This window comes from Sphaeramia orbicularis, chromosome 15, assembly GCF_902148855.1.
Source record: "Sphaeramia orbicularis chromosome 15, fSphaOr1.1, whole genome shotgun sequence".
In the NCBI taxonomy this organism is placed as follows: domain Eukaryota; kingdom Metazoa; phylum Chordata; class Actinopteri; order Kurtiformes; family Apogonidae; genus Sphaeramia; species Sphaeramia orbicularis.
In genome coordinates, this window is record NC_043971.1 from 27,721,480 (window position 1) to 27,793,568 (window position 72,089).

Here is a 72,089-nt window from a genome sequence, read left to right on the forward strand (position 1 = left end):
GCGGTGTGGTCGGAAATTTACTTCCCCGTCCCTCTTAATGTTTTTAACAGCTCATCTACTCATATTTATGTAATTTAATTTTCCCAAATTACATCCACAGGGAGAATAATGGCATTGATTAGGTTCTTGCCACTCTATTCAGTTTTCTGAGCTCATTGTCCACACAACTGTTTTAGCGAGCCTCCAGGGGCTGGTAAATATGAAATTAGCATTTCTCCAGATGACTGCACTGCTGAGCAATACCTTATCAGAGTCATATAAACGTGACACATTCAGGGTCCATATATTTACTTTAATAGTTTCTTAGAAATGCAGTGATTCAAATGAAGCTAATCGAGTAGAAAATGTGTGTGAATGCAGCTAAAACAGGCTCAATTTTCAGTATGAGCCAGTGTGTTAAAGTATAGTACATGTGCACTTGTGTTCTAAAATAAAAAGAAATACTCTCATTAAAAAGAATAAACACTGGCTCTGTAGGTCTTAGTTTGTGATATCTCACAAGTTATCAAAGTATCCGCTCAGCCAGGTTTGGACCAGGTCTCTGGGCCTGAGCCAGATTCACCACAGAGCCTCCGGCTGGTAAAGACGAGGCATCGGACTCAGTGGGTTCTTGTGGTCATCCGGTGGCTGAGATTCTGACTGTAAAGCAAAGTCAAGGTGACTCATGGTGGGTGAGAAGTCCACTCCAGTCCGATCTGAGCAAAACAGTAGAGGAAAGCCAACATAGGCGGGGCCATGGTCGACCAGCCTAAAAGGAAGAACAAAACAATGCAGTCAACTCATACCGTAACTCAACAGTTTATTTCATTATAATTTAGTCATCTGGAAGTGAATGAGCAGTAAACTGTTACTACAATAACAGTTTAACTCCAGTCTCTTTGCTGTACCACGACACATTTACTGTGTTTATCTATTTATAGCTGCATCTTAGAGGGTCTAGCAGGTAAGGACAGCTGTCTGCACCTCCTCCCAGACTGGCTTGCCTCCAGATTATCTCGGTAACGTGCACCTGCACCCACAATGCTTTTCAATGGTCTATTCTTTTCTATTCATGTCAAAATTTAATTCACACACAGACAGGCTGCTTCATGTCCAGCTGTTGTGTTCACTGTTTTCCTGTCTGTGTAACAGGGGTTACACAGACCGAGACAAGGAGTAAAAAAAATATTTGGATGACGTTGTTTATAGAAATAAACTTATGTTGTGTGTGCATGCATTTCAATATGCAAAAATTCACAGCTACTTGACTGTTACGACAGAAAAATTACATTTTAACATTTATCTAAAATGGCACTTCAGACTTAATTATTGATGTTATTTTAATCCCATTGGATGAAAAAGGCAGGAGTTGGACCATTTTCATGCAGACGTTTGAAGTATTATGTACTTCTCACATGTAAATGAATCATTTAAAACCTTTTAGCCTGAGGCACTGCATGAACTATGAGCACTTTCTTTGCCGCCATGCCAGGACGTCACAGTGTTTTGTCTTTGCAGGTATGTAAATTTCATTATCACCCTCAGTGTGAAGTATATCGTCATACCAGTAACATGACCTTTGCTGCTGCTGACAATGTAAGACAGTGTAAGAAGTTAAAAACAATTGAAATGATCCTGGGCATTTGGACCATCTAATGTGTAGAGATGATGCTATTATACTGTATATACCCTACAATTCAGTGTTCTCCACACATAGTACATACAACTTCAGCCACAACACAATGCAAACCCACAGAACGGTTACGCATTTAGAAAATTAAAGAGGTTAGAGCACAGATAAGTTGCTGTTTGCATCACTAAAGATGCACAGGCAGTCTGAATTAAAAGTATCGATCTCATGTTAATGAAGCAAACCACAAAGTCCCTTAGTGGTTTATTACCGATACTGCAAGAAGTAATGCATTAAGGATACCATGTGAACCCAAAAGATGCTATTTAAAAGGTCCGATGTATAAGGTTTAGGGGGATATAATTACAGAAATTGAATATGATAAACACAATTATCCTTTCATTAGTGTGTAATCAAACAAAAATGAAAAGGGGTTTTGTTATTGTAGAAAGTGTCGACCATGTTAGACATTACATTTCTACGGTAGCTCAGAATGGACTTATTCTTTTTTCTATCTTATAGCAGGTGGCATCTAACATTAAAGTACAATATTATCATCTACTACGTTTGAGAGTGGGCCAAAGTTACATTATCCTTCACAAAAAAACCACAGAACAACAGTTTTAACAAAAGATTTTTAAGTTTTCTGCAGCTGCCAAAGGTCATTCTGTTGGTTACAATCTGCAACTTCACTGAAATATCACACATTGACCCTTTAAAATACAAAAGCAAATGCATGTAAGCAAACTTAAATAAGCCTGATAATCCTTTCTGCTGGGTTTTTTTATTTTCATTTTCTAATTTAACTGAATTTAAAAGAATAAAAGTGAACCCAGATCCTCTGTTCCATTTCTAGTTCCTAATTTGAATAATTCACGACAGTAGAAGTATTTTCACACAGCTACTCTTTTTTAGGTTACTGTACTTCTAATTTATTTACACTGTGTCTACAGTATTGTGAATGTGAAAGTGGTCAGGAGGGAAACGCGGAGCATGATGTTCTGCACCACTTCCTGACAGCCTGCCAAGCTTCCACAGTTTTACTAATGCACTGAGACTTAACTGGTGATTCTAAACTGACCACTGACCGTCTTGAAGATGTTTATTTTAAGAGATTCATGGAGTGTGACTAAATCAGGGGGTCTGGACAGCTGCTGAAGACAGGCTGAAACAAAGATGTGATAGAACTGGTTCAGACTCTCAGTTTTTATTTCTGCACCTGGCAGAATGAAGTCATAATTCAGAGGATCTTCTCAGAGATGACTTCGCTTTAATTGGTTCCGTCACATTTTCAGGAAAGATACTGATACAGATTATTGTAATCCAGGAGAGTAAAAGAAGCAATCTAAACTTTCCTGAGGTTGAGAGACAACAAGGCTCTGACTCTAAGCCCATGATGTGTTACACAGATGGGGAAAAAACTTTTTGGACATCCTTAAAATGTTACACAGCCTCAGATATTATCTTGAAATATTTGGGGAAAAAATCATGTTTGTGTTTCAAAAGGTTTGGCTGCGTCACACAGACACAAACAAATGCATTTTTTTGCTTATTGTTAACAAGAAAAGAAAATAACGAAACTAAATTATTGACAGTTTCAACATGTCCTAGATGTGTTTCATTATCTGCTCAAACATCCAGTTTTGACCTCGATGGAACAGAGCATGTGCAGAAGGGAACATGTAGGTTTGGAGAATGGAACAATACTTGGCAGAGTTCTAAAGAGTGATTCTTAAAACAATATATCACAAACGTATGGGGTGTCCAAAACCCTTTTCCCACCACTGTATATGTACCTTATGGGCCCGAAGTTCTAAATAGATCTTCTCATTTATTTCAGATCACATATACATTTGCCCTTACTGAAGATCACAGTTTAGTCCATTTGTAGTTGATTGGTTGGGGACAGTTAGTTTTGGTTCATACCTGAGTTTTACACAGCATTTACAGCACTTTTACATGCTCACAAATGTGAAGCTATGACTCTGTTGCATTTAATGTAGTTGAAATAATCACTGAAACTCATGAAAAAGCATTTTCTGGTGAGAAAAATAAATAAAAAGAAACAAATCTTCATATTTACTGACAAATTTATCTGGTACAGCTGAAGTATTTTCTAGACAACTATATTTAAAGCTTTACTTATTCAGAATAATCTGTTGTCTGCTTGGTTGATTGGTTGTAGGTCAGTCCGATAGCATCCAGAGGCATTGTGGGCTGCATCTGTTGACAATGTCTCTGGGAAATCAAAAATAAACTGAGAGAAACTGGACCAATTCTCAAATGAGCTGAGAGAAGTCAGTGTGTGATGTAATGCCAGGCTGGTTTTCACCAAAAATGGGGGAAAGATGTTGATGTTAGCCTGCATTTATGACTCACTCTGCACTTGACTGTTAGTTTGAGTGTTCAATGTCAAAGCTGTGACACCGCTACCATTAGTAGGTCTCTCTAATCCCATCTGAACAAAATCTTTCAATGCTGGTTCAACTGCAGTTTATTCATGGAGAAAGCCTTCCTGATTTTCCAGTGATCTACTGTAAGCTGGATAATAAATAAGTGAAGACTTTCTTTCTTAGTCGTCGCTTCAGGCTGACTTTACCAGTTCTTGTAAATACATTAGAATATGATATATCAGCACTGAGAAGAGCTCTGGGCGCTGACTGTGCACCAGCTCAGCCCAGTACTGAGTGCAGATCACTGCTTATCATGTGTAAACAGGCTTCAGGAGGTCCTGCCATCTTGCTTTAGGTACTAAATGAGCCAAATAAAGAGACAGAGAGCAGCATGATGACTGGCACTGCCATGAAGCAGATGTCTACTCTTTGGGAAGATTTCCCTGGGCAGATGCCCCACTATAACCACTGCTAAAAGCATACCTACTTCAATGCAGCTTTCTTTTGAAAAGTTTGCTGCTTTTATTCAGCTTTAAGATTATTTGTATTGTTAAATTAAACTAGACTAATTATAAGTATGTGAAATAAGAGAGGAAGACCGAACGCTAAGAGCTAAACTCCACCTGGAAACAAATTAGTAAATGCCAGCTGAAACAATCCTGTAAAATAAAGGCTTAAACAAATCCTATTGAGTGTCAGGCAATTTACCTTGAATGAAGACTCGCTTCCAGAAGATTCTACCAACATGGATCCCCCCGAGGAACACCAGATTAGAGAGGATGAGCATGGCAGTGGAGAAGGCAGAGAGAAGGGCAATGCAACGCCTTTTCATGGCAGCAGAGAAATGCTGCTCCTGGGAATTAAGTAAATAAATAAGTAAAGAGCAGGAGAACCGCCTGAGAATTTCATTGTAAAATTTAGAAACAAAGTATAACAGAGAAGCTGGCACATATGCACCATGGGATGCTCTACTTGGAAGATTACATTGTATGCCGTCAGACTTCATTACGTTTTTAAGAACATGAACCTTTGCTTAAAGCTAGAGGACAAAGAAGTGAGAAAAGCCTGGATCTTCTTCATTAATACTGGTATTCACATAAATGCTGGGTGTTTACTGCAAATGCCTGTATATAACATATAAAACATGTGATGGGATGGTTTGTGCCTTATCCATGCTTATTTTAGCAGCTCCAGGCATTATAGAGCTTTATTTATTTGTTTGTGTGTGTGTGTGTGTGTGTGTGTGTGTGTGTGTTTGTATATTTAGAGCTTTACATATATTTATATATTTTTCTTTTTCTGTTGTATTGATAATTCTTTCCTGCTACTTTTTTACTTATACTTGAATGGAGTAACTGTAACACCCAAAAATTTCCCTCTGAGATTAATAAAGTATTCTGATTCTGAAAATTTGATTTTATTGGCTTCAGAGAAGACTTTTATACATTGAGGGAACATCTCTTTAAAAGAAACCAGAAAATGAAACCAATAACAATGTTCCAGACCACCCGCTAAAGCTTTTAACTTTGCCCTCTCAAAGGTTAAAACTTACAATAAGAGAATGAATAAATGATGACACAAAGAGAGACTTGAATCCATTCTCCACCAGAACTCCAGCCCAGTTCATCAGTGCCCAGTACTGTAAGTAGTCATGGCCGCCGTGCCACAGGCAGACAAATCCAAACGCCAGGCCAGTGGAGAACACTTTCCACAGAGGACCATGCCGGGAACCGCCCAGTGGCACGTAGATATATCTGGAACAGTGTATAATATGGCAATATAAATCTTTGGATGCAGTCGGAATGCATCTCATCAGTCATATAATGTGAAAAAACAGATAATAGTGTGCAAATAAAAAGTGGTTTAAGATGTGGATTTACTGCAGGCGGTGGGTAGTACAGATGTAAAAAGGGAATTTAAAAATGGCACCAAACAGGGCACAAACAGGGCAGTGAATTACAAAAAGCACCTGTCACCAAATTTATAATTTGATGTTCATTGATTTATAATCAAGTAAACGCTGCTCTGACGTCTCATGTAAAAATAGAGGCACTCCAGGTGATTTAAATTCGTTCTGCTGCAGCTGGGTTAATGACTCCAGAGTGGTTTCTGTTATCCACACCAAACACTTGACATTTATTAAACACTTCCACTGCGGACATTGTCTTCTCTGCATCCGATTTCCTCTTCTTGTTTTAGGCAAATATCAAACATGCATGTAAATGAATATAGCTAAATATAGCAGCTGTATATTCATGTGATAACCCACATGATCTGAATAATGCTCCAGCACTCAGCAGAAAATACCATGCTGTAGTGAGCAGAAATGGTCTCAGGTATCGTGACAATGTTGTTTGTCCCTGAAGCAACTTCATCAGGCTACATCACGCTGTCACAATTAACAAGTAAGCATCACTTCTGTGTTGTGTTGCTGAGCTGAGAACTAATTATCCACACCATGCTGAGGCTGATCAATATTCCTGAAAGATGAGCCAGCATTTTCTGAGCCTCAAATACAGTGGCCAACTTGGCCATATTGGAGGATCAAAGTAGGTAGAGAAACAGATGGAAAGGTATTAAAACAAACTGTAGCGACTGCCCAAACATACTGAGAGTCATCTATTCTGAGGGATTTAAATGTAGATGTATTCTACACAGATGTTGATCAAAATTTTACATTTTAAAGATGACTAAATAAAGTTTTGCATAACTTGACACTGTGAGCAGATGGAGAAAACAGCATGAACAGAAGCCTTAAAGACTGGTTGAGACTGGTTGACAGTTCCTGATCACTCATGAAGATACACAGCACAATCTCTAATCAGTAATCAGTGCAATCAGAGTCAAACTGAGACAAATGAACTGCCCACAACTAAGGACATTTTGGTTGATGATTAATTGTCATACAAATAACTGCAATTAACAGCTGTCATGTGTTACCGCTAGTTAACTATAACCCAGTTTAGTCATACACATTCTGCACACTTAATGAAGAAGAACAGTCATTTACTGACATTGAACACTGGAGAATATAAATAAATCTCATGTGTTTGCACTTCAATCTTGAAACAAATATTTCACAGAGCAAACTTGACATAATAACTAAAATAACTAAATTTAGGCAACTACACCTACTGTTCAGGTGAATTTACTGATACAGGCAGGTACTAATAGAAGCTGAGCATCTTAATATAAACAGGTGGAGATGTTGCTGGTGCCATAAAACCACAGCAGAAGACAGACAAAGAGATGAGCATCAGTCAGTGGAAAACAACATAGAAATAGTGGTGAGATACGACATTTTTGTTAGTTTCATTCAGCTGTTTTTACGCAGGTGAATGGAGAGGGTTATCAGAAAGCAAAATAAGCGTGGCTTACTCAAATAATTGAAATAAGGCGATTATGACGGGCCTTCCTACGCTCTCAGTTTTCAAGTTGTTTTTCCCAGGATATGGGATCAAATGGTTGTAATCCTTATGTAATATGTAGCAGCAAAAACTCAACTCAATCAAACAGCCGGTAAAAGCTCTTTTGTTGCCCGATACTGAGTGTGTGAAACAGAGAACCTGAGACAACCTGAGGCATACAGGCAGAGAAAGCGTAATGGAATGGGAGAATGAGCCACTTAGCTGCCCAGGGAGACGGGTGTCAGTGAGTCATGTAGAGCACATCATTTCACACCTACACACTCATCTAGCGCTCTTCAGACAACAGAATTTCAGAACTGCATTAAAACCTCTTTAAAAGCACTTCCACAAAAAGGAACACTAGGGTATTGTGTCACAGGTATCATTCTGTATCTGCACTTGGATAATTGCAAACGATGCCATTAAGAAGGAGAGAAAACAATTTGCAGTGGACACTGATTAAAATGGAAACCTACATTTGCAATTTAAATACTGGGATCTTCAGTAAACTGAGTGTGGCCACTTTAATGTCACATACAGCAAATCTTTCATCTTTAGCATCTTAAAAGCAGATGTGAATGTACACTGCCATTAATGTCACACAAAAGCACAAAACAGTCAGCATAAACAGTAATTAGTAAAAAAAAAAAACCAACCTGGAATAGGAAACGCTTTGACAGAAACCGAACAGCACAGTTGCCTTAATGTATTAACCTGCATCTACCAAGTGGACCATAAACTCCCAACAGGCTGTATTCATCCGGGTGTGCATCATTAAGAGCAGACAAACTAATAATACACGTTGTCCAAAGTAGAAGTGAGCAAACACATAATGCTCCCATTATATATGCACATATTAAACACAGAAGCATTTCTCCAGGGTGAGCAACAGTACCACAACACAACAACTATTCACCTACAACATGCAAGCTCATAATCATGAAAAAGCCTCCATGCAAATGCACCAGCCATGTCCATTATGATGACACATTGTGGGCCGGCAGCTGCAGAATAGTAGCTTTTTGTAAGGTAATTCAACTGGTAAGTTCAATGCCCCGCAGGAAATGAGCTCTTCAAGTGTGCAATAAATAAGAGAAAATGATAAAATGCATGTTTTTCTAAATAAAATAATGACTGATGAACACATAGTCTAAATTAGACAGAGATGGATGGATAGAGATAGATAAACAGATAGACAGAAGAATGGAAAAACAGATGGATATAGATGGGTGGATAGATGGAACCACAGATTGTTTTGTGTTTTTAGTAAATATTAATTTTTGTTAGATAATTGCGCATTTTTAGTAAGAATTAATGTCTGAATTAGTCTGGCTCGCACTTTGAAGTACCTCTTACCTGATGAGCCATCGATAGAGGCCCTCATCAAAATGCCTGAGAGGGAAGAAAAAATAGCATGTTTGAGGCACAAATTTACATAATAATAATACACTAAGAAACACCTGAGGACCAGGCTTCATATAAACTGAGGCAAACAGAGTGCACGAAGAGGTGCATGTTTGTGCTTACTCTTTGTTATTAAGAAGATTAGAATAAGGGTTTTTTCCCCCCTCCAACCCATAAACCGACACTGCTTCGCCAATGATATCGATGGACAGCTTTATGCATTCCATCAGTGTTGTCAACATCGGCCAGCTCAGCACACAGTCTGGATTGGAGTGCATCCGTATCAGCACATTGGACAGTCTAATGAATTTTTACTGCAGATCCAACGCACCCCCCTTCCATCTAAACAAGAACTGTCTCCTTATTAATCGCATTTAAAGCAAAGACACTTTGCTACAAGCATGCAAACAACATTAGCAACACAAAATGTAGTAATACTTCAGTTGACTGCTGTAAATGGTGTGTTCCTGATCTACATTTAGAGAGCAGCTGGCACATAAAACACCTTCTGTCTGTTTTTTATCGCTTGGAAACTTCAGTTAACACAAGTAAACTTGGTAATATTTTCTGATCTGAAGTTATATTTTAAGTGCTTGAGTCTTGTTACCCTGTGTAACAGATACTGCAATGTGGGCTCATTAACTTAAGCAATTGTGACCCCTTCTGCTTAAAATCGGGATAGTTTGTTACATTGCTTTTTTATTAGTGTGCTACATTTCAGCAGTCAACAGAGATTTACTTTTACTACATCTAGTATCTTTTAAGTATAACCAACTGATGAGAGCGTTGCTTTAAGAATATGTGCACATGCAGTATATGTGTGAACCTGCAATGGATTCACTTAAGTATTTCAATAAAAAAACAATTTTACAAGGTTGAATAGGAGGGATTATATAACTGGGAAGAGACAAATCCTTTTTAAAAAAAACAGCAAATGTTTCTAAATTGCAATGAGTTTTATGATTTTAATATGTCAAGAGGTTTTGTTTTACCGCATGATTTACTTCACTGTTTAGGAAGGGCTGCTAAACTGTATTTTATATTTACAAGTAGCATTTGTCACAGCAAACAAGCCATTTTAAGTTGAATCTGAGATACTCTGTTCCCACTGGTGGAGGTGACCTATTGTTCTGATTGCTGGTAATGACAGAAAATGAAACAAATTTGCTGTGCTCAGACAGAATTTGATTGCCAAAGCCCATTGACCACTTTAAGCACTTGACATTAAATGCAGCTTTTCTTCAAACATACCAGAGATGCTAGCTTTTCACATGGACTGACGCATTAAGGAATGCTGCAGGAACAATGTGAAATATCCTCCATTTCTGTCTCAGTGGTGTTAATTTGTGTTGTGCACACTGACCTCCACATCCCTGTGAAACTGTACATGATGCTGACACAGCGAGGAAGCCTTGGGGGAACAAGTTTATCCATTGTAGCCAACATGGACGGAAGGCCGAATAGTACAAGATATTTCACATAGAAGAACTGGACCAGGGCCAGGGCCAGACCACCTGCAACAGGGTAAAAGCAGGTGAAAATTGACATTTTAATGCAAACAGTACTTTCTAAAATGCTTCTTTCTTGTGTTATAAAATGACTAAATTGTGTACTTCTGGTATTATAAGAAACACAGCTTCACAGATGCAAAGATTTAATGCAATGAAATAATGTCACTTCAATTTTTGAAAGAAAACATACAAGAAAATACAATAATAAGAAGAAGATGGATGCTCAAATATACACAGCACAGATAAAATGATTGGAGTCAGAATTGAGGCCACTGAGAAAACCACTCATCAGCATATCTGATGGAGTTCCTATGGGAGTAAAAGTCTTTGAATTCTGCATCTCATAAGCATGTTCAGTGCATGTAAAGGAGCAGAGAAACTATACAGCAGAAAAGTAACATTTATTTATGAATAAATACACAACAGTGGAAAAACTATGCAAAACACAACATTAGAGTGTAAAAACATTTTTGGTTCATTATAAAACACCAACAGGACAACAGTTCAGCTGCCACAGTCTAGGTAATTAATGAGAAACTGCAGCTGTCACAAGGGTATGTAGAGGTAGGAAAACGGACCAGTGTTTACCTCATCAAGGAGCAGATTTGTTTTAGGCTTCTTCCAGTTAATTTCATAATGTTTAGATAACAGGGGTCCAAAATTATGCAAAAATGCTGAGTTTTTAGTGAGAAAACTTGTTGGAGTGTGGTTATAACTTGCCTGTGTACAGTTTTTAGACTTACCCAAAGCCCAAGGAGGAAGAATCTCTAAATAGGTCTCATTGCTCTGGATGGAGTGCATGTACATCATGTGAATCATATATTCTGCGATACACCACCACACTAGGATGCGTCCGGTCCTGAGCATCAAGAAACCTAACGTGGCTCCATTTCTGTCGGTGTCCTCAGCAGGGCTCTGCATCTACACGCACAGAGAGTGACATGATGTTGAAGCTGCAGTGTTCAAAAGGTCTTTTGGCGTCACTATCCAAACATTCCACAATTACCTTTCAGTATAATGAAGATGGTTTGATGACTAGAACAATTAATTTTTAATCAAGTTTACTCAAATTTGTGGTTCGGAGTATGCAGGCAGTGATAACCAATGCAGTATTGAAATCACAATCACTGCAATAATAACAAATTATCAGAGATCCACAGGTAATACATGTCCCATATTAATAGAACTATGGACACATGGAATACATACTTCAAGTTATATAATGGGGATACACTGTTTCTTGACTTCTTTGTATTCACAGAGATCATCATATGAAGACACATTCCGATTAGTGCCCCTGTCTGTATTGGTGGGTCTTATCTTAAAGCCATGGTCATTTTTCATTGAAGCACTCACTGAAGAAGGGGCCTCTTTTTGGTGCACACATGATGAACATGGTGTGTGAATGGAAAATAACAAACATAATAACATGATATCAACATTGTTATTCAAGTGGGTCTGAGAGGAAACAAGAACTTCTGTAATGTCTGTTTCCAGACAGAATATAAAAATTGTACCCGATGATGCAGACTTTGGCTACTCAAAAGCATTTTCACACTGGTAGGAAGTTAAATACATGATTGACAGCTGTAATTACCAATTCACTGTTAAGATTTTCTTTGTCATGCCTCTATTGTTCTAGTCTGTGGCTCCACATAGAACTTTGTAAAAGCATCTTCTTTTTTCCATTGGATCAATTCATCCATATTTACATTTAATATTTTGATTTATATCAAAGGTGTCAAATATATGGCCAGTGGGCCAAATCCGGCCCACCATAGGGTCCGATCCAGCCTGTGGGGTGAATTTGTGAAATGGAAAAATTACACTGAAGATGTTAACAATCAACGGTGATAAAATTATTTTAGTTCAGGGGCTACATACAAACCAATTCAATCTCAAGTGGGTCAGACCAGTAAAATAATATCATAATAACCTATAAATAATGACCATTTCAAATTTTTTTCTTTGTTTTAGTGTAAAAAAAGTACAATTACATGAAAATATTTACATTTACAAACTATACTTTCACAGAAAATGTGATTAACCTGAACAAATATGAACAACCTGAAATGTCTTAAGAGAAGTAAGGGCAATTTTTACAATATTAGACCCGTTCCAAAATGTTTGTGCCTTAGTGTATCTGTATTGCACATGTGTAAATGATAAACTGAAGCATAACATTATTAAAATTGCACTTATTTTTCTGAAGATATTTCAGGTTGTTCATGGTTGTTCATGTTATTAATATTTTTTTAAGGTTAGTTTATAGATGTAATCATTTTCATAATGTAATTTTACCTGTTTTTTTACTCTAAAACATAATGAAAGGTTTGGAGTTGACATTATTTTTAGGTTTTTATGTTATTATTTTACTGCTCTGGCCCGCTTGAGATCATATTGGGCTGTATGTGGTCCTTGAACTAAAATGAGTCTGACACCTCTGATTTAGACCAAGAGAAATAGGAAGGTGTGTATTTTCAATTTCTGGAGGTTTTTTTTCTCTCCGATTTTGGCTCCTGCAGCTTTAAAGACGAAAGCACATGAAAATGGATTTGTGTGGTGGAAGTAAAAAATTAAGGAGCAGCACTTGTTAACACCATGTTTAACCTCCTACTGTCAGAGACGGACAGTTCACGCTGGTTGCACTGGTCAGCTTCCACGTGTTAACAGGGTGTTCCTGAAAAAGTGAGCACTGGTGGCAAAATAAAGGCCCTTTCATAACATTCAGAACATGGCTTCCATCACCCAACTGCTAGAGGAATGACCTTTTGCTGTGAGACATATAGTGGGTGTCCGTTATGTAAAGGTTCTTTACTGCTTTATTTAGACACAAGAAGCTGTGGTAGTGCTCAGAGCAGCAGCTGAAATCTGATATCTTGAATAACGAGTCAAATTTATATTCTCACAGGTGGCGTCAAGAGTGAGTGTGGGGGACTTCACAACTATTCTTATCAGTGAAAATCTAATCAAATTTCCTTTTATTAAAATATCCTGGTACATTTTTTTTTTTGATTATCCAGTACTTTGTAAGCACAGGTTCAAAAGAATGAGAACTGAGAGGAAGAGAGGGAATTGCAGTTTGATTATTTTGAGTATATGAGGTATCGCACCATGGAAAAGTGGGAAAAAAAGGATCTTTAATATCTGAGGTGAGAAAAATCTTCTCAACAACTAAGACTTGGTTATTTGTTGTTTGCTTGTGCATAAGAGATTAAAGAGGGTAAGCTGAAAAGACAATATTCTGACTATGATTCCGGTGTATAGCAAGGTCATGTATGTGTTATCATTCAACACAGTCCTCTTTAGGGTGACACATCTCTAATTTTCCTGCAGTGTTAGACTCCTTTTCATACAGAAGCTTTGGTCTGGAAGGGTTAAAAAAAACAGTGGCAGATAAAACCTTATCATGACTTCAATATTTCTTTCAGCCGCGTGTTTTGAAAGCAGGAGCATTGTGCTTTAATGGAAAACATATCAGCATGAGTGTCGTTAGGAGTAAAAGCTGTCTTCGGCAAGTTTTGTCCAACAGCAGATGCCAGCGATGTTTAAAGTTGCCAACTCTACCTAGGTTAAAAATGAAGACTGACATTAGTTATCAGAGGGGGTGAATTAAAGGCATGCTGGTTCGCTGATCTGGCATTCGTCCTTCATTGATAAACTTTTCAGCCTTAACTCATTTTACAGTGCTGTTACCAAAATAAATTAGAGGTGCATTTAATCTGTCAGTCCAAGCATGTTAATGTAAGGTTTTATGGAATTTGTAGTTAATTTGAAAAAAGAACATCATATTTATGTAAGAAAACTGGACTGTTGGGGTAACTTTAAGGATTTTATTAATTTACAACAGGGGTGTCCAACTCTGGTCTTCGAGAGCTACTATCCTGCATGTTTTAGATGTTTCCCTCTTCCAGCACACCTAACCGTCATTATCAGGCTTCTGCAGAGCTTGATGATAGGCTTATCATTTCAATCAGGTGTATTGGAAGAGGGATACATCTAAAACATGCAGGATAGTAGATGTCGAGGACCAGGATTGGACACCCCAAACTCAGAAGAACAACACATTCTGACAAACCAGACAGAGCCACTGGACCGCCATTTTGAAACCTAGTTTGCATTTTGGCTGTGAAGTGTAAGGGTGAGCAAATGCTAAACAGTAATTTGCTGTACTGCTAAAACTGTGAAGATTAATCAAACATTTGCGTGAATTCATAGAATGGTCTTGTCATTATTAACTTCCAAGCACAACTGATGGTGAACTGTGTGTCAAGGGGAAAAAAATGTTTTGCCAGTAAAAGCCTGATCCAGCTGATACCCAAGTCTTCTATTCAACTTAAAATATTATCAACCGAGAAATTAAAGATCTGAACATTGGTACAAATACCAAGTATTTTTAGAGTGAAAGTGAATGTAAGTTTATGGGGGCCAGACCTTTCTGTAGCCAGTACTAGCTACACTGTGAAATACTTTGCATTGTCATCACTTTTCAGTCCTTGCTTTTTGGAAACAATGCATTAAGGAGCTAGAGGTTGATAGTTTTTTTTAAAGGCCAATATAATAATAATGGTTTGAGGAAGGAAAAACCCTAGAGCCAATTAATCAACTGAAAACACCTAACCCCCAAATATTTGGACAATGAAAATGTATTGTGCATATAAAAACCTGACTACTTTCTCTTTATGCAAAACAGGAATACTACGTCGAAGTAATAAAAGATATGAATCAGTGAACATCATCTCAAAGCCATTCATTAATGTGGAATTTGACATCTAATTAACTGTACAAAACCTAGTTGGGAGCAATTTTTATCTTTTGACCTACATATTATTTTCCCTCAAAGTGACTATTTATATTTGAGAAGCCTATTAATAACCATCAGCCCCACCAAGAGACACTGATAGTTGTGATAGTTGTAATAAATATATTTCTAAGAGCTTCCTGCAGAAAAAGTGGATACTGAAAACAAACATATGTACTTAACATGAGCAACCAAACAAACAAAAAAGAGGCAATTCTAGACTAAATTGCTGCTTATTTTAGGAATAGCAATTGCTAGATTGCTTACCTGCTGAATATAGTCTTTGTAAGTGATAATAGGTCCATTGTAGAAAAAGGGGTGATAGAAAGTGTATGATAACAACCAACAGAACTGCACTGCTCCACCAGGTTGTGCAGGGCACCAGCAGTGCTCCTGGCTGTAACTGATGAAGCGTAAACCACAGACAGCAACACTGAAGAGAAGCAGATAGTACTCCTCCTCGGTCTCATACCAGCCCCTCTGTGTAACACAATGAGAAGGCCAATTATTTTCCACCTCTTCCTGGGAAATCCTACACATTAATAGTGACATGGTGACACTACATATACAGATTTGTTCACAATTCTTTTAAAAATGACCAAAATGAGACAGTAAACAGCAAACTTGCAACAAAATCTGTCAATACTCATCCCGAACAATAATAGCTGTAGCAGTAAGACAGCTGCTAATGAGGTATACTGAGCCTCACTGCTGTTTGAACACAGCACTCAGCTGCATGTGTGTACACACAAGAGGGGAAGAGGTGAATTGTCACATTGAATATTGAGTTTTGTCAGTTTTTATTACCTATGTTAGATGGTCTGGTACATAATTATATCCAGTTTGTTAGGAGTATGGCTGCAACCAGACCTGTTTGTTGAAAGAACTGCAGCCACACGATGTTAGAACAAATGTCTATTGATGATCATTCTACATTAAAAGGAGCTCTTTATGAATCAAGTTTTTCTGGTTTTACTAATTGATTTTTAACGTTTTTTTTATGTCATTTATCATGAGGTATTATTACTGTCACCCAGGAGAAGAAATAACCTGTTTTAGACAAGGCTTTCAATAAATGTACTCAGCTTTGTATCTTCTGGTGTGGGTGTCAGTGGTCAATAGTCAGTAATGGAGCTAAACAGCCAGAATCATGCAAGATCTTTTGTTCTATTGCGCCCTCTTGTGGAAACATAAAGTGAAACTCTTCCATAAATCTATTTCAACCTTATTGAGATTTTGGATTATGTTGCCTTCTGTGATAAATCGGAAAATGGTACATGAATCACAAAAACATTAAGTTCTTGCTCTTTTAACTCACCTGGATGTCTTGTAGTGTTTGAAAATGCAGGGTGGAGAGCAGCAGTAGGTTACAGGCCCAACACAGAGCAGGTCTTCTAAGCTGTGCTACTAAAAATGAAAGGCCAAGATGTACCAGCAGTACAATTACACCTTTTATGCCCAATAGTCTGCTGGCTGCTGCAAGGCCAAAAATGGTGAGAGCTGGCACCCTGAGCTGTTGGCAAAATATCAACACAGTGTTGAATTAACACATTCCCTTCCTGTTAGCAATCTTACAATTGATAGTACAGCAACAACTGCTTCCTACCTTGGGGTAAAATATGCTGGTCAACCTTGAGATCACACCATGCCAGAACAAACTCCACAATAAAGATTTCTTTGCCCATTCAGTCCAGAAACTCCACTCAAAGTCTGTGTGGTCCTGACAAAAACAATAAGCGTCACTTTAGATCTTGCCTAATGTTAAAGTGTACGTAGATATCATATGTGCGCCATCAACCAACATGACAAAATGCAAAAATTTGCATTCATTTCTTCGCCAAAAATAGTCAGTCAACAAACTAATCAAACAGACTTGTGTAAACTTACCTTGAAATGATTTACAAGCCCTTTTTCCAGCTGGAATTCTCTCTCTAATCTTGCTTCATGCTCTGAGGTGAAAGGCAGGGGAAGACATATTTTTACTTTTTCTCTACCGTCAGTTGTGAGGTCTTTTTTTGAATCAATTTAGAATAGACAACATTCATTTGTACCGCTTACCTTTGGAAAATATGTGCAGTTCATAGAAAGAGTACAGATGAGATCCAAAAGACAGCACCCAATAAGCAAGGATTTCAGTCCAGGGCAGAGGTGCTACCTGGGCCTTTGGTTTCGATGTCATTAGGCAAAATCACTCTGCTTTATATTATAGCGTATCTAGGACAGAGGCAGTGAGATAGGCACCCAAACAATGTAATATACACTTCTTAGTTAAACTGGGTAAGATAACTGTTTATTACATCTGTGTACATTTGACTGATGTGAGCAATGTTGTAAGTTTAACTTTGATTCAATGTAATAAATTGCCAACTGATTTTTTCTATGTAATTCGATTGACTTCTGAAAATAATCATTTTATCAATAATCTATCTTCTTTTATTTCCAGACATACATAAAATGATTTATCTGACATTACATTTCTGTGCAATTGTCTTAGGCTACCATTACATTCTCATGATTATACACATGCATTTATCGTTTGCATATCAAAATATGACTGGAAATGTGTAAACAGCATTAAATCAAAAGAGAAGAAAAAAGTAGCAAAGCTTGTGACCTCCTTTAGCCCAGACAATATTGGATTTACTGCACTAATTCTCTGGTGTTTTACCTCAGGCTTCAGTCAAGTCATTACTGTCTATTACTGTTGGGACTACTTTTATGTCAGAGGAACAGAAGTCAATACTGACTTTTGTCTACAGAAGGGGATCAATGCTGTTTTTAATTCTGTGCATATATTCCCTGTGTTTTCTTGTTGTATCTGCAGAGTTCCCACTCTTTCCTTGTAATTATTTCCCAGGACTTTTCCTAGACATTCCCCTGCCCCCCTCATGCTTTGGAAGTGTTCTTTTATACAGTTGTAACTTGCATTTACCCAGATTGTTTCTATGTTTAATATTCAGACATTTGATGTGCAGTCTATGGCTATGTGGGGCTCAGATGGTAGAGCGCGTCGTCCAATAACCAAAGGGTTGGTGGTTCGAATCCCGCTCTGTCCACATGCTGTTGTGTCCTTGGGCAAGACACTTCACCCTCCTTGCCTCCAGTGCTGCTACTCACAGTGGTGTATGAATGTGTGTGAATGTTCGGTGGTGGTTGGAGGGGCTGTAGGTGCAGATTGGCAGCCACGCTTCCGTCAGTCTGCCCCAGGGCAACTGTGGCTACAAATGTAGTTTACCACCACCAGAGGGGGAATGTGAGAGTGAATGAATAATGGATCCACTGTACGCGCTTTGAGTATGCGTTCATAGGAAAGTGCTATATAAATCGAATCCACTATATTGTTATTGAAGCTATAATTTATCTATGAAAAATAAATATGACAAATGCAAACACAACCACAGATTACAGCGTAGCACTTCATTAGCCTGACAATTCCCCACTCAACTTTCACTTCTCTCTTACTTTCTCTCTAAATGTAATATTTGTGTATTTTCAATAAATCACTGAAAAACTATTTCCTTTGTTTCATCTCAGTTTAGGCACAAAAGCTCACAAGACAGGGGGAGGATAAATAATTTTCCAGGGTAACTTAAACGTTTCCAGGACATTTGACATTTTTTCTCTTTTTCCATATGTTTTCCATGACTGGAAAATTGGTCAGTCTTTTTCCAGGTTTTCCAGGATGCGTGGGAACCCTGATCTGAATAAATAATAAATAGGTGAGCTCACTACAAACCTGCAAAAGTCAAACAGGAATAGATATTTACACAGTACAATAAGCACTCCTATATTCAACCATACTGGTATAATGCAAATCTATCAGTGTTTGTTAAGCATACTATATTACTGTATAGATTGTCTATGGCGTCAAGAACAAGTAATTTAATTAATTACAACGAAGTCATGGATGGAAACGTAGTCCTTAACTATAATAGTACGGTCTTGTAAAATAGTGGCTAAAATACATTAACATAATAATTCAGAGGTCTGTCAATATCTGAACCCACGGGCAAAGTTTAAAGTAAACAACTGTGGACCAGTTAATGTTTCTGAATTAACTAAGTTAGCGCTTCAGTACAAAGATTGTGGATTTTTATGTTTGATTAGTTACATGTAGTTAACTTCCATGAGCTTTTACAGCCCATATCTGTATGCTAGTACTAGCTAGTAGGTGTTTCTAAAAGCAGCAGAGTTACCGAATATTTCGACGGTGTCCATTGTGTCTGTGTACATGGTGACTCTTTATTATCCGACTCTGACATGACCGAAGACTGTTGTTATTTTCACATCCATGACGAACACACCAAACATTACTGAGAACCCATTCAAAACAGGTAGAGGGTCTTCTTCTCTGGTTGTATTAGTGCAGTACAACCACCATGTCCTTGTCATTACGCCACCTATTGGACCGGAGGATACAGCATCAAAGCACTGTGTAATTCAGGCAGCAAGTTAAAGTCAATAAATAAATAAATCTTGGACAATTTAGTGCTTGAGGACTGGTGGCTGCAGAGGTGCCAGTTCACCCCTGAGGAACTGCCAGGATGCCTTTGAGCAAGGTACCAAACTGAGGCACCTCACTATGTGGCGTGGTTCTGTTTTCGTGCATGTGTGTGCATGTGTGTGTGTGTGTGTGTGTGTGTGTGTGTGTGTGTGTGTGTGTGTGTGTGTGTGTGTGTGTGTGTGTGTGTTTGGGCCTTTGTGTGTATACAAAATGATAACAGAGTGAAAAAATGGAAATTCCCAAATGAGGTACTAATAAAGGCATTTCTTCTTAAAGGAAATCAAAGCATTTTTCAGCCTTCACTAAAATCCAGAGAAATTTCTACCTACATCCAAACTTATATATATTATTACCTCAGATGCTTATTCCTGAGCCATGCCTTCTGTATTTAAGTATATCATGATCCATGTTTTCAGGGGCACCACAAACCTTACTTTTTTATGTACACCTTACTATTAAGTATGATGTTGATTTTGCACTGAAATCATTGTCAAGCTTTTACTTCTTCTTTTCTGTGTATAACTAGATAGTGCATGTTATTTCTTTGCAATGTATTAAAGCTGTTTGTTTGCTGTGTCTTGATTTGATGTATGCAAAGAGATTTTGATCTGAATGAGGATTCACCAGGTAAAACAAAGGATATGATAAAAAATAATCTAATTGTATATGTGCAAATCGTAGTCTGTAAAAAAGCCTGTCTTCTGCACTTTTCTGTATTCTGCTGCTATAAACACTGTAATTTCCCTAAGGTGGGATCAGTAAAGTCACATTTTATCTTATCTCTCTTATCTTATCTTATTTCCTTTTGAATGCATGCACTTTAATCGGTTCCTGGATATTGTGACAGTGTCTCCCCTAACTATCCAAGATGAGATAAACCTTACTGATCCCCAGTCAGGGAAATTCAGCTGGTCACAGCAACTGAGTAAGATTACATGTGGGTAGCCTTTTATTAATTTTAGCAGTTTACCAAGAGCGGCAGAGCGACTCTTCAGTGCATTATTGTCCCCAAATGTGTGGGAGTAGCTTAACCCAGAAAATTTCAAGAAAACTTAATTGTTCAGAATGAATGATGACCTTAATGTGGTGGAGGAAGTATGCAGAATTAATTCCATGCAGTTAAAGCAAGTAAAAGCTATGCATTCAAAACTTGTAAATGTGCTGGAGTAGTATATGTAGCTAAAGTACATTCTTAAAATGTAGTACCATTTCATTTTGCACACTGTGTAGCCTGCTATCACAGTGCAGGAAGCACAGGTTAAACTGCCACACACTTAATTTTACACTCGGTTCACCAAACATTGTTAACATGACAATATTAACATGTGTTTTTGTAATTAATGAGAATTACCACACACACATAAGGTTCTCCCACAACATTTTAATCACTCTACAAGAGGATTGAAAGGGATTACTGAGAAACTGTGGATGATACAGTGTATTGATCAGTGACTGACTCTATGCATGCGCCCTGAATTAAGCAGGTTTTGTATGGTTTCCATGTAGCTCATAAAAGGGTCAGATCAACCTAAACAACAAAAACAACCAAAAAGGCAATGAAAAAAAAGATCTTGGCAGCCAAAGCACAAGAGTATTTAGAACAAGTTGACATAAGGACAGCATGCACAAAAGTTAACATAGCAAAATCCATCTTACAAACATTTTTCATTCTTTCCACATGAACAAAATCTGGAACTTCTCACCAAAGACAACAGTTTTACTGACAGAGTGTTTAGACTTTATGAACTTAACAGATGCGTCATCTCTCCATTGTTTCATCACATTATGCAACCAAATACAGAGAAATATAATCCTTTCATGTATACTTCCAGTTATCCTCACTGAGAGACTCCATTCATCTGCGTAACAGTTAATTGTAAGCTCATCTATTATGCGTGTGCATGCTGACATGTATGTGTGCATGCTTGCATCAGTGCATGTGTGTATGTGCATCTATATCACTTTTTATTTTACAGCTCATCTGTCTCGCCATCGAAGGGCACAACATCCGTCTCCATGTGAATGGTGCTGGGCTCACTGCTGCCCACCCAGCCAATGGGAGTGCGGTTGAAAGAGGGTCTGCAGCCAATGTCAGCTTGGTACACCACTGCAGGTTCAGGCTCCTGTTTGGTCGCCTCTGTGTCTGGCAGCTGGAATTTCAGGAACTGATTGGCCTTCTCGAACCCACCATAGGGCATGGCAGACCTGGCAAAGCAAGAAAGAAGAGATTTTTCCCCTGTTGTGTCACAAAGGGATGGCAATGACAGATTTGGGGGTAGTACCTGTTGAAGCACTTGTATGTGGGGATAGGCTTCCTCTCAACAGGGCCTGGCATTGAACTTTTCAGCGTGGAGAGAAGACCTTCATCACCTTTCATGGCCTTCTCCCATGGTGACACATATGTCTTAACAACAACCAGATGTTTCTTGGTTGGATCATCTTTTCCACCACCTTCAGAGATAAGTCATAATACATATAGTAAGACACACTGTTTCCTGAACCTCCATAGCTTTATTACGTAATAAACTGCTCCCATACTACAGACTATAAAAAAATATTTTTATTGATAGCAAATTTCAAAACATCACCATAAGTACACACACCACGCATTTACAGTTTTCATACATATCTACATATATTTATATTACATTAGGAGACAACATCAAATGTAGTATATATACTATAGGTTCGTCTTTGATGTGATGAATCTGCACAAAAATACCCATAAAGTTGAAAAACACAACTGAACTGACACCCTAATGTGTAATGCAATTTTTGTTTTATTCAAACAGAAAATTATAATTGAAAAAATGGAAAGTATTGAAGTCTAGGTATTGGTATCTGACTTGTGATTGCAAGTTTTTGAGTACCACTTTATATCAAGGTAAACAGATTCATGATTTGCTAGTTTCTTATTCAATTACATTTAGCATCCTTTGTTATTATTATTGGTTGTAATACAGTATTTAATGCCTTATTCTGCAGGACCATCTCCTACAACTTCTAATCTTTTAATTAACATTATTCCCTCAACAACCAATTAACAACTATCTCTTGATAGTTCGGAGGGAAGTTGTTTGCTTGAGAATTCAAACCTCAGTATGGGCTTTGTAAAGTGCTATTCAGTTTTATCTACACCACATTTCCAAGTAAAAGGATACCAACCTTTGAGTGGAGTCCACTCAGTAGTTCCTTCTACACCTCCACCTTTGCTGTGTTCTCCTGCTCCTCCTCCTGCACCTCCCACACCTCCTGCTCCTCCAACTCCTATTCCTTTGCTCCCGGGTTTTGGAGGAGGCACAGGGGGCCCCCCTCCGATGATCTGCAACCCTCCAAAACCAATGTGTCCAGTCTCTTTGCCAACAAGATGTCCAGAAGCATTAATCATCTGCCCTCCCATCCGACCCCCCAGAGATGGAACAAACTTCTGGAGGTCATCCTGAATGAAACGTTATGAGGAAACAAAATAAAAATGAAAAGGTATCTGACCTGCACAACCTGTTTATTTAAGGTTTTACAAAATGATAGGAGTTTCCCTTCAATACTTTCAAATGAATCTTCTTTCTTTCTTTCTTTCTTTCTTTCTTTCTTTCTTTCTTTCTTTCACTTACCATTGAGTCACTGGTGAAGACATCGGGGTTGTTTTCATAGATGAACTTCTCCACTCTCTGCTGCCTCATCTTGAACATCTTGGAGCCTCGGTTCTTCAACAGGGAAAGTTCCTCCAGCATGATGTCCTTGGGAGTCCTGATCTTTGTTCCCAGGTCAAACTCAGATGCTTCTGGCTCTGACTCATACTCTGGTGAAGACGAAGCAAAATAATAATTAAAAAAAATATATATTTTTTTTTTACATTTTCTGATAATTGATTTAAGACACCATATATATATATATATATATATATATATATATAATCTTTATCCCTCTTTAGTTAAGGGATATGAAATGGTAAATAATGTGGCTAGACATCAGCATTTTACAGCTCTTGCCACTTTAATTTAAAACTGACCATAGATGGTAAAACAACAAAATATTACACCTATATTTCATTATATTTGATTAAGAATTTTAGATTTTTGCAGTTTATACTATTAACAAACTGCCAGACTTACCTCCAGTTACCCTGTAAGACTAGTACCCCATCCATATCACCTATCATCCTTCCATTTACAGTATGTATACGGTGTTTATGGTGCAGGCAGCGTTTGCATATCCAGAACATATGGAAACTGCTTTCACTTGACATCGAATAATGTCAATCTTACCATCCTGACAGATATGTGAGAAGTCAGTGATGATCTTGGAGGGCTTTTTCCGTTTGGCTAGGGGGGCAGGTTTTCCCAGAGGCATGACTGGAGAGAACAGCAAATGGTAGTAAGGTGTTAGGGGTAAAAACATAATGGTTCGTTAAATTATTTTGAGATCTGCACATGAAACTTCAGAATATATTTCACAGATCTCCTTGCTGTGAAGAAAGCAGTCTTCATCTTTAGGCTAGATTTTGAAAATGAACCTGAAGAAACAATCAATTTGCCGCAACTATAAAGACACCAGCTTCAGGAGTTTTTCTTAATGCATTTTCTGATTTTAAAGATTATTTCAAAAAACCTTGAGGGGACATTAAATTAGCACACCATAAGTTTGGTTTAATGCAGTGATCTTTGCAATAAAATTACATTTTTAGTTTCAGTGTTGTCAATAAAATATCAGTGAAAAACGTTTTGCTTTTTTATTGTGTCCATAAACAATCATCTTTTTTACAATTACTTTTCACTCGTCACTTGCAAACATGACAGACAGAATAAGCTCTACTCATTTTTCAAGTTCAAGGGTGATGTCAGTGGCCTCAGATTCTCCACATTCCCCAGTGAAACAGATGACCTGCCCAAAGGAAACATATAGCTCACTTTGCATTTCAGTTTTGTTTGGGAACATTATATGTGCTCCACACATTACACAGTGAACATAAACAGAAGCACATTGTGATTCACACAGAGATTAGTGAGCAGTTCTTTCTGCTGCTCTATGAGTGCAGGCCGCGGGATCATAAAATAGAATATGGCATTACTCGTATCATCTGATCATATTCCCCAATCTGCAGCCTGCATGGGAGACTGTGGGAGGGGAAAGTGGGATCCGTCCAGACTTCACTCACAGCGGGGACATATTACCGTTAATAACAACATTCCTCATAACCTGTGGTGCCTTGTCAGATTATATACATCTTACAAGGCAATGTTCTCTATTCTCACATAATTTCAAGCATTAGAACTTTCTTTAAGGCCCCTTCAAGCGGGAAAACATCAAATCACTTGCTGTAACTTTACCCACAGCTGCTATTTTTAAAACTCAATTCCAGCCAAGACATTTTAGCCACAAGTAATGGCGTCACTGGACTATCAAATGGGCTTGACACAACTCATAAGGACACAGTGAACACCTCCAGAAAACAATTCTGAGGGAATGTTTGAAGCTTGCTCAAAATACATGTGAGAATGAGAGGAGTTGTTGCCAGAGTTTTAAACGGGAGGACTTTGGACACCGTTTCTACTGCTACAAAATAATTCTACGCTTAGGGACCCCTTGTGCTCAGGTTTTCAACCCCTCCCCCCAAGTCAGGGTTTGGTAGCAGCATATAAAATCTCAACAGAGAAGGATGGTCAGCACATTCAGCCATTCCTTTGGACATTTTAAGACTTAAGAAGAAAACTTAAAAGCAGCAAGCTGACACTAGAATTACTGACATATTCGGCATTTTATATTCAAATAATCAATTAGGAAGTCAAATAAATCTTGTCTCTTGAGTTACTGAGGTTCCTCTGTGTTTTCAAGAACCACTGTACTTATACAGCTTGTGATTCCAACATGTTGCACATCAATATTCCCACTCCTCTTCTCTTGCTGCAGTCAGTCTTCAGTTAAATCCATGCATCTGGTTGGTTAGTAGAATAAAACACATGATGGGATGCACATCCACTCACCGGGTTTTTGTTGTAATCCTGGGAGGAGAGACAGCTATAAATACCAAACAGAGAAGAGGAGACCAAAGGCTCAATGCTGGTGATCTCGATCACAAGTTTACAAATCCCTCAGTGCCTCTGACCCTACGTATGGCTGGACCCAGGTCCCGGGAAGTGCAAAACCCACTCTACACTCAGATGGCAGATCTTCCAGAGGGTTGGGGGTGTGGGTGGCAGCAGCGTTGATGTCAAGACGGGAGGTGGAGGAGGAGGAGGAGGAGGAGGAGGAGGAGGAGGAGGAGGAGGTTAGGAGTATGAATAGGGTTTGGTCGAGTAATTAAGGAGGGGGGAGAAATCTCTCTTGGCCAACTGAAAGTGCTGATGGGGATATAAAGGGAACAAAATCATTCTCACAGATGGCTGAGAGGCCTATATTTAGTTGCAAAGAACCAGGAGGACATAACCAAGGGGCAACTCAGTTATAAGATAACCTCAAAGGACTCCAGGGTGTTTGGGGTACATGCTCAGAGAGACAGAGGGCGACTGGAGTAAGTTTGGGTTTAAGGTTAAACATATATAAGTGCACCATGGCTGTGTCAGTTAGTGTTTCAAAGTGAGAGAAACACTTAGCTCCTTCATCTCCTGCACAACTTTAACCTGATTACTGTCACGTTTTCACTGTCTGCAAAGCTTCCTCTAACTGGATATGATGGATATGAAGAGACAGAGCTGTCAGAAAGTATAGGTCTGTATGCAGATGCTTATATGGCTTAATCTGCATGTGAATTTACAGCACAGAGAACACTAGTCCCTTAATACCCATTATGTTGAAAATGAAAGTAGTTAAATTCTGGTCACTTAGGGAATATCCACAAACTGTCTGCATGAATGGCTTAGTCTCTTACGAGTTCATCAATGTATGTATGATATGAATGTACTGTATATATGATGATAGGTCCTCTCAACGTGTCCTGAAAAATCACTGGATTAATGAATTAATTATAATCCATGTCATCAAATGATCATAGTAAGCAAGTTACATTTTTAAAAACTGACATTTGGATCCAACATGTGATGATAGTGGCATCTCTCAACTTGTGTCTTCTTCATCTCAACTTTTGGTTACTTCATAATACTTTTAGTCTGTTTTCAAAGATAGAACTGGTAGAATTGTTGAATTTCAGTCCAGAAAATGGGCGTTGACTTAAAAAGAAAAATATGAAAATATTGCCATTAATGCCTAATACAAACAATAATATATTAAAAAGGTTGGAATTAGAGTGAAAAATCATCAAAATCGAATTATTTGTAATATCTATATTGTTCTTGAAGTCTGTATTTGTCACAAAGATAATATACAGTGATTTCATAATGAACAAATGGTGAAACTACTTTGTGTGTGTATATATTTTTTTTTCTTTTTTTTTTCTTTTTCCATACATCTTAAAATAGAAACAGTCCCCGTTTTTATGTTTGTTCTTTTTAAGCAGTTAAAGTTGCAGCAGTGGGATGCCAAAAGTCATTTTTACTATATAGTCCACTGTTTATGCATTAACTGGCCTATATATAGGCACCCTGTGCCTATAGAGTGTAATGTGTGGTGCAACAAAACACCCTTCTGATTGCACGCTCACCAGTCTTACAGTACAGCAGATGAAGGTCAAAAGTAACTCTACAGCACCACCTAAAGCCAAGCAGGGATTTGGATAAGAAAACAGTGCACAATGAATATAATATTGCCAAATTTCGATGCTTTAATGTGCTTCATCTCAGCACCAGCAAGAGCTGAAAAAATTAATGTGTAACTTTTCAGAATTAAAAGGTTAATTTACACCAACATTATTAGAACACAATCTTGATAAATATAGTGTAACTGGGACGCAATATGTAATAGCTGAACATGTTCAAAGGTGATTACTGATGTGTAAAAACAGGAAAAAAAGTAGAATACATCTGAAAACAACGTTGTTCTGATTTCATGTGCAACAGTGTCCCAGGGGTGTGGAGCTGCAGTCAGGAAACAGACCAGGTCACTGTCATTGTTAAAAAATGAAAACCATTTATTACATCATTTATAGGCCAACACATTTAGACTCCAAATAGTCTTTAATAGGGAATGAAATTCAAAGTGATAGTTCTTGTTTTAACATTCTCAAGTTTGGTGTATTGTGTCCTTACCTGTTTCCTAACAACAAACAACAGCAACAAATGTAAACTCACATGAGACAACTAATCAGAAAGTTTCACGGAAGAGTTGACTGAGATGCATTTGATATAATTTTATTGAGTGATTATGGGAAAGTTGTGGTGGAGTTGTGATTCAGGAAGAGAACCTCTTCATGGCAAATTTTACTTGCCAACATTGGGAGAGAAGACAGAAACGAGCTGTAAAAAAAAAACCCTGTGGTTTAGTAATTGATTGTGGGGGGAGGCTCTGACTATTGCTGCTTTATTTTGGTGTCCGTGTATGACAAAAATACAGGAATCAATCGTATCTCTTAAATTATCCTCTGAACTTCTAAATTCAGAATTTGCCTTGAGAGCATTAGCTTTATAATTATGGTAATCCAATGTTGAATACTTGCTGCTCATGGTCCATGGATTTTTTGTCTTGAATAGGTGAACAGACAAAGGTATGCTGTGGTAAACATGACCACCCAGTATGCTTCTATACTTAGTTTACTGGAGTGTGTGAAAACATGCAATACATTATTTTTACCCTTATAGCGTACTCTTAATGTACTTTTACTATACCTAATATACAGTAGTAGTAAAACTTAATAGCAAAACTGAAAGTGTACCACTTAAATTTGTGACATTTGAAGCATGCAGGCACTGAATGTTGAAGGAAAAACAGCAGATCACATAATCAGCAACAGGGGGCAGTGTCAAATCAGACATGTCAGACAACTGGAAGGCTTTCATGTCTAACTTTATTCCTCCATATGTATCTTGACTCTTGGTCAGTATAAATATCCCTACTCAACAATAATAACAAACATTTTCACATATATTATTTAATCCAACTACATTCAGACACAGGTATGTATCATATTTTTACACCTCAGCATAACTACTACATCAACAGCTTTTTTTGCAACCATCACAATATAAACCCAAGACAAAACCTTTAGAGTAATAATACTTTAAAAATGTTAAGAAATAACAAAAATATCCACTCATTCCCACTTGTCTTCAAAAAAAAAAAAAAAAAAAAATCCACACTTAAAAAGCATTCATTTCTTCTTTGTCAGGTCTGACATCATTAACATACCCAGTCTTTCTAAGTTTACATCTATCAAATTAAGTATATTATTAACTTTAGGCTTTAATTAGTTCTTTTGAGAGATACCAGCTGCACTTGTATGCTTCCTCTCAAATGTCAGGTCCCAAACTTTCATGGTCACTCTCCTTTAATTCTTAGGGATTTTAGCTATACCTAAGTCTCCGTTTTGTGGCATACTTCTGTTCAGCATTAATATTCTGTTAGTAGCCAGTTGAGACCTCATTCCCTGATCCCTGCCCATCCTGTCTATAACTCCCTCTACAGCTATTCTCACATCTTTAACCTTTTTACAAATGCTAGTATCTCTCAGTCAGTCAACTTTCCTTCCCACCATGCCAAGTAAAATCACAATAAAAACAAAACAAAACAAAAAAAAAAACACATTTCTGTATCTTTGTTATTTGTTTAATAAAAGTTAACACATGTTACATATATCGACCACACTGATACTAAGGCTCTGATGTGCCTAAGTGTCAAGAGGAAGCTGTGATATCCAGTGACAAGTGTACATTTAGTGACAGCCCGGGCACTTGTTGAATGTGACCCATGCTAAAAAGATAGCATTTCTCACTGGCTATAGTGAGCTGTGGTATTTAGCACAACCTCACTTTAAAGGAGCAGACAAGGTCTTCTTTAAAGCTACAGTTCCTTGGTGAGTTGATTAGTGTAAAAACAATGTACAGTTTTCAGATGGTCATGCATCACTGACACCACAGGAATAGTGGAGTTGATCATCATGGGTGAAATACGCTATTCAAAGTGGATAAAAATACAACATATAATGCACATCATGTAGTGAGACTGATACTAGATTACAAAATTACAGGTGAAGCGGTTAAGCTTTCTATATTTGCCTTATGATCATCCCCCAGTAACATACTAAAACATACATCTTTGGTGATTTATTCCCACAGTTACAACTGCAACTATTAATTTTAATGATCTTTCAGACATTTCAAGTTTCAAAGAATAATTCAGTACAGGCTCTGTTTCGATAGTATTTCTGCTAAATCAGTAGAAAGAGATCTCCAGAAGCCTTACACAAACCTCCCCCAGGACAGGCATTTGGTAGACTATACAGCTGTACACAGATGTGACAGTATTCCCCATTTTTTATTATCATTCAGTTACATGTCTGAATAGAAGTATCGGCAAAAACATTGGCAATTTGTCATTCACACTCAGTCATCAATCAGATAAACATAACCTTATAATTTAAGATGATCTGTGAATGAAATTAATTCATGTAAGGCTATCAGCTATAAGTTTAAAGCTGTCAATTAATTCGGTGGTAATTTTTACATTGATCACAAGTTTAGAAGTTAAAATATCCACAAATACTGAAAAAGTCCCATAAAGCAAACATGTTTTTAATGTGAAATCAGTGAATGTTGGATACTTTTTCATTAAATAATGAAATGATTATTGTCTGAACAAAAAATCCTTTTCTATTGGCTTACTGACTGATGAAAATTGATGAATGTCCATTTGTGACAGGGGCGGACTTTCAGCAGTTCACATTGCTCCTGGCCTCCAGACACGAGGCTGAACACCTCCCTTGGTGGCAACAAAACGTGGCTTGGGTGCCTGAACGGTATTTGATTTAAGTGGGGGCAATGAGGCGAGGATACTCAGCTCCGGGGCGCTCTGGAACTGCTTGGCTCCCTGGAGCCCAGTGGTGTATGATACTGGAGTATAAGGTGTGGGAACTGCAGGCGGCACAGAGTTGGGAATAGGAGTAGCAGAGAATTTTGGGAGGCTGGGAAGACCAGGTAGTTGGGAGGGAGGTAAAGCTGGAGTAGGGACATTGACTGTTACTGGGGCTAGGTTAGAGGATAAAGGACCAGGAGGTGGGGAGGTCATACCAGAGTGAGTTAAACGTTCTCCAAGTGTTGTAGCTGAACGTGGTGCAATGACTTTTGGTGTCAGAGTAGGAGCTGACATGGGTGTGGGAGTGGAGAATCGCTTGATCTCGTACACACGGGCTGTTTTAAGAGGAATCTGCTTTGGTGTGGTTAATGAACTGCCAACCATCGCGTGGTCACCTTGCTGCCTCTGAGCCTGGTAGGATGGCATGGCTGAGAGATTTGCAACACTGCCTCCATAGTTGAACATGGCAGAGTTGAGCTGGTACGGCTGCCTTCTCAAAAAATCCAAAGCTTTGATGCCTTCTCTTTGGGTGCTTCTAAATCTGTTGTCAGCCTTGGTATCTCTCTGTGGTCCTGTGGGAATAGAGGGCCCCATGAGTGGATTGTACCCAATTGGTGGGGGGGCACGAACATTTGGGGAGTATTTGAACTGTGAGGGATGGCCAGCATTGTTAGAGTCAAGCCCTTGACTGTGAGCAGATAATTCTTGCTGATAGGGTGTCTCAGGTGGGGTGTCTACCACATACATACCCATACGACTTTGCCTCTTGGCAAATAGCTGAGCCCCTTTTCCCTCTGCCTGAAGAATCAATGGGGTCTCATGGATCACTCTTGGCTTGGGTGCCACTGGAGGAGGCCTTCCCATGCCAACTTCGCCACTCCTCTCTTCCTCTGCATCACCATAGTAAACTTCAGTGGTTTCATCATATCTTTGTCTAGCAGACCTGTCATCAAGGTTCTGCACCATAGACAACAATTCAGGATTGGGAGAATTTTTCTTAACATCTGGCACATTGAACATTGGCCTGGGTTTCCCACCACGTCGTCGTGCCTCAAGTAAGATTCCTGTGCGATTTGTTGATCCAGGAACAGGGGTTGGTGCAACAGTTTCTTGCTGAGACACCACTGACACTGGAACCACAGGAGCTACAGGAGGTTCTGGAGCTACAACAGTAACTGGAGCCACTGGAACGACTGGAACGACTGGAGCCACTGGAGCCACCGGAGCCACTGGAACAACTGGAGCCACCGGAGCCACTGGAACGACTGGTGTCACTGGGGCTACAGAGAACTGAACATGGGGAGCCTGAGATACTGGCACTTGTACTGCAGGCACTGATGCACCTGGAACAGGTGGTGCAAGTGAAGTTTGAGATACAGGAGGAAGAGGTGCAGGAGCCATTGGGGGTTGTGGAGGCATTGTAGGTGTAGACATTGAGGCTACTGTGGCATATGGAGCCTGATGGACCATAGTTATTGGAGGGACTGTGTGCATTGTTTCTGCAGCAGTAGAGTAGCCAGAAGGCAAAGAGGTAACAGGAGCTGGGTGTGTCTGGGCTAAAGGACCTCTCATTACCTGTGGGGAGAATCCTGGTGGAGGAACAGTGGGCAAGTGTGGAGGTACTGATGCAGCATTAATATTTAGTTCTGAGGCAGTAGAGAATGGTGATGACACAACAGCTGTTGAAGCAGGACGCTGGGCTGTCTTTGTGACATTTGGACGGAACGTTACAGGGGCAGTTGCAGCTCGGATGCTGATGAAACCAGGTGTGAAGGGACGTGCAGTTCTGTTTAGCACATTACTGGCTGGTAGGTCTGGCAACGGTGTCTCCGTTGGTGGTGAAGGACTGCTAAGAACAGTCACTGGAGCAGTAGCAGGTTTTGGCATCGTAGGTGGAGGTGACATAATCATATTGGTCAGTTCCCCACTTGAAACACCATGGACTGCAGTAGAACCTAAAACAGAAGCTTGTGTAAGCACAGACTGTGGCTCTTGCTGTAAGACCAAAAGACCAGGTGGTATCATCTGTTGAGGCTGAAGATTTGTTTGTGTCTGGGGTTGTATTTCTGCACGTAACTGATGCATTTCAGTCTGCTCCTGGACTTGTGACTGTTGAGATGCCTGCTGTTGCTGCTGTTGCTGCTGTGCTGCCTCCACTTTTTTGGCATGCTCTGCGGCTCTCTTCCTCTGCTGTTCAAACAACTGAGCACCCTTTCCTGCTGTATTACTCAGTCCTGGGCTTGGAGCATCCTCTGCCCCATCCCCACGACCTTCTGTACCAGCTGTTGCCCTTTTCTCAAGCATTTCAATATAGTCACTATCCCAAGTTGGGTCTGGAACTGAGGAGAAAGCGTCATCATCAAACTCTGACTCACTGCCAGGGAACACTCCATCTTCTTCCTGTGAGTCCAGACACTGATCCTCATCCACACTGCCAAAACTTGTTAAGGTGTACTTTTTGGAGCGCTGTCGCCTCTTTTTGAACATTAGCACCCCTTTAGAGTGAGGGTTAGGAGCATCAGTCAGCAGGGATGCAATTGTTCGACACTTGCTTTTGGCTTCTTTTACATGCTTATCTTGCTGTGTTTCCCCTCGGTTCAGTTCTGCAGGGTGTAAAAGCCATAGCTATTAAAAACACAATAGATCTAGAAACCAAAAACACTGTTATTATGATTACTCCATAGCGGCTATAAGTATTATAACGTTTATGTTACATTAAATACAACATGACACAATTAGAGGAAGTAAAAATCCTTAGAAATAAATGTTTTCACTGCTTACTTAGCTTTTGTGTGCTGTTGTGTAGTGAGAAATGGACATATTTAACCTTTAAACCAGCAAGAGACTCTGACATGAGCACCTAAACCCATGTTGACCACCATGTCTTTAACAGGCATCCGTCTCTTATCCTGCAGCAGGAGTCCATCCGGAAAAATTCCAGGCAAGCTTGAGGCTTCTCGCATTAGCTTGGTGAAGGATAAATTTGCACATTAATAGTCTTATGCTTTGTAATGTCTAACTTAACCGAATACATTTCCAAGCTTGTGGAAAGTCACAGGTTGTAGGTGACTAGAAGGAGAACTTCAAAGGGTAGCCACTACATATCCTCTAACTTGTTATGGTATTAAGCTTATTATCATAGGTAACCTAATTCCATGTCCTTAAAAAGCACAAGTATGTGAAGGGAGTTCTTAATTTGTCTAGGACAGTGTCCTTAATTAGTACATTAGCCTGTTGAAAATGAACGCAGTTATTGCAAGGAGGATTTATAACTGTAAGTTCTTAAGACAACCCTGACTTCAAATAGCTCAACTCTGGCCTTTCCTCCGGACTTATTATGGTCAATGAGCAGATGAGAAGGTATTGGAAATGTCAGTATATGTCTTCTCTATCTTTTATGTCACTATATTCACTGTTGTATGTGCTGTACCAAACTGTTTACATGTCTTGTAACATAAGTTCATTTATAGATGCTGATCTTTGACTTGCCACGTAATAATTTCAGTCTATGTGAAAGAATTAAGTTTAGAGGAACATTTCAGAATTTGTTTTTACCTGAGGCATAGAAGATAAAAAATGCAAATGAAAGAGCGGCAAAACTAAAAGCAGAGAGAAAGGATAATGAGACCAAAGGAAGGGTAAAATGAGAGCGACCCTGCATTGCGACTTGATACCTAAAAGCAGCTGTAGATGCTTTTCCAAACTGCTAAATTGAACACTGGTGTTACTGCACACAGAAGTGAAAGTAAATATAGAAAACTGTACCTGTCATGCTCTGTTTAACATACTTAGCTGAGGCTGTCATCCATTCACATTGGACTACTTATGATAAAGAAAGATGCGAGCTGATAACGTTTGACTGGATTATATGATTAGGACATAATGATCTGGAGTCATAACAAATTTAGGACATTGTACTTAAACACTGTATGGGAAATATTGTTTGGGTTTTGAGAGATGGAGTTTTAAGGGGCACTGAAAATCTTTAAACCAAATTTAGCATTTCTGTATGTTGGTTATAACTATTTACACACTTACAATGACACATGCTTGTCTATTTACAATTAAGTTTATTGTGCAGTGACCTATACCCCTAAAAAAATTAAGATTTTATAGGTATAATGGTCTACATCATTTTCAAGGGAGACTTAAGGTAGCTACTCTTCTGTTTAACAGGAATTAATGACATTCATTGTAGATAACTTCCTTATAATATTATCATATCACTGACAAAAACTTCCTCTGGTTATGTTATCACTTTCACTTCAGACCTACTATACTGTGTTGTACAGTACATAAGATGTAAAGGTGTTACACAGTGACATAAAATCCTAAAAGAAACTCTATCTGAAGTCAGAATTACAAGGAAAAGTATTGTCCATAAAATAGCAACCAAGTATTTGCAACTGCATATTGTATAAAGATTCACAAATATTTTATAGCATATGCAATGGCTAATATATCATATATTGCTAATATCACTTTATCAGGAACTAATCTGTCAATGTAGTTTTTGGTCCTGTCATACTTACTGGCTTGCTTGGCCTTTTCCATGTAGGTTGTTGTGAGCTCCTCATCAACGGGGTTGCTCACAGGCCCGACCATAGGCACCAGCTGGCTGCGAGAGCTCAACATCAAGGCCTCTTTGGCTCTTTCAGGGGACACCAGTGGCACCTTTGATGGCTCCAGGAAACCACTGTCCTCTTCCTGTGCTACATCCCGAGGCCCCTGGTCATCTGCTGAGGAGATGATGGAGGAGGTCTCAGTGGAGGTCTGTGAGGACCACATTCCTGGACCAGGAGGCTGATAAATAACCTCCCTGCGTGCCACCCCTGGTAGGCCCCCTGTTCCGCCCCCACTGCCTCCACGTCCATCTAATAAGGGGGGATAAACATGGGCATCTGGAGCACTGTCGTAGCCACTCATTTCTGACGTCTCTCCACCTTCAGGAGATGCTCGTCCCACTGGTTTTGCAGGAGTGGAGTTGCTGGGGCTGCGGCGTTTCTGTCTGCGCTGCCTCTCGTAGCCGGCCACATCTGCATCACTGTCAGTCTCACCATAGTAGGCCTCGCTCCCTGGTGGGGATGTTAGTCCACTGGTTAAGGAAGACCGACTACGGTGGACCTCACGGACTGGAGCATGTTGAGGCTGGCTGGGTGACATGGCACGTAGAGCGGCTCGGTACTCTTTGTCTATGCGAGGTGATGGGGCACGGGTCACAAGAACCACAGACTGGAAACCAGCAGGCGCTCTGCAAACAAACACAGGCTTTTACACACTGATGAGACCTAAAGAGTAAAATCAAATGTGTTATTGCAGAGTAATTTCCAAAAATATGGATGCAATTTATTATTTTTATTAAGAATATAATGTAATAGTCTCATTCACACACTGAGGTGTGTGGGTTTTGTGTCTGCATTCAGTATCTGGACATAAAACAGTTTCCTTTCCTCTGTTTCACTAGGTATAGGTATGTGTTTCTCTCACCTTTTGACTCGGATATGAAGTGTCCCTGGGGAGCTGTCGATGAGGTTCATGGCCTGTGCGTGGGATAACGTCCCACATGGCTGTTCGTTTATGGACACCAGCTCATCAGATTCTCGCAGCCCAGCCCTGCATGCTTTGCTGCGTTTACGAACCTGCGCAAGCAAATCAAGAGCCACATAATCACACACAGATGTATGTTTTTTAATTTCGAGATTTATGGGTCAAATTATGGCATTATTCCGACCATTTTTAATCAATCAATCAATCAATCAATCACATATTTGTTTTTAATATATTTAAGTGCGTCTTAAATTAAGTTACTTATTTAAGATAGTTAAGCTAACCAGTCAAGCTAATTGCTAATTTTACCTGCAAAGTGCTTCAGTGAGGTTTCCACACTGTGTTGTCTGTGTATTGCCATATTTAAGGATTGTGACATTTGTTTCAATATGTTATTTTGCTTTGGTTGGGTGAGTGAATAACAGAGAAACATGGATTCTGAGCTGCAGAGATATTTTGTGGTCAGCCTTCAGGACTGAAGAAGTAAAAAATGAAAACCAGCACAGCAGTTTCGCTATCATGTCTGAATTTTTAGTGATTTGGTGATTGACACAAAGCAGGTCTTGTCCTGACAGTTAGATCTTGCTTCACACACATGCCACATATTGCAGCTCAAGTGGAGCACTCTCACACACTTTAACAGGCAAATGCCAGCCAACAACCATCTTCATTTGGTGTTTGCTATTTGTGCCTCAGGTCTGTCAGGACTGTGGCATCATGCCTACTCAATATTACTTTAGATCTATGCAAGTTATTTCAACATGTGTGCCGTAATAAATATACAGAAACAATGAATGCAATGCTGATTGCATTCTACAAGGGCACTGTCATGTATTGAAAGCATACTATATATTAGAATTCAAAGATAAAGAGTTGACCTAATTAGTTTTCTTTCTAGCTATTCTGGTTTGGCTGTAATGAAATCTCAGGTCTCCATTTCACTAAGCCTTTCAAAGTGTCCTGGGCCTGCTTGTGGTAGAGGATGTCAAGTTATTCATTCACTTAGCAGCCATGGGGTTCCAAGCCATGACAGTTAAATGCCCTTTAAATGTCCACACACACATCATCGACAACATAAACAGAAATACACTTATACTCATATAAATAAACACACAAACACACACATAAAGGACATCCAGTGCCTCCCTAACATTGACACAACAGCTCTTTCAGTGAAGCCCCAAAGTGCTCCACCTGTTAGGGATGGGACTGTATGAAACCTGACATGATTACTCCTCTCTGGCCTCAGGGGTGAAGGAGCATGCAGTTTTGGATGTTCAGACAGATACAGCTGTCCGCTGACATAAAGGTAATTTGTTGTCCTGTTGGCTCTCATGTATACATTCTGCACCAAGGCATCTTCATGTTGACTTTACAATATGGAAAGCACCATTATTAATGTAGTGACCTCAAAGGTAAAGCACAACACTCCCCAATAGTAACACAGAACAAGGACTCAGCCACCATGGACTGAAATACAGATGGAGTCTCTAAACCTCTACATACATGCTTTTTTGAGTTCCATTATAAATCTTACTGCCTTACTGACATTTCCCCCAGCACTATCATGGCATTTTTGGTTTTAAGTAAAATGCCTTTACAAATAGTTACTTAGATGGGTACCATAAGACCATAATGCCCCAGCTTTGGTTTGGACTGAAGGCCTTTAAGTGCTATCTTTACCACAAGCTATTTCCTGCCTGGATTTCTTTCTTAGTAACATCTTGGTAACATCAGTTTATAGTTTATGTCCGGACTGAGCAGGTGTGCAGTGAAGGTTTCCATTGCACGTGAACCTACAGGAAAAAATGTATACGTATGTCTCTGAGCAGCAAGATACAGAGTTGTGCCTGCACTAAAATAGTGTATGAGGAACATTTTTGAATGCTGAGCTGAAATGCACACCTTGGCTGACCTGATGACCTGCTGCTTCTGAGCCAAATATAGCCAACTGGAAAAGTACTTTTGCTCAATCAACACTTTTAAATTCTTTTTGAATATACTTATTTCTGTGCATGTTTGTATAAATGGCAAAGGCTTTGCAGTTGTATTAAAATCTACGTGATCCTATCATGAAATAGGATCTCTCTATAAAATAGATTTCCAGAGAAAAGCCTGGCTAAACAAGCCTGGGCCTATGATTTTTTAAGGCCTTTTGGCTGTCACATCCACTTTTACTCGATGAAGAGCAGAATTCCAAAGCCTAAAGTGGACACCAAGTTCTTTTCAATGAACAATTTGCTCAGTGGGAGTAAATTGAGCTGAGACAATCTGCACATGACTTTCTTTCTTTCTTTCTTTCTTTCTTTCTTTCTTTCTTTCTTTCTTTCTTTCTTTCTTTCTTTCTTTCTTTCTGTTTTTTGTTTTTTGTTTTATTCAGTGTGTAGTTTGAATTGTAGACATTTCATACAAACTAAATACAATAGAGGTGGTCAGAGGTATTCATTCATTATATAAATATGAATGTCTGTTGTGGACTACAGTGAATTCAGGCATTGAACTAATTCAGCCATGTGGCATGTTGTTACCACAGTACTTCCTTATTTCATTGTTTCATTGTATTCATTTATATTTAATGCACTATGAGTCATGTAGGATCATCTTATCCATCATGGTTAAATGGATCCTAAGATCCTCTCAGTGATGAAAAACAACCTGTAGCTATAAAACCACAAATTCAAAATTATTTTGCCAAACCAGATCAGTTTATTTATATACTAATCTAATTATGGATGACCTTTTCTATATTTTATAAATTGCCCCACATTTCAATCTGAACTTAATGTTTAAAGTTCACCCAATCAATCATCAGTCTGCTTCTGCATGAAGACTGTTCTTAAACAAGATGATGACTCATAATCAGGCTCCAAACCAACCTGCATGGCAGCCAATATTCCATTTCAACTTTGTTCACAGCTCCTTAAATCTCCACCTATTATATATCGGCTGATGTTTCACTTCTTCGTGGTGTTAGGGTTAGAGACATATTGAACAACCTGTTCAATCTAACATTCAGTTTCCATGCAGAAAGTCTTCAAAGGACTCACTGACTTAGCATTTCCTTCTGTCTGTTCTGCAGTGTGACTGTCTTACCTTTGCCACCTGGAGTGGCTTCTGATGTTCAGCCCCTCCCTGGAGACGAAAGCCCCATGGTGCTCCACCTGACAAAGTAATTATCACTTCCTCTGCAACCATTGTTCTGCTGTTTTTCTTTCTCTGTCTCTCTTTCTTTCTTTTCTTTTTTCTTTTTTTTTTTTTTTTTTTAGCTTTTCCTCTTTCTTTCTTGCTGCTCCTCTTTTTGCTTTCCTTGCGTCTGGGGGCCCTCAATGTGTTGGCCCCATGGTCGTTGGTCAGGGCCCCCTCAGAGAGCTCTGACCTGGTTTATGCCTGCCACACTGTCCGGGCACTGACTTCTGTCTGAGTCCAGCGTCAAGGCCAACGCTCACACCTGAACACACACACTTCTGTGTGCCCACCCATACGCGAAGAGGAAAGGGAGGGAGAAAGAGAGAGAAATATGATGGGAGGGGGTCTGCGTCTGCTTACACTGAGGAATGCCTGCCCCAAATGAGAGAGGGGAGGGACCAGTGAAACACTTGTCCTGTCACTCAGACCTATGCCACTGGGTTTCTGATATCCCATCCAAAAATAGGATACCACGTCCACCGCTGCTCCTCTGCAGACCAGGGGAACACTAACATTCAGAACGTCCAAATGGCACAGTTTCAGATCTGTCTCTACAGAGTGGAGGTCATCAGTAACCTTTAAGAGAATTATAGCCCATTCCTTCAAACTCACATAAACCTGTCATTATTGCCATCCCAGCCTCCATTTGATTCATTTTATTTCACCACAGTTCTGTTCAGTTCAATTTTATTTCATTGTGCCAAATGACAACATGTAAACCATGTCAAGGTACTTAATGCTATGACATCCAAACCTTATAGTACTGTTATATGTACACAGTAAGATAAGAGTAGGACTGAAATGACTAAGACTGGGTGAAATGTGTATTCTTGTCAATATATTAGTGTTTATTTCCAGTTTTTGAGGCTGCTGCATCCTGCCATCTCTTGTGGTCGTGGAGACATTCTGTCCTGTCATCACAGAGCTTTTAGGATAAATACTTATGAAAGCTCTTGATGAGTTGCCTGCATAGCTACACTGAAATGTGTCCTGAGTTAGAATTCCACTGTGTTCACAGAATGACTAATGCCTCACAACAAAGACTCAGAATTCATTTATACGCTGATATGTGGATTTAAACTGTCCATGTATACAGACACTTATTAGACTGTATATGGAATAATGTAGGGTTCTCTCTGAGGGTCTCTTTGGCAACAAATCAAAGTAATCTGGATGCACCAGTACATATATTGTATTTACCTCTAAGTCTAAGTATCTGTCACAGTTAGACCCCACCTTTTTCTCACACTGAGCCAAACTATTTGGCAGCTGGAAAGAGTCAGAGTGTGAACAAAAACATTTTACACGCAGACACAGTAGCATGGTTAGGGTCATATTCAGATAGATTTAAACATGTCATTATTTCCAACTTTAGAAAGAAAAATCTGAGTAATAATAAGGAACTTACAGTGATAGCAAAAATAGCACTACAGCAGCAACGGCAAACAAATTAAATCATTTCTGGAATATATCACCTGAAATCAAATGCAATAGATGTTTGAGTACAGAAGCTGAATGGAATGATGAAGTGATTCATTGGATTCATGTGTAACTTTGTCGTTTGTGATCAGTTACAGAAACTTTTAAATTAAATTTTACTCTAGTCTTGCAGACAAAGGTAATTCAAGGAGTAGAGGTTTTGATAAAAGACATAATATGCTTTATTTTTTATGCACTATCAACAAGTATTACTGTACATAATTTACTGATTTTGTGATTAGGTGTGAAATATATCTCTAATGCACACAGTGTTTTCTGGGCACCTACAGAGGACATAAACCTGCTCTAACTATGTTGTATTTTAGTATGAGGCATTGACAGGCTGATGATCCCCTTGCTAGAAAGGCAATGCTGCTATTATCAATGTTGCAGGAGGATACCAATGATATCTGCTCCCTTTGGCAGCCTGGCTCTGCAGCTGTCTCCAGACCTCAGGATAGCAACCAAGATCAGTGCTGGGTCACACACGCTCACAAACGTTTCAGTCGCTTTCTGAAGACAGTATCAGACAGAACAATGCAATGAAAACAAGTGCTCTTTGATACAGACTGAATGTGGTTAAGTCAGATCTGTGCTACAGCTGTAAAGTGTAAAATATGTGTCTGAAAAACCATTGTGTGTTCAGTTCAGCTCGGTTGTGGCAACTACATCCTCTAGTGGTCAAAAGTATTGCCTCCTGGAGATGATATTTTAGTCCATGATGGAACAGTGATCCTAAATTATCCTGGCACTGTGCATTCAGACAAAATCCAAATTCTATATTATTGTACAAGCAGAATTTACAGTGTTTGAACATTTAACCAGGCTTTATTTTTTAGAGTATTTGATATCAGTTTATTTTTAGTTTGATGAATTCATAAGTAGTTTTAGTTTTATCTTCAGTAATTGACTAGATTTAGCTTGGTTTTTATTTTGTTCTTCTGTTTGTATGAGAGAATACATGATATCAAAAATTAAATGTAAAATTATTGTTTATCAGAGGCTCCACATTGTACAAAGTTATATATTACTGTAAATCATGAATCATCTACATCTACATTACTTCACATTTTTAGTTTGTGTGCAGAATTCAGGCATTTTTTTTTTTAGTTTGCATTGTTTTTTAATTTTTTGTTTTAGGTTTATATTTTAGTTTTCATTAACTGTAACACCTTGGCTGCAGAGAATTGTGGAATTACTGATTAGCAATTGAAGAAAAAAACATCTGCCCCACAAAGAATGTAAAAAGGTCAAAATCCATATGGAATAGAATGTGACATTTATGCTTTCCCCATGTGGCTCCAATATATTTGTACTGTTTTTAATCCATATGCTCATTGTGCTGTGGTGACAAATTGAACTGGAGGATTAAAACGGCATACAGACTGTAGAGAAGAGACACGAGAGACTTGTTAAGTACTTTGTGTCCTCTTATATTACCTTTTACCTGTTCCTCTACCCTTTAAAATATGTGTAATCTTTAGGCATTTTCTTTCTCTCTCATGTCTTTCTTTCTTTTTATTATTATTATAATTATTTGAATATGATTGTTGAGCAGCAGTTGGCATACACCTATCACCCTTTAACATATTCTCTGGTGCCAACATGGCTACCACTGCCAGGTGTCTCACAGTTGAGGTGAAAATGAAACCACGTTTATGCTAATGAACAACACAGTGTAACCTGACCATTTAAAGCACACACAAAGGCACCAGGATCCTCTATGTTGACATCAGTGCAATGAGAAAACATCCAAATAATGTGTATGTATGTAGCAGTGTTATGTGTTAAATTTATGTGAAAAAAGTGAGCTATGTGCTTTTATTTTATAAAAGATGATGAGTTATATTCATGTAAGCTTTAATTTGTCCACACAAACACTTTTTTGAAACATTTTGAAAAGATCCATGTAAACAAAAATATTGTTATTATTACATAATTAGATATTAGTGCATATGTACTTTCTTACCAATAACAACATAAGATTGATATTATTCCAATGTTATGGGTCATTGTCACATTTACGGTTATTGATTCTATTTCGAAGGATTTTCACTGGTTGTTACTAGAGTTAATACATAGATATGACTTTGGTGATTACATTAGTGGATTATTACCAATCTTGTTAAAACTGAGCAGTAATTTGAAGCACTACTATCCTGCGTTTTGCATAGTCACACACATACACACACACCTTTGATTAAGAATGATGGTGGGGTCATATCTTTCCCTTCTGCTGCCATTTAAATGGCACAACATCTGTGGGTTACATTTCATCCCAAAAGTTACAAACCCTCGCTGTCACAATTAGCATCGTCCTTTTCCTTCTGCCTGGATGAAATACAAATGGGCCCCTGGGTCTCTGGACCTGTCTGTCTGCCTCTGCCTCACTCTGTACCTCTAGCCTAGAGCATGATTTCCCCTCTGCACCGCGAACTTCTGACCTGGGTTTGTGACAGACTGCTGCTCCTTTCTCATCTCTCCCAGGACTCCTGCTGTCGTGGGAGAGATGAGTCCTGTGTCATCTGCCTCACGACACAGAGGCGGCATCGTGCCAGGTGGCCCCTCATAACCCCTGTGTGCTGTCACCAGTGACTCATTTATATACACGCACCTGCAAACAATTGTGCAGACCATCTGTCCCAAATATGTGTTAAAACCCCCTTCACACCAGCTAAGTCATTTCATTGGTCTGAAGCACCTTCATCACAGAAACAAGCCGATTTAGTTGAACTACAATAGACCCAAACATCCACTGGCAACCAACAGCATCCACTCATCTAAAATGTTTAATAACTTCTGAACCACTAAACCTATCAAAACATGTAAATAATTGGTGTACAATACAGTTTATCATATTTTTATGGTCATCAGATATCACCCATTTGGACGTTCATAGGCTCTGTAGTGAACGTAGAATCACCATCATCATTTACAACATTGATTCATCAGTAAAACCCATGGAATTTGATCAATAACAGTGGATGTACGCACTTGTTTTACATTCTGTTATTGATATCTTTGCTGAAAAAGTCACTTTTTCTTCAGTTTTCTCCATTTTTGATATAATACCCCTCAGCTTTTATGAATATCTACATAATCAATAAATGAAATATAGGAAAATATATGATTTACTCTGAAAACACACAAAATACAGAGGATACCATTATAATAAATGGCGATAAATTACTGAAGAAAAGTTAAACATAGAGGAAAAACATATTTTGGGAATGCTACAAAAGTAGCACTGGGTCTTTATGGGTTTAACTGTCATAATAAGAGAAGTATAGGTTTCATTGATAATATTACCCTTGGTGATGCTCCATAGAAAATAATTCATACGAACAATTCTAAAAACCTTTGTTGCAGCAAAATAGAATGCAGCCATTATTAATGACGTGTGTGTTGTCTGCCAGAAAAATGTCAGTGTGTTATGCATATTAACTCACTACAACGGGTGACATGTAAACAGTCTTTTCGCAAAAATAAATAACTATCCACTAAGACACCAAACATACACAGTGAAGTAGTGGTTCTCAAGTGTTGCACGTTTCCATTTCAACTCTCGGATTTCACTAAATATGTGAGCAGAGGTGATTTTGTTTGTAGTCTTTGGTTTGACAAGCAGACTCAAATTTCAGGTCTAAAAGAGGCCATTGCATGTTGGTTAGATTGTTGTCAGAATGACTCATACTATCCAATGTAGGAAGGAGATTAAGTTGGATGTTTAGGAGCTAATGTTTCCCAAATGTTAGTTGTCTGAAGTTATTGTGTTCTGTTAAGTTGAATTTAACATTAGATTTGCGCTTTTTTAGGGCTTATTTAATTCCTTCACTATCAGCTTGAAAATTTGAGTGCATGCGTTATTCATTTAATCCTCATGGTGGCACTCTCCACTGACTGTACCATCATACTCTGGGCTTCTAAACTCTTCCATTTTTGATGAGTCAAACCAAACACTCTGTCTCCTCAAGGGAAAGGTCTAATAAGAAGAAGCAGTCCAACCAAGGAGGAGGAGGAGGAAGAGGAGGAAGAGGAGGAAGAGGAGGAGAAGTTTACCCAGAGTTTGTGAATTTGACATAAGGCCAGCAGCGTCCATGGTGTGGGTGTTTTGTTTGATGTGATGAGCCCGAGTGGACACCCACCCCCTCAGCCTCATCCTGTCAGTCCATCACTGAGTAAGGTGAGAAGAATAAGCAGTGTATTGTGTTTCTGCCGAGTGGAAGATGATCCCTGAGTATTTGAGGAGAAGCAGAGCCGTGGTTTCTGTCAGTGTCACCTTCAGGGCTGTCTGTGTGATGTCTCAAAGCCCACGCTTGACAGAACCGCTGCTGTATCAGACAGACACCGACATAACTGTGGACCACCGAGCGTCGCATTACACTCTGTCTGTGTCTTCTTTGTTTCCATATTCAGGTGGGGATTCTGACCTGAATGCACACTGATCCATGGGGACTTATCATATCATCTTGTCCCCACAGGTAGAGACAGAGTTTTGAGCAGGGGTGCTAAATATACAGTCCATGGGCCAAAACTGACCCGCCAAAGGTGTCAGGAATCAGACTTTATCTGTCACTTTCACGTTGCTTCACAGATTTACAGGGTGGGGAAGCACAATTTACAATTTTTGAGCCAGGGATTGAAAGACAGTGTATGACCAATTAGTTTATTGAAAGTCATGAGAATTTATTTGCCACAAGAAAATTGACATAATAGAAAATGTTTTTATTCTATGTGTCCTCCTTCTTTCTCAATAACTGCTTTCACACGCTTCCTGAAACTTGCGCAAGTGTTCCTCAAATATTCAGGTGACAACTTCTCCCATTCTTCTTTAATAGTATCTTCCAGACTTTCTCATAATAGTTTTGCTCATAGTCATTCTCTTCTTTCCATTATAAACAGTCTTTATGGACACTCCAACTATTTTTGAAATCTCCTTTGGTGTGACGAGTGCATTCAGCAAATCACACACTCTTTGACGTTTGCTTTCCTGATTACTCATATGGGCAAAAGTTTCTGAAAAGGTATGGATAATAGTGTTAGGTATGATTATGACATCAATATATGTTTGGTTTCAAAACAACTGACATAGTGCCTCTTGAGAAAAAACAACTAAATGTTCATTGTAAATTTTGCTTCCCCACCCTGTACATACATACTAATTGTATTAAAAATTACACAACAACATCTCAAATGTTTTTTTTCTCTAGCTGCATTTTTAAAAATGTGTATTATTTTAATGTCTTGTGCTGTTGCTATTATGCATAATTTGCATTCTTCTCAACCGGTAATATATCATTTTTCACTGTAAATATTCTCACCTTTTGTTATTATCCTGCAATTAAATAAAAATGTAATGTATTATAAAGGTGCATTGCATTAAAGCTTCAATGTTTTAATATTTAGATTGAATTTCAACCAACTGAATACCTCCTCACCCTCACCTACAAGATCTGTGCTGTAATAAACTACTGCAGAAACATAGTGGTATAACAGGACAGTCTCTGAACACAACAATTCTTATTTTGCATGGTACATAAATGAACACATAATTAATAATTATGGGTTCCTGTCTGTTAAAAGGAAATTTTTCCTCACCACTGTCACCAGTCACAAGTGTTTGCTCCTGGAGGATTCTGTTGGGTTTCTGTAAATTGGCTTAGAGTCTGATTTCGACCAACTCTAACTACATGTAAAGTGTCACGAGACAACTTGCTTGTTTGGTTGATTGATTGATTGATTGATTTAATAATAAATTTCATCACTGCAATTATTATAGATCCTCCTAAATGCCCCAAAACATTCCACACTGGACTTATAACTGTAGTTTCAAGAAAATATGAGAATTAATATATTTATACATTTTATTGGATATCAATGATAGTTATTTTTCTTCTATGTGCTGATGAGTGATAAACAGGCTTATGTTTCCCCAAATTACAACATTCTGGTCCTCTAAATCCAACATATTTTCTTATACTCACAAGACCTATGTTTCTTACACGACTTTCATAACCACCACAGACCTACGTCTCAGATTATTAATATCAAAACGGTGCTCTTTATTTCTATGTTAGTTGATAGGATTGAAAATTGAAAGTAATTTTCAGACAACCAATTTGACAAACACATTGGCGCACACAACACTCCCCACTTTAGCTCTAGCTCTACAAAGTGGCTCCAGATTGAGTGACTCACTTATTCTTTGCCATGAATAAATCACACCCACTGCTACTCTCTTCTACTCTGCACCACTGGCTTTTCCAAAACACACAAACATACAAACACGCATTAACACACACGTGTTGGAACAGAGACACACTGCACACTACATACATATATACGACTACAATGGACAATGAGTTGCATCCTTTCCCTGCGTCAACATTCTGACCTATTTGCCCTCTGCAGAGATGCAGGAAGACGTTTTTCCAGTATTCAGCAATTATTGTACGCCCACAAACACTACAGCATATATCACAAAAGTTGCACAATTAGAATTTACATTACAATACAGAAGCCTTTTTTACTTGTTTGATACTCATCAGTCCTTTGCTCTGTATTTTAATAAAGTCATGTTCTGTTTACCCAGGGACCATATGTCTGCTTGCATCACTTTAAAAAGCCATAACATAAGCTTTCATTCATTTCAGCCATATTTTTATATCTATTGAGCATGGACAGTAAAGAGGAGAACACAATCCCTTGCTCTCTCTAGTCCACAAGAAGACATTTGTCACTTTCCATTTTAACAACCCCTCCTTACTCTCCTCCCCCATCTTAGCGGTAAAACGGAGTTCATGTCTCCCTGCATTTCCCTGAGGCAAACTGATGGCTACACCCAGAGACCCAGACGTGCACATACAGAGAGACAAAGTGACTGCTCTTTTTATGCCACTTTGTTTACAGTGCACTCTCTACTCTCAGATAGAGGAGTGTTCTCCACTTTGCATGTGCGGTATTGCCGGTTGTCTCACTGTTTCCAACATGACCCGTGTTTTACTCAATTTCTCCTTTTCTGTTGTGTATTATATCACCCTCCATATGTTCCCACTTCCCACCAGTTCTTTAACCTTATACATTTTTTTCACCCCCCACCCCTCTCTGTCTACCTCATTCTTACCTCATCCCCATCTTTTCGTCTCATGCTTTAGATTTTAATCTCTCCTGCATCCGCCTCCCTTTCACTGTGGGCAAAAAGCCTGTGAAATTTCCCACAGGGTGAAGCAACATGAGTTTGCTTCTACAACTTAGGAAATGGACTCATATCTGAAGCATTGATTTCCTCTCAGCATTATGGGAAGGAGATGGCCTGTGAGGTGAGGGCTAAGAGCCCTCTGGTCGATACACATTCTCATCACAACACCGGATGTTCGTCCATGGTCAGATTGGATTCACTGCTCCTGCACAACTGTAATTGTCATTGAGTGACTGTATTAATTGAGCAGTATCAAGAAACAAAAGAGAGATGACAAGGATTATTTGATTTTCATTTGAGATTTGTAGTATGAAGTATGCAGACGGGAAGATCACAGTCAAAGTAGCATTAGCAGCTACAAAAGAGCTTTAATAGCAAAGGCTATTAAAGTCATAGTGACCGTAACTGTCTGTAACAGTTGTAGTAATCATGGAGTAGATTGTCTTGTATATTCACCTCACTTGAAAGCATTTAACAGCCAAGGACTATTACCCCAGAAAGGATTATCACTATATTTTGTTTAACCTTTAAAGAACTACAACAATTTTTTTTTTCAACTGGTTGTGACCTCAAAATGCATATTTCTCTTCATTTATCACCATTTAATATAACATTATCCTCTGCATTTTAAGAGAAAATCAAGTATTTTTCTATATTGAATTGACCGCCTATGTAGATATCCCTAAAAGCAAACTACATGGATTTTATTGATGAATCAGTCTTACAGACGACAATAATGATTCCATGTTCACTGTGGAGCCTCTGAACAGCCAAATGGGCCATATCTGATGATGGTAAAAAGATGAGAATCTGCATTTTACTGGAATTATTTAAATATATTGATAGGATTAGGCCTTCACCCTTAGGTAGCTGGGATAGGCTCCAGCACCCCCTTCTAAGGAAAAAGTGGGTTCAGAAGATGAATGAATGAATGAATGAATGAATGAATGAATGAATGATAGGATTAGTGAATCAAAAGTTATTCAAAATTTTACATCAGGAGATGCTTTTGGCCACTGGAGACTTTTTGGTCTTAAAGGGTTAAACAAAAACAAGATCCAGTATCCAATATCCAGTCCATTTATAAATACCAATCATCATTAAATATATTATAATTTAAAACTCATGGAATTTAATTAGTTTCATAAAATAATAGCTACTGGTCCAGCTAATTAGGAGTCAGTGTGGATCAAAATAATAAATTCACCAGTTGTCTAAAATCATACGTGTTCTCAAGTACCACGACACACCACTTCATAATACATTCACCTAAAAGAGAAAAACAGAACAATACCAGTATTAAAATATTTAAAACCCTAGTGGGTAATGACTGGAAATTAAAGAACAAAGAGAAGACCTGTGTTAGAGTGCAGTGTAAATTTAAAGCTTTAATGATGTTTAATATGCATACAGTTTATTTCCAGGTATTTAAGTAAGCAAAGTCTAAGTTCAGTCTCTACATATCTATAACAACAACTAAACATCAGTCAGCCAGTACGTAAATCACACTTCACTTTCACTTCATCTCATGACATAACTCAGAAGAAAACATCCAGCTCCAGGGTGTCAGCTATTCGATTAAATGACTCATTCAGCCTGAAAGAAACGATATTCTCCCATCCCAGCTACACTATAAAACACCAGCACTCCAAAGAATGTGTTAAGGGATCACTGAACCTCAAACTTGGCTTAACAATGGAACATTAGTTTATCTTGCACACACATACGTATGTATATGTGTATGTATATATCCTGTAGGAAGTTTAGAATCAGCATTCCCAGTTGAACATGACAGAGAGACATTTAATGCATCAATAGATAACAGTGGATTCCATGATCTACATTAGTTTATTTAATCTCAGGCCTGTGTTTTATATGTATGTTTTTTTTTCACAACTCTTCTGTATCTATTGAATCTATGCATATTAAGATTGACAGTCAAGACAGGCATACACTTTCCATTTCCATTCTATTACCGTAGGATAAAAGTACTTTCCTCAGTCAAACCTGTATTTTTTACACATTGTACAATGGACCATGTACTAGAACAAAATTAATTGTACAGTTTAATACAAAATTTGTGCAATGAACACTTTGAAGTATGTTTTTGTTAACCCATAAAGACCTCCACCATTAACCAAAAGCATGTGTTGATCTGAACTGTTCATTCATTAATCCTATCAATACATGCAAATAATTGGTGTAAAATACAGTTTGTCATCTTTTCATGGTCATCAGATATGACATTCAGAGGCTCCGTAGTGAACATGGAAACACCGTCATCTTCTACAACATTGATTCACCAGTAAAACCCATGGAGTTTGATCAATGACAGTGGATGGACACACTGGGTTTATGTTCAGTTAATGATATAATTTACTGAAAAAGTCTCTATTCTTTCAGGGGTTTTTTTCTGTTTTGATATAATAACCTTTACACTGTTGCTCTTTTTATTCCTATTTATACACATCAGTAATCACCGCTGACCAGGTAAAATGATTATACTGAGCCCCAGCTACTCTTTATCTATCAAGAATAAATCACATTGTTACAATCATTTCATGAAAAGAGGTAAACATATTTTATTCCAATTATGTTCCATGGGTAACAGTGCAGTTATAGAGTTGTTGGATTTGGTAAATGGATAAAAATAAAAGCTAAATCACCCCTATGCTGAAACTGTTTTCGTATTCACTGAAGGTCATATAATAAGCTAATTTTGTTTCCTTCTTTTATTAAATGTACAGGTACAGTTGTTTTTGATGTCTCTATGTGAAGGAAGACAAAATTCTATATATTAATCTGGCAGCCATAATTGATAATGTTTTTTACTTAATGGCTCAAGTTTGGACATTTTGTGCTGATCTTGCTGACCTTGAAGTACTGGGTGCTAAGGTATCTGTCTATATATGTCTGTATAAACACTATATATTCCTGTCTGCATGTGTATGTATGTGTGTGTTCCACAAGGTCAGTTCATTCTAGTCATCATTGGAGGCGCCTGAGAAGACAGAGGAATGTCACAGGCCAGTGTAAAGAGTAAAACTGTCTCTCTTTCTCTGTCTCTGTCTTTCCTTCTCACTCACACCAGCGCATTTACACATACACACCTCTACTAACTTCTTGCCAGTGTCAGAGAAGCCTCCTCCCACCACAGCCTGGCATCAGATCAACACCAACCTTGAATACTCCTAAGAAAAAGACCACTTCTCAAAGTTAATGGACAGATAAGACTTCTGGACTCGCTCCTGGGACTTATACATCATACATACAGATCTCGTTTTTCCACAGAAGCGATCCTGCTGAAGATTTATTGACTGCAGACTAAGCAGCAAACATCCAGAATCTGTCTTAGTAGGCATTAGCAGTACCGGAGATGAGAGGAGGCATCTGCTCTGTCTTTTTTGTGGTGTTTGCAGTGCCCTTGGTCTGTTGGGGTAAAACTGCCGATGATGGTGTCAGGCCCAGGCCCCCACACGTCATCTTCATCATGGTAGATGACCAGGGTTATGGAGACATTGGCTACCATGGCTCCGACATCCACACCCCTGTGTTGGACCAGCTGGCAAGAGAGGGGGTCATACTTGAAAATTATTACGTCCAACCCATCTGCTCACCCTCTCGCAGCCAACTCATGACAGGACGGTGAGTGATTTCCTTATATTACATTATTTTTGCAACGGTAAAAAGATCTAATAGGGTTTTGTGTAACTGCATTCAACATTAATGACTGGATTTTAATCACAGAAACAGTATCCATATGGTGAATTAGAAACTGATTTAATGCAAAGTGAGAAAAACCAACTTTGTAATTAGATTAATGATTAATCATGAACTTAACCAAAGTTAAAGTTAATTAGCAATGAAAATATAATTTGGTAAGGTGAAACAGAGTACAATGAACAAACAAATGCAAATGCAGGTACAATCAGCCTTGTTTTCCTCCAGTGTAAATGCATAAGGATGTAGAAGATTTAGACTTTTAGTGGTTGTGCAAATCACATTTGATATCACACTTTCATTCATCCTATTTTTTCAGTATCTGCAAATCATGTCTTCCCTCATAATTCCTGTAACTTATCTTTAAACTAAGAATATGGACTAAAACTAGTCAGTTCCTTCAAATATACCCCAAAATAAAACTATGTATGAACTTTTTAAAATAAAAAAACACAAAATCAAAAGAAAAGACTAATTAACTATAATAACTTTACTACCGATGTGTATATATTGCTTATTAACAGCTGTTTCGTATCTTAGAAATATCAATATAATAGCTTAGAACAGTGATTGCCAACCTTTTTTGGCTCGTGACCCCATTTTAACATCACAAATTTCTGGTGACCCCAGACATTCAAAACAAATACTTTTTTTTTTTTTTTTGCTAAAATTAATCTGCTATATGCTATATACTATGTTGGAAATAAATGTTAATTTTAGAGGACATTTAGTCTATATAATGTATATTATGATGGACGGAGGCAGAAAAGCCAGGTGTAGATTACTGCACAAAGAGAAAATTTTAATTTCCTTGGTCAGGATATGTACAGTCAGTTCAGCTTGGATTTACAAGGCTGCAAATTAATACTGAACAAACAATAACTCAAACTATAAATTATGAAAGAACTTCAGCATCTGAAACTGACCACAATGAACATTTGAAAGATAAACAGTACCACAGTGCTTCAGTTTCAGCTTCAGAGTTTGTCATGTCTTTTATGTATTTTGATTGTCTCTCTCAACTCAACATATATATTTTTATTAGTAATTTTTTCAATTTTTTTTATTAATTACTAGAAATTTCAGGCTACCCCATTTGAATTCCAGGCGACCCCTTTGGGTCTCAACCCAAAGGTTGAAAAACACTGTCTTGGAGGGTCTAAACATTATGCATGGATGATCAGTTTCATCTCATTGTTATTCTTTTTCCTCCTCTTCTGTCACTCTATCACTGTGTTCCTTTCGCCAGCTACCAAATTCACACTGGCCTCCAGCATTCAATCATCCGTCCACGCCAGCCCCTCTGCCTGCCCCCGGACATCCCCACCCTTCCAGACCGTCTGTTCAAAGCTGGATATGCCACACACATGGTGGGCAAATGGCACCTGGGCTTCTGCAGACCGAGCTGCCTGCCAACAGGACGCGGTTTTCAGAGTTTTCTGGGCACACTGACCGGAAGCGGAGACCACTTCTCCTATCAAAGTTGTGACGGGGCTGAAGCCTGTGGATTTGACCTGCATGATGGAGAGAAACCTGCCTGGGAGATGACTGGAAACTATTCTACTCTGCTCTACATTGACAGGTGATCATCAATGTTTTATCATGAAATACACTTTAAACAAACAGAAGGAATTTTAGAATCTGCTTTCATTTGGATTTCACTGGGCTCAAGTAAAAAAATCAATGATGATACGATTTGAAGCAGCTAATGTCAGCAGGTACCATATTTCTATCATTATTTGAGGGCTGAAATCATCCCTACAAACATGTAACAAACACAGAACAAGGTAACTGACTTCTGGATGGATACTTCATGAGCAAATATAGGCTGAAGGTCAATAACTGACTCACAAATAAATGAGAAAATCATTGAAAGGCTTAAAAACAATGGTCCTCAAATAAAGACAGGAAGGGATTTCCACATGAGTCATGATTACTGGGCTGAGAGGAAGCCTCAGTGTGTCCAGTACTGTCGACTTCTCTGGACTCCAAGGACTCTGTGATAGATGATCACATAGTGGGAAGTTGAAATGTGGTCCAATTAGTGTGTGTTATATGCATTGGAATAACAGGTCAGTGTCAGCTTTAACCATGTGGCTGACAAACTATCTTGTCTCTCTCTATATATAAGTAACTGGGCTCCCATCAAGCATTGCTATGACAGCAGAGATAGATTCATACATTACACATTCATTGTTCATGAGTGACCTGATTTCTAAAATTGACGTGGTTGTGTACATGTGATTTACTGAACATGTGTTCCTTCTGTCCAAACAGAGTGAAGCAAATCCTGAAGAGCCATGACCCCCATAAGCCCCTCTTCCTCTACCTGTCACTTCAAGCAGCACATACACCCTTACAGGTACCTGATCATTTTCTGCATCACTACGACACTCAGGGAAATCGACTCCGACGTCACTATGCAGCCATGTTGAGCTGCTTGGATGATGGGGTTGGACAGGTTGTCCAAGAGTTAAAGACAAGTAGCCTCTATGAAAACACGGTGCTGATCTACTCGTCTGATAACGGAGGACAGCCGCTCTCTGGAGGAAGCAACTGGCCCCTGAGAGGTGGAAAAGGCACCTACTGGGAAGGAGGGATCCGAGCTGTGGGCTTTGTCCACAGTCCCCTTATGAAGAGGAGGGGTGTTGTCAGCCATGCTCTGATCCATATATCAGACTGGTTTCCAACATTACTGGGACTGGCTGGAATTGTGCACTCCCACCATGGCCTCGATGGTCATAATGTGTGGAGAACTATCAGCGAAGGCCTTCCCTCTCCTCGCACTGAAATCCTTTTTAACATTGACCCAGTCTCGAGGAAGCCTGAGGAGCCATATGACAAGGCGTTAGTCCTTAACGGCTTTGGCATCTGGGACACAGCAGTGAGGGCAGCGATTAGGGCAGGGGACTGGAAGCTGCTGACTGGTAATGTTGGCAATGGGGACTGGATACCTCCACACTCTCTACCCAGTGGTACACAACAGTGGCATGGTCTTGAGAGGAGGCGCAATAAGTTGGGGAAGTCAGTGTGGTTGTTTAATGTCACCTCTGACCCCTATGAGAGGTCAGACCTGGCAGAGGCTCGTCCAGAGGTTGTAAAACATCTGCTGACCCGACTGGCAGAGTACAACCAGACCGCTGTGATGGCCAGGAATCCACCAGATGATCCTATGGCTGACCCCGAACTCCATGGAGGGGTGTGGAGCCCTTGGTTGGGTGTAGAGGGGCACGAAGGGGATAGTGAGGAGGAAGATGGAAGGAAAGATAGAAAGACAAAGATGAAACAGTGTAAGGTCTGCAAACTTAAAGCTCTGTTTAAGAAGGTGGGATCACGTCTGCAGAGAAATACTCTTTTCTTCTAAAAGCTTCAGAAAGCAAGATTTTAAAAAAAATAGACAAACTACAAAGAAACAGCAAGGAAAACAGACTCAAATACAGAGCAGCAGACAATCACATCAGATAGATAAGATCAAATACTGCAGGTATTTAGATAAACAGGCAGCCTGATAGACAAAGCAGACAGGGCTGTGTGGCTGAGCATCATGACTCATTCACTGTCCTCTGGACAAACTGCAGAAGGGTGACTTTGGACCATTGTTGGCCTGTATAAGGAGCAATGTGTGTGTCATTGCACATATATGCCTGTACTCATGGCCACGTTTTGATTAATACAGAGAGATAGAGCGTGTGCATGTGGAAGTGAGGCCTGGAGAGATGGGATGAGGAAAAAAACACACGAAGGATGACCTCTCCATGTCTCATCTCCTAATCATCCAAGAAGACCCTTTAAGGGTGACACAGATAAACCCACAGGGGTTGTTTTTGTCAAATGTCACCTTGGTCTTTCATTCTTAGGGGTTATATCAATGTTCTTATGCTCAGAATATACTTCATTCTCTTTGAAAGACCTCTGACCACCATACAGTGTCCAGCCCCTGCAGCAACATCTAACCAAGAAAGGCTCAGTAGCTGATCCAGTCTTTCTTTTATCAAATTAAAACCCAAATTGTTGCTGATTTTATGTGTTTTATTATGTTGAAAATTGGTTGAAATGAGCCAAATAAAATCATGACTACTGAAAATGACTTGTAGCATCTCATGCTTATATTCAGTCTCTCTGGTTTGGAAATACAGACTGACTGACTTTTGAATGTGCGTTATGTAATTTCAGCAGCTACAGGCCTATTACTCAAAACAATGACAATACATTCATTGTAGTTTGGTGAGGTAGTGTAGGATTAGAGGAGCACACGAGCATTGCTGATGAAAATCTGATGTGACGCAGGCAGGAATCATTTTATAGATGAAATAATGTAACACAGCTTTACTCACAATACATTTAGCCACATACACTCACTGGCCAGTTTATTAGGTACACTTTGCTAATATCAGATGTACCTAATGCGGTTGCTAGTGAGTGTGTATTCTGCTGCTGTTGCCCATTTGTCTCTAACACTGATGTGTTGTGACAACAGGGGTGCTCTTCTGCATACCTCAGTTGAAATCAGAGCTTTTTGACTTACTGTGTTGCCTTTCTATCAGCTCAAACCAGTCTGTCCATTCTCCACTGACCTCTAGCATCCATCAAGAAGGCATCAAGAAAACTGCTGCTCACTGACAGAAAGCCCCAGAGATGGTTGTGTCCCATTTCTACCTATCTCCCATCTCAATCCCAGTAGATCAGCAGTTTCTGAGATACCTAGACCAGACTGTCTGGTGCCAAAGTTACTTAAATCACCTTTGTTTCCCATTCTGATGCTTGGTTTGAACCGCAGCAGATTATATTGATGAAAGAAGGGTAGGCCTGGATATAGATCAAAGTGACATATATAGAGGCAAATGACTCACCTTCATTCACACCTAAGGACAATATAGATATACCAATTAACCTACTGAAGTGCACCAGTTGGCCAGCCCTGGCTCAGACCCTAATTTTGTGGGGTGACACTGCTAATTACTGCGCCAAAGGGTACCTAATATCACTTGTTTTACCTTTTCACCTACGGTTTTTTGGTGGTTTTGAACAAAAATTCCATAATTACATAAAAATCTGTCCCATAACACAGACTGTGGCTAAAAGATGGTGTTTTCAGACAAGCAGGTTAAATATGTGATGGATAAAAGCAGTTGCCAATTGCAGATTCAGACAAACAAATTAGAGAAAGCTATACAAGGAAGGTGTCTAAATTCTGGCTTTCATCCCCCTTAATCTCAACTCCTGTAGAGTTAAGTAAAATTTTGCTTCCGTCTTAGACTAGTTTGTGTCTTTGTTGTTATTTGAGAAGTATATTTGAAGCCCATCATGTCCCTGCTGTTTGACACTTCAGTCATACTGTACGTCTCCTGTGGTTAAATTTGTGAAGCCATTGTCTGGGTTCAGTTTTGTCAGATGAAATGTGACAAATTTGTTCTCTGGTGTAGCTGCTTTTGCTGAAGGGAAAGAAAAGTCCAGAAGTGTCCCAACACAGGCAGATTTATCTCATGCAAAACATGCAACAGTTCCAGCTTTGTGAGTTACTGTCTTCACATTACATCTTTCAACATGTAACCATTTAATAACATAATGATGTTTTTAGGTATGAGCGTCAGCAGTAATCCCACACATATTCATAAAAGTGCTGTACATTTCTCCCCAGTGGCCTGCTAATGAATATTCAAGCGTCCATTTCTTCCCCCTCTGGTCAGCGCTCACCCCTGCCTCCTCCTCCTCACTCCCCTCAGTATAACCCTCAGCTCTGCGCTCTTGCCTCTCCTTAGTCCACCTCCCTCGTTGTTCTTTTTCATTTTCATCTTCATGCTGCCCACTCGTTCGTGTTCATTTCGAAGATTGAGGTAGAAGTATAAACTATGTTTTGCTCAGAGCTTTGTGGTATACACTTAAATAAAAAAGCGGAGGCGTGAACAGAAAGCTCCCCAGTGGCTGCATGAGATTGTCATGTTAGAACCACTTGTGAAACAGATTAAGGTGTCTCATTTAGAAAACTTGCTGCTCTGTACACAGGAAAAGTACAATATGGAATAATAAAGGAAAGGTTGGACAATGCACCAGGATCTAAGGATTTTCTGTCTTTTTTCATCCCTATTATTTAAACAAATGGTAATTTAGTTAAAAGCATTCTTAAATCTCCCTTGTTTTATAGTTTTCAGAGTGGGTGGTACAGATAACAGACAGTACAGTGGATAATACCACACTGGAGGCTTTTGTCTATCTGATGAGAGACCAGTGTTGTGCAAGTTACTTCCAAACTCTAATCCATTACAGATTACTTGGTACTGTTATTTAAAAGTAATTCCTTACCTTATAATATTACTGTCTCAGAATTGTAATGTGTGACATGACTCCTGTATTGCTTTCGAGTTACATACAGACTTTGGTCATAAATGGCTCGTACCCTAACCTTAACCCTAATACAAGAGATAGGAGAGTAAATTTGCGCCCCTAAGTAGATGTAGACAGATAGCTCAGTAAGTAATGCTACAGTCTATGATAGAGGTTGACTGATATGGGTTTTTCTAAGGCTGATACTGATTTTTAAAAATGTGGTCAGCCAATGGCCAATATCTACAGCCGATTTTTTTTTTTAAAGCACATTGACCATAAAATACAATTGAAACACTCAGATAATTAAGATTTTTATGCAGCAATATAAATGAAATTATTAATACACGTACACATAATACTCTTTTAACATTTATTTAACTTCAAGTGCTGCCCACACAGATGCCTGATCAAATATCTTAGAACAATTTTACTACTGATCAAATATCAGCTTTCAAAACAAATTAAGGTTGATGGCCGATATTGAAAAAAATCAATATATCGGCTGTATATAATGGCCAGCTGATATATCACGCTGATATATATTGATTTTCTACCTCTAGTCTACGATGTTCGAATCCCAGCAGGAATGCTGGAATTTTATTTTCAACATTTTAAAAGTTCCAACAGGGATCACAATGCCGAGGATGTCAGTAGATAAATCTGCAATTGCTAAAGAATTCTAACTATTAATAGAAACGTTATCTTACCTTGTCATTGCTGATCACAGGGATCATGCTAACTAGCTTCTGCAGGGTTAGGGTTAGTAATGAGCATATGTCCATGTGGCCAATGGACTGTCTTCTGTCATCTTCATCCATTGGCTGAACACCAACAGGAAATAACTTTTGGATTCTTTCAGGTTTTACTGTCCTGCTGTTTTTGGGTTGTTGTTTTTTTTCATGTGAACAATTAAATTATGGGTGAAAAGTGTATTGTAATGCAAGCGCTATTGAACATGTACTGAGTAAAAATATTACTGAAAATTGATTAGTAATGTGTTACACTACTACGTTACTGCAAAAAGTAATCTGTTACTGTAATGCATTACTTTTGTTGCACATTACTCCCAATACTATGAGAGACTGAGGTGAGAATATTGCTCATGGAGCTTCAGAGGATGACATATGTGAAAGCAAAGCCTGTACATCTGATTCCCAGTGTATTGTGAAGTTAGCTTGCAGAAGTAAAGCACTGTCACATGATATAAATCATGGGAGGAGATGCAGAAACACACACACTCATAAACATGAAACTGGTGCTATGCAGTACGTGGGAGGGAGTGAGCTGTCAAAACCATCTCTGGATAATCAGCTGAAATTATCATTTTAATTTCTTTTGTAAAGTGGTGTGGGATAAAAAAAAAAAAAAAAAAAATCTAAGCCTTTGTCACTGTTTGGATAAAAATTATATTCCATATTTGACTAATTTGTCCATTTTTTCCACTTTGAAACTAAACCAACCCCTACTTGTAGCCTGTTTAGTAATATAGAGGGGTAACAATGTCTCAATAGGGATACATTTAAAAGAACGACATACACAGTGAATTACAGACCATTAAGCGCTGATATAGCCTTAGTGCACTTGTAAATGCCAACTCGGGGCAATGTGACAATTTAGAAGTTGATGAAAGCCAGCAATACATTTACATAAATCTAGTGAGTGTGACAGAATATCCATGAGGAACTATTAAGGTTAGAATATGAAAAAAAAAAAAATACTGAATGGCATTTGATAAAAATGTTTCACCACAGTTCAGCAGCAAATGGAACTGAAGGTTTGACCCCTGGGTACCGTGCCAAGAAATGACAGCAGCAGTCACTCCTTCACATACACCTCTGAGTGATCAAACTGTGATGGTACTGGTCAGCGTGACAGCGGAGAGCAGCAGAGGCTCGCCAGAGATACGTAGAGCAGCCACGAGCCAAGATGAAAACATTCCTGTCGGATGAGTCACTCCCCCTCGGCCTCAACAGCTCCACAACACTGCTGTTTCTGTATCATCACTGCTGGAAGCTTCAGCTTTTAGAGCATATTGAGTTGAGCTCAAGGCTTAACTGAGAGCCACCCTTATTGCAAATTCCAGCACTACATTAAACACCTTGTCATGTAATGCAATTTAACAGCATGGCTCGACTTTGTGTTTACATAGTAAGCTATAGGAAAATCCTGCCATAATTCATTTACTTCATTTAGCATGACCCTTACCCTTTCTATGGTGTAAAATATTTGAAATAAAAATTAAAAAGTTAAAACTCAGCATGCAGCCAGGGCTCACAGTGAAAATATGAACATGTTGGTGTTCTGATACAGTGTCTACAACTTATACAGTAGTAGTAACATCCATTAGCATCCTAATATATGGTAAACAAAAAGCACATTACTGGAATGAGAGGACACACTTTGTTGCTATTTAGTCAATTGTGAACCTCGTAGTGGTGCTAAAGGAAAATTCAAGAGATTAATGGAATTATTGGTATACAAAACAGTGGAACAGCAGTGCATTTAGTCATGTTTGTGGTAATTACGTCAAGAATAAAGTGTTCCAGTCACAGGTCAATCAATCCTTGGACTGTCTTTGAATGTAGTCTCTCTTCACAGGCAGTTTAGATAACAGTGGAAGTGTGTTTTTCGTTTATTTTGTTTTCCAAATGTTTTTATCATTTCAATATAAATTACCCTTATTACACTCATTGACTGTATGAATTAATACAATTTGTTGCCACAAGTAAGGGGAAATCACACAGTTCTGTCCAATTATCTGGATAAATATAAATCTTACTGTAACAAATTTACGACAATATATCGCAAAATGATTCTGCAAAATCCTGAGGGCTTTTCTCCACAACGTTCACCTTAAGTGTGATAATATAAATGTGTTATCTTAAGCAAAGAAAGCCACTGTTTCTATTCTGCTCTTTCAAAAGGTCACAAACTAAAGATGCTAAGAATCCCTGTTACTGCCCACCCTTCAACCTGCCACCGTACGACTTATCCAATGCTCGTCTGAAAGGCACATCGCAGAGAAACACAGCAATTCAGCAATTAATATGAAGGTACCCCTGCACCCTCACTAATTAAGCTTTCATATCGAGGCGGCTCACTGTAATTATGGCAGAAAGTGGTCGCACTGCTCCTCTGCTCTCTGCAGACGCTCTAATCATCAGCACCGGTTTCTAAACACTGTTCGCAGTTTCCAGGCAGAGAACAGAGAAGAGAGGCCCATGTTTACATTTAAACCTATTAAACATATTTATTGTCTTAAATATTAGTGTCTTCTCCTTTGTGTTATTTTATCTGCACCTTTTAGTAGAAATATCCCAACCACAGACTCACAGAAGGAAAATACTTTTATTTTTCTCTCCAAAGTAACATACATGAATGGGCATGCAAATAGAAATGGCAACATAGCAGCGTTAATGATTTGGCAAACAAAGTGGCTCAACAGTTTTCTATTTATAGTAATGTTAATCACTGAACAGCTGTGTCGGGTGGATGATAATGATCAGGTAATTCAGAGAGGTGAGAAAACTGAACAAGTGGATGTGAAGAAAGAATAGAGGCAGCAGGAGGAACCTGTGACTCTGTGGTTAATAAAGAGTTAAAGCTCCCCTCATCAAATGTGTAATATTACAGGATCAAATGCAAATATCTGTACATGAGATGAATTGTGATCAGAATGTGCAGTTCCCATTAACTGTATGAAGTGAATGCATCACACACACGTACACATTCACACTATGTACAACACTTATATACACAAAATAATTTATCATATATTACACATGATGCATGTATGTGTTTTTTGTGTAATTTGTCCTGCCTTCATGAATGTTGAATGGCTTTTAATTGGGTTTGTGTGGTTACAACACAAGTGGAAACCTGTGTCTAATTATTCCTATATTGTAGGAAAATCTTGGACATAATACAGTATTTGTGAAACAAACCATTGATTGGCTGTACACAATCAGGATGATCAAATAGGACTTATATTTGCAATAAAGTACTGTAATATTTGGGTATTTCTATTTTCACCTGAGTTTAGACCTAAAATGTGTTGCAGGGCTTTTTTATATTATCTCCCCAACTGGCAGAAGTAAACATGTAGCAATAATATGATATGTGAATTAATTTTCCTAAAACACAAGAGAAATGGAACAGTTTATAAATGTCCATCTCATGAAAGTAAGTGATAAAGTAATGAAGCATAACTGATGTAAAATATGCAACAACAACAAAAACATGAAAAAGACTTACAGTGGAAGAGTCGATAAAGCATAGATTTATGGCAATTTGTGATGTATTTTTGTAAGTTTGGGTCCTGAGGAGACACTAGATTTCTCCTTAGGGGCTCAAGATGACAAAGTCTGGAATCACCATGAGACGGGTCTATTTCTCATCTTTCACCTTAAAGATTTATAGGATCTAAAATAACCAACGCTCAAGATTATAGGCAATATAAGTACTATTTAATAATATAGGAGGGTATGTACTAATCACACACACATACATTTAAATATAATGTCAAGATAGATTATTAATACACCTCATAAGATACTGAAGCTCTGATAAACCGGCACATGGCTGTAGGTTATTACATAACATATTTTCTGTCTTATACATTAATGTTCAATCTTATAGTGAATGTTCTCTGAGAAGCATTCAGTCGAATCCTCACTGCTACGAGACACAGGGTGGTGTATGCATTTGGCTGTGAAGGGTAATGCTGACATAGTGCAATGTCACAGTAGCTAGTTATTACATGCAAACAGTGAAAAAAAAAAAAAAGACAATAACACAGACACATTTGTATCTATTGTTTGTGGAGTAATATAAATGTATCACAGAAAAACAAATGTGAAATCATGTCTGCAAATGAGCCTCAACGCTGATGTGTCCCTCCTCAATGAATAAATATTACATCTGTCATTTTGCACAACAAAAGCTGATAAATTAAGGCTTAAAACAGGCGATCCAAAATCGTTTTAGTAACAATATAGGATGTGTAGCATATTTTGTACCAATTAGCAGCTGGATATAGATGGTTGTTTTAATATACTCACACCTATGCATCCATTTATGTATGCTTTTCATCTTTAGTGTTTAATTGTTTCAATCATTTCTTTTTCTTTTTTCATTGTCCACTGAATTCTATTATTGCAGAATGCCATATATACCATGTGACCTGCATAACCTCATAAAAAGCCTAAACTACATCTTAACAGTGAATCCTGAGTACATATGATTTGCTTTTATTGGAGGTTCTGTTTTGACAACCACAGACAGAGCACAGTGGTCATGCAGCTCAATGCTTTGTAGCACCAATATTAAAATATTGCGGCATCACATCTCACAACATGACTTGGTCCATGGACACGGCTGCTGTTATCTGCTGTTCTGATGTCAGCTTTACCTTTGTGCACATTCACCTAACGAGACAGAAAAGGATGTTGTAACTGAACCTGGATCTGTCGCTCCTGGTACACCAGGAAAGATCTCGCGTGGCTTCCATCCCACCACTACTCTGCTGAATGAAAGACGAAGGCAGGAAGAGATCTCACTCTCACATTATTTTTGAAGCATCAAACACAGATCTACAATACATGGCAATACATGGAAATACACAACTACTGACATGTGTTTCCTCTTAAGTGTTGCTTTAGAGGGCGTAATATTTTTCTGTATGTGTATTTTATTTGTTCATATAATATGTGGCTGGTATGATAACAGTTTTATATGTTTCATTTAGCAAATATCCCTCTCACAATCCATTAAAATCTTCACCGTGTGCACTGAACAATAGCTCCATAAATTTAAAAAAAAAAAAAGTAATGTGGTTAAAGTGAATTTAAGTGAAATTTCACACTCCAACAACAGAGCTATTATCATCATGAGCATTTTTCAGTTTTTTCCACCATTGTGCCACCCTAGCTTCTACCTCTATAGAATTTGTCTCTACTGTTTTATTCTATGCACCAGTAAAGAGTGACAAGGGGAAAATGCACCACGCCAAAACAGAGAGAAGCAGCAAAACACGGAGGCGCATTATACTGTGATACAGGGAATCTGATTCACATTATTTTCACTCAAAAAAAAGACATGTTGTATAGTTATTATACCAAATAAAATCCATTCTGCTTTCATATAACAGAAATGCATGTGCCAGAGTCAGGAAATGGTAAATAGACTGAACTTAAATAGTGCATTTTATACACCTTAATGGTGCCCAAAGCGCTTTACAATTCCTCACATTCACTCATTCACACACACATTCATACACCAGTAGGCGGCTGATGCCATGCTCTACTGGGAGCAATTTAGGGTTCAGTGTCTTGCCCAAGGACACTTCAACACGTGGACAGTCGGAGCCAGGATTCAAACCGCCAACCCCTCGGTCAAAGGACAACTCGCTCTATCAACTGAGCCAGTACCGCATCTTTTCGACAGGGTTTTGGTTCAGAATAATCCAGCCAGTCAACAACGGGTCATGAATGTTGAAAGGAAGGAAAAATGTAAATTTGATGGCAAAACAGAAGGAGCACTGAGGAGTTGAGTGTTTTAATTTGCTTTGAGTTAAAATATGGGGTTTGTCAGGAGTTCCTTGTTCCAGCTTTAGACTCTCATTTGCTGTAGATGTAACTGTTTTTGATTTAATATCTTATAACATTAGACTGCTATTGATATTTTATTGATATTGTGTAATTACTAGCTTATGATAACTACTTGGTACAAATCAAATTCAATTTTTACTTTTGATTTTGTTACCACATTTATAGGTTCAGTGTATGAGATTTAGATTTGAAGTTGAAGTATACAAAATAACACTTGAATATCCTTTCCTTTTTAGATGAGTGGAATTTAAGTCTGGTCTGCAGACACACCAGGTGATAGAAATGCAAAAAAGAGGGGGAATAATGAGGATGAGGGAGTGAATTTGGAGCTCCTGAAGAAACACTGACTTCTTCAACAGTAGTTCAATCTAATGTAGTGAAAACATCTCTTATATTTGTGCACACTGATGAAAAAAAAGCAAAGCTCTCAATTTGCCAGTCGATCTACATTCCTACTCTCACTTATGGTCATGAGCTGTGGGTAATGACAGAAAGAACAAGATCACAGATACAAGTGATAGAAATGAGTTTCCTCCACAGGGTGACTGGGTTGTTTTCTAATACCATGTTTCCACTACGTGGTACATGCTTGACTCAGTTCGACTCAACTCAGCCTTTTTGCATTTCCACTACATAAAAGAACCTAGAATCTGGTACCCAGTACCAGTTATTTGGTACCTGCTCCGCCGAGGTTCCAAAATGGGGGAAGAGATACTAAAATGTGACATTTAAATACTGAAGACCACTGACTGGTCAGAAAATTGTTTCTGCGCCATTGTGTCATCAATGTGCCACCCACTATTTAAAAAAAAACTGATTCGGAAGTTTATAGTAAAATATACCGGTAGGTTCATTCACATAATGACAGCCCGCAGACCTACACCGTGGTTGGTCGAGGAGGTTCAGACATTTCTGTCCTTGGTGGCCAATGAAAAAATCCAGTGTGAGCTTGACAGGGCAACATGCAATGAACGAGTTTATCAGCAACTCTCTGAGCAGACGTCATAGAAGTTACGCGCCGCATTAATATAACGTCCAGGTACTCAACAGTCAATTGTATCCTGTAATGGAAACGGTCTCCAGGAATAGTATCTGGTACCTGAGTCGAGTTGAGTCATAGTGGAAATGTGGCATTTGAGATAGGGTGAGGCTCAGTAGAGCTCAGTAGAGCTGCTGCTGCTCCTCCACATCAAGAGGAGCCAGCCGAGGTAATTCAGGAATGCCCAACTGGAAGGAGACCCCAGGGCAGATCCAGGACATATTTGAGAAATTATATTTCTTGGCTGGGCTGGAAAAGAGTTGTTGTACCCCCAGAGGACCAAGGGGAGATGGATGGATGGATGGATGGATGGACTAATGAAAATCTATTATATTCTAGTAGATTCTCCTTGATTAACCAACATTTTGGACACTGGATCTTTAAACTGTGGGATCCAAACTGGTTTAAGAGCTGAAAACTAACCAGAAAAGGACACATGAATGTAAAAAAAAGTGTCACCTGTAAAAATATTGCTTCATATTTGTTTATATATTAAAGGACAGTGCATGTCAATCAAACAATACTGTATGTAAATATGTAGGTGTATGCAAAATGGATAATTTGCAAAAACAACATTGAAGTTGGCACGCAGAAAACAGACAGAACCTGTTAAGATCTTCAGACAGTTTATAAAGGAATCAGCCATACACCAGGCAAAAGCTAAATCAATAAAGGAAAATTAAAACAGGGCACAATGTAAACACACCATTAAAATAGTGATGACAGATACTACTCAGTGTTGACACGGACAGATAATGCAAAGTTTTATTTTTTATTTTTTTTTATACTTTATTTACAAAATACTGTATACATATATACCAGAACATGGCATGGAGAAAAAAACATAATGCTTGAGGTGAGGGAGGAAGAAATTAAATACTATTACATAAATACATAAATTGGTAAGTAAATTAGATAAAATAAAAGTAAAGGAAAAAACAAGAAGAGGAAGAAAAAAAATGACAACTTAAATTCTTCACATAAAGCTTTTGTCTTCACAGCTTTAGGGTTAGTGCAAAAGTTAAGTGTGTCTAGATAGGATTTCAAATAAGATTTAAAGACCACAAAGCTGGGTTTCTGATTGGCAAATTATCTTGTATGTACATGAAATTTCGCTAATAAGGAACTGAGGTTAAGAATAAACAATTTCTGAACAGGCAAATCAGTAATGAAGAAACCAAATAAAATATCTTCAATTTTCAAGTTAAAAGAAATATCCAGCTTTCTATTTAAAAAAAAAAAAAAAAAAAAAAAGATTGATGAGATAATGCGAAGTAAAATAGGATTTCATAAGAGAACTACATGTGGAAGAGGACACAACACCGGCTGACACACAGATGATACACTCTTATTTCCGTACAGAGTGAGCGCTCTTCACTCTAGAGGATCTTTACTACTACAGCTCCTGCTCAGCTCTCCTCCCTCCCTCCCTCCCTCCCTCCTCCCCCTCCTCCTCCCACTCCCTGCTCCTCTCTGAGCTCGAGCCTCTTCCCCCTCTCTCTGCCTTCACGAGTTCTCCTCCCGAAACCTGCGCGAGGCGGCCACTGAAGCGCGAGGAGGCGATACACCCCCTTTTCCCCACTTGGCTCAACATGGCTACAGTTGTAACCTCGACCAGATTCACAGACGAATATCAGCTGTACGAGGAACTCGGAAAGTAAGCGACCGTCACCTCCTCCTCCTCCTCTTCTTCTTCTTCTTCTTCTTCTGCTGCTGCTCTTGTTGCATTCAGTCTCTCTCTATAAATATATTTATTTATATATATGTGCACGTTTTTCTCTCTGTTGCTGCCATTGTGCGCGTCTAATTCAGTGTTGACAAGGGGCTGTCATAGAAAAAAAAAAAAAAAAAAAAAAGGAGGGAGGGGGGGGGATAAGCAACAATAAGCTGCAGCCAGGTTCATGTTAGCCCCATAGAGAGGCTTGCATTTTAATCCGGAACATGTATGCGAGCCTGTACCGCACCGTTCTGCCTGTCTTTGTGAGGCAACAAACGTGAAACATCCGCTTTGTAGGACTAACTTGTCTGTAATGTTATCTCCAGGTAGGTAGTGTGTACGGAGCCAGGGGCCGGTGGCATCCTCCGGCTCCTGTTCTGTCATTCAGCTGTGTTTATGTGCATTTCTCAGCAGACTGCAGGGCTACCTAGGCTACAGCATTCGTGAACCCCCCCTCCCTCCCCTATTATAAAAAGAAAAAAAAAAAGAGGATCAGGCTTTTGTCGCTGGCTGCACATTTTGGCTGTGTTATCATAAATGTATCAGTCCGCCTCCATGCAGGGCTTTAACCACATATCTCGCTACAAAGCCACTTTGTAACATCTAATCTCTGCGTGTGGCTAATAGAGCTGCTCCACCTACCAATACAGCCTTTAAAGGAGGCTTCTGTGCAAAATGCAAGCGAGATGAGTGCACACTGTTAAATGTTAAGGCTAATTCTAGGTCTGCCTTTCAGTGGACTCATTCTCCTGAAGCCCTACTCACGTTTCCTCCTGTAAGCTAATGACTGGGTCCTTTCACAATGCAACAAGCCCTCTCCCTCCCCTGTCACGCACTAGTAGCCAGGACCTCTTCTCACATCTCCAACATAGTATATCAGACAGTATCAATTATGCATGTAACTTCCTTTACCCCCTCTTTAGTTGTGTGGTTCTAGCATGCCAGCAGTGTGTGTCAAGTCATGCACTCTCTGTGTAACTCACACCGTCTTTGATGAACAGTTGTTTTTTGTTTTTTTTTTGTGATTAAAGTGCTTTCACTGATCCATTGTTTTCTGCTCCAGGGGTGCCTTCTCTGTCGTTCGGCGATGCGTCAAGAAGTCCACCGGCCAGGAGTATGCTGCTAAAATTATAAACACAAAAAAGCTCTCAGCTAGAGGTAAGCGTACTGTTTACTGTGTTGTGTGGATCAGCATTACAGTCAACAGTTGAATTAATGCAGGCTGATAGCTGACAACATTGGGCCGGCGTCCATGCTGCTGCTCAGTGTAATAAGTTCAGCTGTAGGCTTGTTATCTTATTTCTTTACGAGCTGTGTGCCAGCCTCCCTGTCCTGTCCTTGTCAGTGGAGATTCCTGAAAAGCTGGAGGCTACACACTTGGCAGAGCTGAGCCGCTGTGGTTGAAGTTGGAGGACTTTTCTAGTGAGGTTCAGTGAGCTTTGGCAGTTGTTCGCAACCATTTTTGGTTTGTTATGGTTACTGGTGGTTTCTGTCAAATATCTTAGAGTGAGGGCACCGTGTTGACCTTTACATTCCTCTGTTACTGCAGCTCATAGGAGGATAATTCCACTTTTCGTCAACTTAAGGCTTATTCTTTTACCCTCATCTCATCTCTACCGGTTGAACCAGAGGTGTGATTGCGATAAAGAAATCTGATGTCGCAACAAACATGTGTAAAGATCAGAAAGGTTTTGTCAACACAGTCTCAGGTGAGCTAACCTTTTGTGGAAAACAAATCTGAACAGGACATTTTGTAGGTGTAGTACTGCAGTCTTTTTTTTTTCTCCCACAGTGTCCATAGAACATTTGCATTCCCCATAATGACAGTTTTTGAGCGCTTGATTTTGGCTAGTGCCTGTCATGCAGCAGAGAAGGGAGATCAAATGTCATAGTCAGTGTTGTAAAATTGACATGTGAGTTGTATTAATTGATTTAATGTCAACTCATGCATTGTGTAGCAGTCAAGAAAATGTTCCACCTTAACCCCCTAAACACCCAAACATCCACCACCAGTCAAAAACATTGTACTGATCTAAATGTTTAGTAACTGTTGATCCACTAATCCTATCAATGTATGTATATAATTGTGGTAAAATGCAGTTTGTCATCCTGTCATGATCATCAGATATGATCCATTTTGACGTTTAGAGGCTCCGTAGTGAACATGGAAACAACGTCATCTTCTACAACAGGGGTGTAAAACTCATTTTCATTTAGCCCAATTTAATCTGAAGTGGGCCGGACCAGTACAATAATAGCACGATAGCCAATAAATAATGACAACTCCAAATTTTTTTAGTGCAAAAAATAACATTCAGTTATGCCAGTATTTACATTTACAAACTATTCAAACAAAAAGGATGTGAATAATGTGAAAAAAATGAAATTTGTTAAGAAATGTAAGTACAATTTTATCAGTATTCTGCCTTGACTTATCATTTATATGTATACATTGCAGATCTGATCTACAAAGGCACAAAACATTCAGTAACAGGCAAAATATTGTTAAAATTGCATTTCATTTTTTATAGACATTTCAGGTTGTTCATATTTGTTCAGATTATTCACATGTTATTATTAAAGGATAGTTTCTTAATTTAAATATTTTCATAATTGAATGTGTTTTGCACTAAATCAAAGAGAAAAATTGTTGTTGTCATTATTTATAGGTTATTATGATATTATTTTTGAGTTTGATGACCTAAGTTGCACTTTGCAAATTCCTCCCGCGGGCCGGACTGGAATCTTTGGCGGGCCGATTTTGGCTCCCGGGCCGCATGTTTGACACCTGTGTTCTACAACATTGATTCACCAGTAAAACCCATGGAGTTTGACAAATGTCAGTGTATGGAGACACTTGTTTTATGTCCAATTAATCATTTATTTTGCTGAAAAAGTCACTTTTTCTTCAGTTTTGTTAGAATAACCTTTGAATTTACTCTGAGCTTTTATGAACATCTGCTTGATCAGTAAATTAAATATAGGAAAATACCTGATTTTCACGAAAAAATGCAAAATGTTGAGAATAATCTTATAATAAATGGTGATAAATCACTTGGGAAAGACAAAGGGAAAAAATCAGTCCGAAGTTGAGACAAAATAGTTCTTGTGGGTTGTGGGTCTTTAAGGGTTAAAGTTGGCAGTAGGCTTTGACAGTGCAAACTTGTTTGTTCCACCCCTTTAACATTAACTAGTAAAGATGAGAATGCAGCAAAACATCTTTGTAGTCATCATTCACTGTGACAGTTTGTGATGCATTGGAGAAGTATTACAAAACCAACCTGTACTGCATAAAATGAAACTTCACTAAGCTATACTGTCACAGCCTGTAAAGGAACAAGACCTTTGCCTGCGCTGCACACCCCTCAGGATGAATGTTAGCAGTGTTGGCGTCATTGCTTCATTTGCTTAAAAAAGTAAATTAAAGAATTTGGAACACAAACTCCTGCCACAACCAGCTACATTAGTAGTATTGTTTGATAATACTTTAGTAGATGTTTGTTAATGTGATGTTACAATCATGTGATCAGTTAGAATAGAATAGTAAACTTACCATTCATGCAGCAGCAGTGACGCATCCTTTTAATAACAAACCACAACTTCTGCAAATGTGTCATGGGAGATAGGTGTGGTGCAATGCTTCATTGGTGCTAAACCTCTGATGAAATGTTTACAGCCCAAATTTGTGTTGGACTAAATGTTGTTGTGATTGCGCAGTTACAGATTATTAGCAACATTCAGCTGTTTTCACTGTCAGTTTTAGTGGCTTACATCTGCTGGCTTGTTTCTGAACTCACTAAAAAAGAAGAAAATTGTTTTTGTCAATCATTTAGACAGTAATCAATTGTTCTGTTGATAAATTCAGTCACAAGACACTTGGGCACTCAGTTATGGACTACAGGAAGGGTGGGATGGACATGAATAGCAGATTAGCAGAAAATGTATTTTGACATCTGATAAATGATTGGAGGAGGTGTGTTATTTGAAAAAAAGAAAATCATTCATAATTACCATTAGTGATGCATGTTTATAATTACAACTGATATTTTTGGATGATTTTCCCAAATATCTATCCCAAATATCTTCATTATTGTTTGGACTGGCTGTTCGACATGCTGCACTGTCACACTTCCTACTGACATATCACCACCTGTGCTTCAGTATTTGTGGCAGATTTGTTGTTGTTGTTATTTGTCTGCAGGCCATACTGTGTGTGTCTGTGTGTGTCAGAGCTTTACTTGTGTTGTGTGGCTGAATCCAGGCTCCTTTACCTGCTTTGCTTGCCTCATGTATCTGTATTTGGTCATGCATGTCTTGTGTTTCCAAGCATTGATCAGTATTGCCATATTGTCTTGAGCTTGTTGGGGAATAGTCTGTGATCATTTTGCATTCATTGTTCGGATAGATTCTATTCACACTTAGACAAAGTACTCAATGGAGCTAATAATAATGCTATAATTCATCACTATTTAACATCATTTTCCACTGTTTGAGATTCTACTGGTATTGTTATAATGACGTTTTCTTCTGCTGCTGTGGTTAATGTCACCTGAGTGGAGAATTAGTACCATAAGCTTTTTATTTTGAGGTGGTTTACTGGTAATATTTTAGAGCCAGTAAAATGACCTTTCTTCATTAGGTGTATTTGTGCCATGTAACTGTTATTAGTTTATAGGATCAAACTGGGTAATGTAGCGCAGTAATTCAGTTAATGAAGATTTCACTTTTTTAACCAATGTGAAAAAT

General features: G+C 38.7%; 5 protein-coding genes across 24 annotated transcripts in view; 2 read left to right on the plus strand and 3 right to left on the minus strand.

The window, feature by feature from the left end:
- Positions 1-271: 271 nt before the first annotated feature.
- Positions 272-19,469, minus strand: hhat (hedgehog acyltransferase). 2 transcript variants are annotated; one of them, XM_030155235.1, is made up of 12 exons: positions 19,322-19,469; positions 17,184-17,339; positions 17,013-17,074; positions 16,732-16,845; positions 16,444-16,638; positions 15,393-15,605; positions 11,068-11,245; positions 10,177-10,327; positions 8,766-8,801; positions 5,555-5,756; positions 4,711-4,855; positions 272-748 (listed from the first exon to the last, which is right to left on the minus strand). In XM_030155235.1, the coding sequence occupies exons 2-12, from the start codon at positions 17,302-17,304 to the stop codon at positions 663-665; spliced, it is 1,503 nt and encodes a 500-aa protein (XP_030011095.1). In that variant the 5' UTR covers positions 17,305-17,339; positions 19,322-19,469; the 3' UTR covers positions 272-662. The 2 variants fall into 2 exon arrangements, with proteins under 2 accessions (XP_030011095.1, XP_030011096.1); XM_030155236.1 differs by lacking the exon at positions 8,766-8,801.
- Positions 19,470-20,990: 1,521 nt separating this feature from the next.
- On the minus strand, positions 20,991-25,818 carry myoz1a (myozenin 1a). The gene is made up of 6 exons (XM_030155240.1): positions 25,611-25,818; positions 23,895-23,981; positions 23,241-23,428; positions 22,795-23,068; positions 21,912-22,080; positions 20,991-21,834 (listed from the first exon to the last, which is right to left on the minus strand). The coding sequence occupies exons 2-6, from the start codon at positions 23,977-23,979 to the stop codon at positions 21,600-21,602; spliced, it is 951 nt and encodes a 316-aa protein (XP_030011100.1). The 5' UTR covers positions 23,980-23,981; positions 25,611-25,818; the 3' UTR covers positions 20,991-21,599.
- Positions 25,819-28,513: 2,695 nt separating this feature from the next.
- On the minus strand, positions 28,514-39,541 carry synpo2la (synaptopodin 2-like a). Its single transcript, XM_030155209.1, has 4 exons — positions 39,166-39,541; positions 36,013-36,164; positions 35,058-35,776; positions 28,514-33,128 (listed from the first exon to the last, which is right to left on the minus strand). Exons 1-4 carry the CDS (start codon positions 39,265-39,267, stop codon positions 30,391-30,393), a joined length of 3,711 nt encoding a protein of 1,236 aa, XP_030011069.1. The 5' UTR covers positions 39,268-39,541; the 3' UTR covers positions 28,514-30,390.
- Positions 39,542-51,311: 11,770 nt separating this feature from the next.
- Positions 51,312-55,019, plus strand: LOC115434610 (arylsulfatase I). Its single transcript, XM_030156646.1, has 3 exons — positions 51,312-51,580; positions 52,905-53,237; positions 53,933-55,019. The coding sequence occupies exons 1-3, from the start codon at positions 51,312-51,314 to the stop codon at positions 55,017-55,019; spliced, it is 1,689 nt and encodes a 562-aa protein (XP_030012506.1).
- A 12,057-nt stretch (positions 55,020-67,076) lies between these two features.
- The window catches only part of camk2g2 (calcium/calmodulin-dependent protein kinase (CaM kinase) II gamma 2), a 72,324-nt gene continuing 67,311 nt past the window's right edge, over positions 67,077-72,089 (plus strand). For 17 of the 19 annotated variants that reach the window (XM_030155223.1, XM_030155224.1, XM_030155217.1 and 14 more), the window contains exons 1-2: positions 67,078-67,283; positions 68,407-68,501. In XM_030155223.1, coding sequence (XP_030011083.1) covers positions 67,219-67,283; positions 68,407-68,501 — 160 coding nt within the window. In that variant the 5' untranslated portion in view covers positions 67,078-67,218. Of the gene's footprint in view, positions 67,284-68,406; positions 68,502-72,089 lie in introns of all 19 variants that reach the window. The other 2 variants (XM_030155215.1, XM_030155216.1) reach the window with 1 other exon arrangement.

Bases quoted from the DNA above. Each gene is read 5' to 3' on its own strand.
- synpo2la (XM_030155209.1), bottom strand. From the start codon at position 39,267: ATGGTTGCAGAGGAAGTGATAATTACTTTGTCAGGTGGAGCACCATGG. The intron at 36,165-39,165 runs GTAAGACAGTCA...TTGCTTGCGCAG, and splicing joins AGCCACTCCAGGTGGCAAAG to GTTCGTAAACGCAGCAAAGC. The intron at 35,777-36,012 runs GTGAGAGAAACA...GTTTGTTTGCAG, and splicing joins CTTCATATCCGAGTCAAAAG to AGCGCCTGCTGGTTTCCAGT.
- LOC115434610 (XM_030156646.1), top strand. From the start codon at position 51,312: ATGAGAGGAGGCATCTGCTCTGTCTTTTTTGTGGTGTTTGCAGTGCCC. The intron at 51,581-52,904 runs GTGAGTGATTTC...TCCTTTCGCCAG, and splicing joins AGCCAACTCATGACAGGACG to CTACCAAATTCACACTGGCC. The intron at 53,238-53,932 runs GTGATCATCAAT...CTGTCCAAACAG, and splicing joins ACTCTGCTCTACATTGACAG to AGTGAAGCAAATCCTGAAGA.
- myoz1a (XM_030155240.1), bottom strand. From the start codon at position 23,979: ATGCCTCTGGGAAAACCTGCCCCCCTAGCCAAACGGAAAAAGCCCTCC. The intron at 23,429-23,894 runs GTAAGATTGACA...CGTCTTCACCAG, and splicing joins CTCACATATCTGTCAGGATG to AGTATGAGTCAGAGCCAGAA. The intron at 23,069-23,240 runs GTAAGTGAAAGA...CGTTTCATTCAG, and splicing joins TCTTCACCAGTGACTCAATG to GATGACCTCCAGAAGTTTGT.
- hhat (XM_030155235.1), bottom strand. From the start codon at position 17,304: ATGACATCGAAACCAAAGGCCCAGGTAGCACCTCTGCCCTGGACTGAA. The intron at 16,639-16,731 runs GTAGGAAGCAGT...TTTTGCCAACAG, and splicing joins CCAGCATATTTTACCCCAAG to CTCAGGGTGCCAGCTCTCAC. The intron at 10,328-11,067 runs GTAAGTCTAAAA...ACCCTGTTGCAG, and splicing joins TCTTCCTCCTTGGGCTTTGG to GTGGTCTGGCCCTGGCCCTG.